Genomic DNA, 72,089 nt, shown 5'->3' with positions numbered 1-72,089 from the left:
TTTATTACGTCAGAATGAGCTATTTCTATCTACATACAGCACGGGTCCCCTTGCATGGAATTCACCATGTTGTTTCTACAGTAGCCCTAAACGGACAAACTTCTCTATTGAGTTTCGTAAATACGTTATCTCCTTCAGCAAAGAAGCGAAAACGTGACGGCATCTCAGAACTGTGTCAGCCGCCGTACTGCTTCAGAAGGGAAGGGTGGACTGATACGTTGGTTGCAATTCATAACTTCCACCACTATATGCGCTAAAAACTCCACATGGCTCCTTTAACTATGAAAACAATCCTGATCTATTTTACACGGAAACTGTCCGAAAACATCATACTCTAATCTTCTGTTAGTGAATAATAATGTGAATAGTTTAAAATATTTATCTATGAATCAGTTACAAGTGACAAACCCCAGCACATACATTAAGATCCACAACACAGAAGAGATGTGCGATGTATTAGCAATTACGCTCTCACCCTTTTTCGCAGGTTGCAGGTAAGAATGAGGTTTCGAGAGAAAGAGTTAGCAAACGCTGTGTAGAATTCCAGCACCTTCAGCAGGGCTTCTCGCTTTATAATGTGAAGATCGCAGTATGTCAGCGCTCGTACATTAGCACATGCGTGGGCCAGAGTCGTCTCCTTCCAAAACACATCACCAAATACGTCCCCTTTACCTAAAAGAGAAAGACGAAAATCCTCAGTAATTGAGCATCAAAAATATAAAACCATATTTTAGCAAGAATATGACACTGGAGTGCTTTTAATTAATGTCAATCAAATTTATCATCTCACAGCAGGCCTGATCTGAGGAATGATCAAATCTGACATTTCCATTTATCATCTCTTTATAGAACAGTTGGCTGGCAGAAGAACTCGCTTTCTGTATTGCATTGTGTAAAACGCTATTTGGCCCTTTAAAAATTGTTCATTTAGTCCCAAAATATGTTTTATTCTATTATAACTTATTCAAAGGATAAACGTACAACCTGCTGAAAATGATTAAATAATCTGCCAACTTCTCAAAATGACATTGTATAAATCATACAAACCACCGAGACTTCTACATATGATTTTATATTCTTATGAATAGCTTTAATACATTGAACAGTTTTTGTGATTAACAAAATGGAAGACGTTATGTACTGAAAAAATAACCTCTGAAAAGCTCTGGATATATGTATTTATTCAAATATATGTATTGATTCTGACATTAAAATGAATATCCTATATGCTCCATTTAATAAAAATGATTAAATAATCTGCCAACCTCTCAAAATGACATTATTATAATTCAAAGACATGTAAGTGTTCTAAAAGTGGTCTGTATAAATTATTTGGCATTCAAGTTTTCGGGTGGAAACTTGGAACTTGAACATGAGGATGAATAAATGAGTTTCCTTTTTTGTGAACCATTTCCTAAATTCCCAGCCCAACATAATACATCTATAAAACATGATTTTTAAAGTACATTTTTTGAGAACTTAAAGCTTGAATTCTGTCATCTTTCTTGATTTACCCTTCCTTTTTTCCAAGCGAAAGACTCCCAAAACAACTCAAGAGACTATGAAAGCAACATAATGACTGCAAACTGTCAAACAAAGCAAGACAAATGCGGCCTTTATTACAGAGCAGTGCAATTAGCATCACTCGCTTCGAGATGCTGAAGATCAATGGCACAATAATCTCTCCAATCACATTCCACAGAAACCTGGCGCTGGGAACTCAAAATAGACCTTTAACCTTGAAGTGGCATCCCTGTGTCGATCACACAGGACACAGCCCAGCTTTATACACTGCTATCATAAGAACAACAGACCTGTGCCTGTCCAAACCACGGGCCGCCCTGTTGAAAAAAACAGCAAATGCTGGTTTCGTCCATTTTGTTGCTGGTTTGAGCTGGTTTCAAATGGTCATGTGCTGGTTAAAGCTGGTCATGTATTGGTCCTCAGCTGGTTTAAGATGGTCAAACCTGTATCAAAACATACCTAAACCAGCATATGCTGTTTTTTTCAACAGGGCGGGTTAAATAGAAATAGAGTTTTGTTGCCGAGTTCAGCATAAACTCACAGAAGAGATCTTGGCCGCCGCAGGTGCTTGTCCTGCCAATTAAAGATTTATTTCAAGTAGCAAAACATCTTTAATTGGCTGCGCATGCCAGACCAATTACATCCAAATTAGCAGCTGTTGCGGGTGAATACACACATGCGGTCTAATTAACCTTTAACAACTGAAAAAATCTTTTTTACCAAAAATTTCATTTCTTTACAACACACACCTCTATAGCGTATTAGTCATAGAGGGTTTCAAAGTGACAAGTTAAACAAATGTTACTATGTATGCAAGCGATCATGGGCTGCGGTTAACGTCCGGTACACATTGACAAACAGAGTGCCTCTGGATTATTTCTAATAACAATCAAATAAACAGAGAAGAACCGTTGCTTGGCTAAACTTCTCTGTCTCTACTATTTAGAATTTAGACTCGGATACCAAGCTCTACAGCTAGATGTGAATGTGCCGTACGATCTGTTTAAATCCAACTACAGGACCCATTCAACAAATCGTTTATTTAATAAAATGAACATACAACATAAATCAACTAATCGTTTATTTAAAACAACTATTATACAGTAAAATAAAAATATACATTAATATTAACATGAATTTAATAAACCCAAACCGGAAGTTGACTGGGGATCAGGCGTGCGCTTGTCCGAAGAAACAGTCAATATTAACCATGTAGACTCTATACACAAAAATATTTAAAGTGGCAGTCTGTATGTATTTTGAGATATTTTTGAAAAAAAAAAAATATTGTGCAAGTACATGAAAGAACGGTGTTTAAAACTGTGTAACTACCCTTGCGGGATTCACCACGGAAAGCATTACCCTATCGGGTCGTCTTTCCCAGAGATCCTTATTTGGTGTCTTTCGTCTATGCGTCATTTCGTCACATTCTTACAAAGAACGAAGAGGATCCGGCTACTAGCGAGCGCGTGGATGCTGCGAGTGACAGGCGATTTGTAGCGTGTACTCACAACTGTTGGGTAGGATTTCATACAATGTTTAGTATTATTTATGGCTGCGTTTAGTACTTTTCCTTTAATCACCAAACAATGTTGACATCTGGGGATTCATCGTTTGTGTAAAACAAGAAAGAACGAACTGCTCACAGTTTACAAAGAAACGGGGAATGTGATCGGACTCGTGAAAAAACAAGAATTAATATTGGCAAGGCATTTCAAAGGTGGCGTGAACTCTGTGATCTGAAAGAGTTGTTTACGGATGTAGACATCGCTTTATTTCTTCTGAACTGGTAAGACATTTCAATATTTCAATAGATAACACAAAACCGTTGCACACTTGTTGATGGGTACAGTTTCATCGGTTGTTCTTTTTCTCTTTGTTTAAGGCCTATTCGCACTGAATTAGTATTATCTGTGGACCTCGTGTGATTAAGAAATTACCTCCCCACATCTGTACTTCATTTGGCGCGAATAAGTACGGACAAGTGAAGCCTGTGAGTTTTTACTCAAATTTACGGACTTATATCCCGGATATGATGGCAAGGCTTTCCATATAGCATATATAGTTGTATGGCGAATAATGATTTATAACCGTGCCTGTTAGCATTTTAGCCCTGCATTCGGGGATCTTCTGTCCGGATCACGTTACGGGAGTTTCCATGAGAAATAAAAAAATGACCCAGCACCCGAAATAATATCAAAACACTTCAACACAGCCTCCATTTGGGCTATTTGTGTCTGTTTATGTTCTTATTTGTTTGGTGTTATATCATCTGCCATGTTATCTATGTTTATTATGTGCTACTGATGTACAGTGAAGATTCTCACCGCTGCACTGTCACACGCCACGACTCAAAACATTAGACTCATCTGCGCAGTTGAGCAGTGCCGAATCACAACTCACGTAAAGAAATACCTCCACACATCACCTGCAGTAGCAAATACAAACTGAGATGGCGACAAAGAGGCAAATCCTACGGACTGCTGCTTTAAGTTGAATTATTACAAAACTGCAAATATTCCACTTTTTTGCTTTTAATAATCGAAAAGTAGCAGGTTTTCATTCACAAAGAGAATATTTTGGTAACAAGGCGTGACATGGTCAGGCTGTTTATTTTGATTCACATGTACAGTGTGTCTCGGATTGGTCTGCAGAGACTTTGTCAAAGGTCTATAGAGACTATGAAAACAGTTGTAGTACCCCGAAGAGATTTACAGTTGATCTCAGACAGAAGAGCAGAGCTCACCAAACATAATCTCCACGGAGCCATACGTTTTCATGGCACTCTGTTGCCGTGACAGCAGTGTTACTCATACCTAGGAACTATATTGTTTCAAAGGGACAGAATCGAATTTTAGCGGCAACAACATAAACAAATGTTATGTGGCCCAAATCTAACTTCTGGTAGACATTAGTGAAGTATCAACGACAGTTGAGGAGTCTTAATTTAATTTAATACAATTAATATAGAATAAATATAAATTATTATTCACATAAATTGATATATTCTATCTAAAAACACCGATCGGAAGTTAACATCGGGCCAGTTGAATGCGTCCGATGAAACTGTCTATACGCTGCTGTCTAGAGGCTTGAATGCAGGGCGATAATGAATCACATTTGAACACAACTTCAAACAGTTACTGAACATTGACATTTATCAGCAACCCAGGACTTTTGAAGCAGGTCCAGCGAATGTCGTTCAAGCGAATTGTGGGCCATATGGATAGATGTGACTAATGACTTCATTCCTGTTCATTAATTGCCTGCAGAGCTGCTCTGTTCCACACCTCGCTAACTCTGCTCTCCAGGAGCCCATCTTGGTCTGCCCAGACACCTACCACCCTCCTGGGCATAATGGGTCCAGACCTCCAGCTGAGCTGGAGGAGAGACAAGGCTACTATTTAGCGACCATTAGAGATTAATGGCTGATGCCGCTGTATGGTTCCGTTGCTATGACAACTCATGGATGATAATATAGTGTGATGTTAGTGAAGCAGTTGAACTGAGATTTAATATAAGGCCAGCAGCTCCTAATCATAATCATATTAATGACATATGAACACACAAAAACACTGTTAAAGATAAAGTATGTGATTTTTGGGGGGGATCTATTGACAGAAATGCAATGTACATAACTATGTCTTCAGAGGATTTAAAAAGACCTTCCATAATGAAGTGTTATTACCTTTGAATGAGCTGTTTATATTTACATTTCTTGTGGGTCCCCTTACACGGAATTTGGACACTTTGTTTTTGACCCTAAACGTACAAACTGTTTAACACAGCGCATTTTTTAAATACTTTATTTCAAGCTTCTAAAGGGAGGGGTCAAGTGAGCCGTTGGTTGCAATTCCAAACCTCACTGGTAGATGCCACTAAAATCTCCTAATGTGTAAAAATGTATACCACTTTTGTTCATTTATAACAGAAATATTAACATGATTTTGATTCTTTGCCCTGTTTTTTCCAACATGTCTACCAAAATAGATTTATAGCATTTGATCTCTGACAGGAGCTAAAAACAGGTATTAAAGTCTAAAGTCTAGAACATAGATTAATATAGAAAAATCAGTCATGCCACAGCACTGACAACACTGAGCATTTGTCTCTGTATTAAGACTCACCCAGTATAGCAATGACCTCTTCGTCTTGTATGACCTCCAGTGACCCTGACACCACAAAACAGAGCAGATCCACACTTTCCCCCGCATGGAAGATGAGGTCACCAGGGGCGGAATGAATGGTCTGGAACTCCACGGCCAGTGAACGTAAACATCCATCACTGGCCAATCGGAATGCAGGGTGCTCATTGAACACCTTTCTGTTCAGGTGCACGCAGATATCTGCCCGCATATCCTTAGGACAGATGGAGAGGACCTGTGCACAGTTGGACAGGTGAGTTTATAATATAGCGTTAGCCAATAGTTAATACCTAATTCATTGAAAAAAAATCAAAAATATTCTCATCTCATGTCCTAAAAATATTCATATTTTAAAAAATCTTAATTGAATTCAAATCATCCTCACAAAAAGTCTCCTAAACAACTCTTCCTCTCATTTACATTAGAGTGAAAAATGTATAAACAGGATTGGAACACATATTAAACTTTTAAAACTTGCAACTTTCATGCAACTTTTATTTGGTCATCTCAGTCTAACCTTCTCTGTGTCAATGCCTTTGGACATGGACCAGGTGGAGACGATGTAGTCCATCACTCTCTCGCTGAGACCTTTAGGCACCTGGTAGAGCTTGAGGAAATCTCGTACATTATTCAGCATCTCGTGGTAACGGTTGGTGTTTGCGTACATCTGCTGGAAAATCGCCGTCACGTTACCAAAGATGGTGGCGTATAGAAGAGCTACAGGACAGAAAAAAAAGATCAGTTCAGATGTAAATGTGAAGGGCCTGAGGATAGATTTAATGGCACTTTAATGGTGTTGCCAATAATTAATGACACAAATAATAGCTTAATAGAACTTAATCATCAAAACAAATCTGTGTAATTATAATTAATCAATAAATTATTAATTACTGTACATTTACTTATTTTGCAATAATGAAAATCACAACAATTATTGTTTTAAACATTTCATATCCATCATAAAGCTATAATTCATTTTCAACATTTTCTTTCAATAACACAAATTAGATGATTTTTTTACACAAATGGTTTAGAATCGTTCACTTTCAAATCGCTTTTCAACCAAAAAGCTTTTTCATTATAATGCGAGCCACTGGACATCCTTTGGAAAGGCTCATTTTAATTATGAATCGAGGTAAAAGAGGTACTCGTACAGGCACAAACAATAATTGTTGTGTTTATTTCAATATTTTAAAAATAAATAGGTACATTTAATTACTTTATAACTCTCCATATGAATATTCAACTTGTGACATGGGACTGTTTGGGGGAAAAAATTACATGGGACAAGCAAGACTACCATTTGGGAAAATTTCTCTTACATACAAATCTAAACTAGTGAAGTCAGTTTTGATCAGAAATCACATCGGCAACTATTTTCTGACACATATAGATTAGGATAGTTGTATTCCGTAAAATCTATGTATGATCTATAAGTACAAGCACAATATAAACTTCTGCTCCTGTATTTACTGCCTTTCTAGCGTGTTACCACGGTACCTCCGCTCCTCGTTTCTATGGAAACCTTCCCTGAAATAGCTTTCCAAATACTTCCACTCACAACCAATAAGGCATGAGCGAAGACAAAAACGAAGTGTCTAGAATAAGATGAGATAAAAAAATGATGGAAACCAAAATCTGTACAGTAAAAATGACTGTGATCGTAGACAGACAAGTGAATAAAAGCAAAATGGAAAGAAGTCAGTGACCAAAAGGGAAAGGTAGAGATAGAGAGAAAACAACAGGATTAAGGCAAAAAGCGTGTGATGATACAGATACTTTTAATTTTTTATTCTTGATATCGGCGGTCACTTACTTGTCCTCATTTTAAAGGGATAGTACACCCAAATATGAAAATTCCGACATCACTTACTCACCCTCTTGTCCTTTCAAACCTGTATGACTTACTTTCTTCTGCAAACCACAAAAGAATATATTTTGAAGAATGTTGGTAACCAAACCGCGACGATACTAAAACCAATGCAAGTCAAAAGGCACCGCCATTGTTTGGTTACAGACATTCTTCAAAATATCTTCTTTTGTGTTCTGCAGACAAAAGAAAGTCATGGAGGTTTGAAATGACAAGAGGTTGCAAAATGGAAAGAAGTCAGTGACCAAATGACAAATGATGCCAGAATTTTTGGGTGAAGTGTCATTTTAACTGGTCAAAGAAACCAGACATAGGACTGTGAGAATAAATCTTTGAGTTCTGGAACTTACAGTTTATTTTCGTAGGACAATGATCTCTTTTATCTCACAAGATCTAGAAATATTTGATGTGTCACTATGTGACCCCCTTTAAAATTTAATCGCGCCATGAGGGATCACCAGTTACGTCTGACATATTTGGGGCAAATGAATCCAGATTCCACCCCACCCAGTAAGATTTTATGGGTTTCATCCAAGTTTTATCCAACTTCACAGCACAAAGAGCAGGACTGGAGACAGGTGTGGGACAAACAGCATAGGTGGTGCAGGAGCGAGAGAGATCCAGAGAAACACCCTCTCAGGGGAGACTATATCAAATACCACACATAATGAGGCCTTATAGGACCTCACTACCAAGAGAGAGAGGAGAGAGAAAGTGAGTGAGTTAGTGAGAGAGAAATGGAGACAAAGTAAGAGATTAGGATCTTTAGCGAAACAAGCAAACAAAAGAGAAAAAATCTTGACAAGCATCTGAGGATGAGAACAATGCTTTCGGATAATTACAGAGAAGGTGGGACATTGCGTACAAGCATCATCAAAGAAATTGCAGAACTACAAACACATAGATACAGCTGCAATTAAAGGGACCATTAATTGAGTACTAATGCCGTTAGTGTGTGATCATCTGCCCCAAACAAGCTAAAATGGTCAAAAGACATCATAAGTAGATCTGCAGGGCCCAGTAAAATCCCAAGGCATGCTAGATGCATTAGCTTGATTTTTGGTATTGGCATAGTGTGCCAGACTGCATTTGATATTGTAAATAAATAAAAGTTTTTACCAAAAGAGTTGATCATACTAATAGCTCATGTGAGGTCCCTCATAAAGTTTATTTAATAATTATTTTAAAGGGATACTCCACCCAAAAATGAAAATTCTGTAATGAATTATTATTATTCTATAAAGAGCCATTCCTTCTCAATTTGTTCAGAAATCCTACAAAGTTTGGTGTTGTCTCTCAAAAAATGTGTGTCTTTTTTCATCACATCCATAACACATGTATATTTGCCTTGTTTAATAAAAAATTGTATGGACCGATATTTTTATGTCTGGACTCTATTAACAGGGGTTTAGGAAAATAAAGCCTATGGTTCAATATATGTGATCCTGGACAACAAAACCAGTCTTAAGTAGCAGGGGAACATTTTAAGTAATCGCCAAAAATACATTGTGAGGGGAAAAATTTGTGATTTTTCTTTTTGCCAAAAGTCATTAGGATATTAAGTAAAGATCATGTTCTATGAGGATATTTTATACATTTCCTACCGTAAATGTATGAAAAGTTTCTTTTTGTAGGTGGATGGCCTGCTAGAGTGCTTCATTTTCTATATATTTTGCTTTTTTGGCACCCTCAGATTCCAGCTTTGTAAACAGTTGTTGTTCCGCAAGATAGTGTCATATCCTAGCAAACAATATATCAATAGAAAGCATATTTCTTCAGCTTTCAGATGATGTAAAAATCTCAATTTTAAAAAATTGACGCTTATGACTGGTTTTGTCATCCAGGGTCACATAATGGTAATAAATACATTCTCTGAGAGTTTATATTTCAAGTTTTGACTGCAAATGTCAAATCCATAATGTTTGAATCGCCCAAATTTACTTTAAAATCTCTGGATCGTGGCATGGAGTGTGATGGTTACTAGATTATCCCTGCCAACAAGTGATTTTACGTAAAATCACTTAAAATAAATGATTAGCTGGATTATCAAGATACAAATAAAAATAAACATTTTAACATTAAATTAAATATTTTAAATGACGCAATAGCCAAGATTTGAACCCCACAGATTTATTCAGCAGGTTTTTGGAGTTGGACAAAAACGGTCCTCAAGCTCTCTCTCTCTCTCTCTCTCTCTCTCTCTCTCATTCCTAGTTTACTGGCTAGTGGCCTGCCTCTCTCTCTCCCAATCTCTCTTTATTACGGTCTCAGAGCTCTGTCTTCAAAAGTTGCTTTAGAAGCAAATCACTGCTGTCTGGAGAACAGAGGCCAGACAATATAAGTCAGTTAGCCTCAGATTCTCAGACAGAGGAAAGCAATAAAAATATAACTATAGGTACATTTCCCACTTGCTGAAAAAAACGATGAGTTATGTACTACGCATAAGAGACGACAGCTCAACCTCATGTCTCTATGATTCTGATAATGAAATGTGGCAGTTCTCTCACATCAGTGTCTCGAGTCAAAAGAGCCCACGCTCATCTCTCCATAACACTGCAGTTCTGAGACACGAAAGTAACTCCAAGGGGCCTCAATGTACTCTACTACTAACCTGAAACAATTTTGCACAAAGTAATTACATCGTAATGTTGAACACTTACATCCCACCATCATCATGGCCACAGAGAAGATCTTCTCTCCATCTGTAGTTGGTGCGATGTTTCCGAAGCCGATAGTGGTCAAGCTCGTCATGGTGAAATACAGTGATGTTATGTATAGAGAGTCTTTCCCAGGCCCACCTTCCCATTGGCCATTCCCACTTGCATTGTAGCGGTATGGAGAGCCTATGCTGGTGGCTAGTTGGTAGAGCCAGCTGTCAGTCTTAATGGTGTTGGTTTGTTCGTCGATGACCTCATAATCACCTATGCTGTACCATATACAGGCAAGCCAGTGAGCCACAAGTCCAAACACACAGACCAGTAATACGAGCACAGCTGCGCCGTACTCAAGATAGTGGTCCAGTTTGCGTGCAACGCGACCCAAGCGAAGCAGCCGTACCACCTTCAGAGAACTGAACAAGCTACTGATGCCCTGAAAAAAGCAAAGTGTGAAAAAAAAGTTACGATAAAAATACTTCAAGTCAAGTCAAACTAAGTTTCAGGTGAGTATATTTATTTTTACATGCGAATGATTGTCATGCAGCTTTGAAACATTTATGATGGACAGTCAATCAATAAGACAGCTTTTCCAGTTTTGTTATTAGTAGTTGTATTCATTTATACCGGATGATATTACAAAGTACCAGAATAGTCAAACCCTTTTATACAAATCTCTAATTTAAAAGCATAGATCATTTTTTCATTGTCATTATTCACAATCGTTATTCACAAACGGCAGATAGCTATTTTATAAGATTTGGCACACTTTTTGAGATCGGATTATTGGATTTGTATTCTCTGTTTCATTATGAAGCATTGAGCACTTTTAAGTTTCAGTTCTCTAAACTTACTGTTTACAACCATTATTGCACCCAATACACTCCTACAAACACTTTGTTCTATGTTTGGAGCAGGTGGGTTAAAATGTGTAAAATTAGCAGCAGCGCATTCAACTGACCAAACAAAACCGCGTTTCCAAAACTGTGCCTGGGCAATATGAACATGAACGTAGTTTGTCTTTAATTATTTGCATAGTTTGTTGTGCAGACGGACATTTGTGCTGCATGATTCACTAAAACTTAGATTGAAGTACTATTTCATAAACAAAAAATATGTAAATGAGAATGGCTTTTTGCATTTTGTTGTATAAAAATGCAGCACTCTATGTAACAGTTACGACAGTTCAGGTTGGACATTTGAAGCACTTTGCCCAAATGATTTAACAAATTACAACCCAGCCTTAAAAACCTTTGAACATTTGAAGTCAGGCAGCACTTTAGCTCTTCAACTGCATAAACAGCATTACTGTGCATTCGGCATGACCAGTGTGACCCACTAAAGCTCCATTTTCATTTTGGAGTCTAAAATCAGTTCATGACGTTAGTAACAGCTGTGGAAGCAAGACTAAATTATTTATGGATGACTATTACTGCAGACTTTATTGTTCGGTGACACACTTTATTGTTCGGTCGCATGGGACAAATCTGTAGTCCCCTACAGGGCCACGCCCACAAACAATGAGGTCATCTATGAACAATTTTAGCTGGGTGGGATCTGGGCTCCCACAGCCTTAACTTAGTTATTGTTATTTTCAACATTTACCAATAAATACTATTTTTTATTAAATGTTGTATCTGTTAAAGGAACAGTTCACCCAAAAATGACAATTCTGTCTTCATTTACTCACCGTCAAGTTGTTCCAAATCGGTTCTTGGCCACCATTGACTACCAAAGTAGGAAAAAATGCTTTATAAATGTCTTTGTTATGTTCATCACAAAATAAGATATTTTGAAGAACGCAAACACTTCTGGGGCACTTTTGACTGTCATTGTAATTTTTCCTATTATGGTAGTCAATGGTGACCAAGAACTGTTTGGTTACAAGCATTCTTCCAAATACTTCTATGTATTCATCAAAACAAAGACATTCATACAGATTTGAAACAACTCGAGGGTGAGTAAATGATGACAGTTTTCTTTGGGGGTGAACTGTATCTTTAACATGCACAATAAGTCATTTGTATGAATTCAAAAGAATAAATTCAATTCTGCACAACATATTGTTCATTGTTAGTTTATGTTGTTAGTTAATGCAATAACTTTATTGTCAAGTAACATTAAAAATACTGTACAGGTAGACCAAATCTTTAAAGACAACACAAACTTTATAAAGGCAGATAACCAAAACGGTTTGTGCTAACATAAACCATCATTTTACAGCCACAGAAATATATTGATTTATCCAAAAATAGCTGGCATTTTAGATAAGTTTAGACACATTAACGGAGATTCGATCTTTAGGAACACAACATGAAGGACGAACGCAAGAGGAAAAATTAAGATTCATGTCAGCAGGCGACAACTTTAATTACAAAGAATGAGGGCAATATGAAAGTAATATCTGTTAAGCGACACTACCCAACATTACAACAGCAAGAACACGCAGCACTTCACAAGTGTCATTCTATTTTTAATTATTTCCGAAAAATATGATGTAGGTAAAATGCTCAAAGGTTTGACAATTTCTCTTTCTCATTGTTACTCACCTCATCCACATTTTCGAAAGCGTTGATGATGTCATAGGGCAAACAGGACAGCAAGTCTATAACAAACCAGGTTTTCAGATAGTTCATCCTGATCAGCTTTGGATCCGAGATCACCTCCCCTCCCGGGCCAACAAACGTGGTGTGGAAGTTGAGAACAATGTCCACGAGGAAGATGACGTCCACGACGCTGTCTAGAACCAGCCAGGTGACGTTATTCTGTTTGGTCTTGAAGGATACATTATAGGGAACCATGATGGCGGTGTAGAAGGTCAGAATGAGAATGACCCAGTCCCAGGTGGTCTTGAAGGTACAGTAGTGTAAGATGATGTGAGGGGGGGTCTTAGGGGCTTCCTGCTTGTACTGAGGAAGGATATCAGAGCCAAGCTGAAGTACCTGAGAGGAACAAACAAGACAAAGTGGGAAATTTTCAATATAATCAATTCAATTCAAATAATATTTTGCATCGTTACAGCTTTACAGTAATTACATATTAAAAAGAGAGAAGTGACAGAAGAAGATAAAATTGGAGTAAATTATGCAATATACTGAATGCATAATACATGGTTTAATTACAAATGTTTCAATAACATGTAAATTAACTCTATTAACTGAAAAATTATTATTTGTTAGGTTGTGATCCGTTTCAAACGTTTTAGCAGTTAATATCAATAATAACAGTAAATAATGGGTAATAAATAAAAACGAATGCTTTTTCTTAAGGTTCCTTTATTTAAATTTTAAATATGACTATAAATATTAACAAGTCGTGGCACTTAGCCTTCAAGTACTCTTCATTATGTAAACATGACTTCAAGTTTTTATTCAAATCAATAGTCAGCAATAAAACAAACGAACAAAGAGACTAATTACAAGCAATAACACAAACAAAAACAAAAGAACAAAGTAAAAAATTGGCAAATATTGCTTGCTTAAGCTTTTCAAGTATTAGATTAAAATAAAATAAAACCACTTCAATTACTGCATAAAACATAAATGCATTAATACAATTAATTCGCTTCACAGATTACAGTTTCATTAGGGCTCTCTTTGTGTTCATGTCTCATAAAAGAGTTTTTATTTAAAAAAAATACCAAAAAGAGTTAATAGTTTAAAGTTTGTTTTGGGGGAAGATTTACCTAAATAGCCCAGCAATTGAGTGCAGATTGCCACATTGTGTTAACATGCTATTTACCCCTGGTGTAAAGATCCTGTCCTTCTTTTATTTGAATTTGAAGATAAATCACATTACATCCTAAAATGTGATGCATTGACATCCTTAAATGCAGATTAAAACTGAAGGAAGGAGAAAATAGAGGGAGAGACTAAAATTGTGTCCCCTCAGGAAAGTGTGTTAGTTTTAAATATTCATTCTTGCTCTTGCTAATTTCCGCTCTTCTCTGGATAACACACAGTTTGGTTTTACATTATTCATGTTTGCATAAGGAGAACATGAGGTTTACTCAGAGATTTAGCATGATGTCCTATGATAGAGAGATTGAAGAACAGAATGTTAAAAGAGAGAAAGAGGAGAAGATGATGAAGGAGGGAGAGAGAAATCTCATGAGAGACACAGAGACACATGACTCTTCAGGGCTAAAACATTATCAGCTCGATTTGCATTTCCTGAAGGAAATAACAATAATTGAAGTCAGCAAAAAAATTGTTTAAGTTGTATGTAAGTCGAGCTTGTTGTATTTCCTGTGCCGTTTATAAAGTTTACAAATAGTAAGCACAGCCAAGGCTGAAATAATCTACAAAACAAAGTTTTAATATAACTTTTATAGAGAGAGTTTGGGCAAAACTCACAGAAGAGGTTTAATACAGTACTTGGGTTTACATTAAACAGAATGACGCTTTGCAAGCTCTGTAATCAACTTACAGTACAGATCAGACAACAAATAGTGATAAAAGCAGAAAATACTGAATGTTCTCCCATCAAAAACTCATTAGAGAGCCACAGATTTAGCAACAAGACTGTGTAAGTTTCTTTTGCCATTAAACACACACACGCACACATATTCCTCCTCCTTTTTAACATCTGCACACAATAGTGACTATAAATAACATACTATCAAAAAATAAGTATAAACTGTTACACACTTTTCTCTCAGAGTTAATTATTTACATCAGCTTCTGTCATTCCAGACCGAGAGCATCCCGCTGTAGACTTCTCCTCTCCAAAAGCCATGTGTGAGATTTCATTACAACAGTGTCCTGTGTGTGTGTGTGTGTGTGTGTAGGTGTCTGTGTGTGTGTGTGTGTTTGTCTGTGATTCTATTACAAGTTTGCCCTCCGTGAGAGGAAGTTTTGTATAACCTTGTACTGTGAACTCAAGGATGAAAGCAAATGCTGTGTCTGTGTGCTCACCTCTGCAAGTCTGGAGTGTTTGTGCGAGCTGATGTCGGCCGTGCTCATGGGCGCAAGCTGCTGAATGGTGCTCTTGCTGTTTGTCAAAGCCCGAGTCAAACGGGCAAACTTGGTCCAGCCTACAAAATATATACACATACAAATAAGTCCATCAAAACATTGAATACAAAACAAAAACATGAATCTGGCAAGTGATGATGTGTTGCCTGTGACTCAGCAATGTGGTTCATGATGAATCAAAGTGGAAAAAACCTTCGCTGCCACTGTGGCATAAACATGCTATGATGAAATACAGTGTAATAACCACTCAAATATTCATATCAAATATCAGCATGCTCTTTTTCTCTGGCATTGCAGCGTATACTTGGTCTTACTGTACATACGTTGACCTATAAGACTGTTAAAGTTTTATAGCAGTTTTGTTTTGGTGTTACAGTAAAAAACTTTTAAAATGAATTAAAGAATTACAATAAGTACCATGATGACGTGTTAAAAACTCACTCCTGGTGCTCTCGTCTTCGATTGGCTGCTTGAAGACGGTGATGTCCTTAAATGTACACAGGAACAGAACCACTTTGTCATTCTCATTACGGATCGGTGCGATCTGCATGTAGAACCAAACTGGAGTTCCTGTGGAGGTCAAGAGCAGCATCAGCACCAGCACACGTTATTTGTGAGGTCACTGTATAGTCAAAATTTAGTTCGGATTTACATAGTTTGTTCTTGTAGAGCAATTTGCATGGGATTTTAACGCAACAGAACTGCGACAAAGTGTAGGTTTATATTTGGAGTTAACAAGTTTTTAGTTCTGTGTTTCTGTGTTGCTTTGAAGAACTACTATCTGACGTTCACTGGAATAAGAAACCTTACAGCTGTATGTGTTGTGTGCATGTGTGTGTGCTCCACATCTCACTTACTGTTCTTTTTGTACAGCAGGACTTCAAAGCAGTTCGATTCATAGTTGTCAAAGGCCTTTCTCACCTTATCTATAGTCTTCTTGTCTGTCAGCTCCCCATACATAAAACTGGAGAAAGAGATCTGTCAGACACACTTTAATCTCTTCTTTTCTAACCAAAGCATGCACAGTTTAAAAGGGATTTACATTGTGTATGTTTTAATAATAATTATGCTTCTCTAAATTCATTACAATTTACATAAATCCCAAACTCAGAATTCATGGAAGATGTTCAGATTACCGTCATTCACTGCTTGTCAAAAACCTGATGCGGTCATATTTAAAACAAAGATTAAAAGATTACAGAAATGTTTTGAAATTCACATCCTTTCAGGATTTTGTACCCATGATGGAAAGTGTGACCAATTAAAGGATCTAAGTCTGCTGTTTGTGTTACACTTAGCAATAGTGGTTGATTTCTTGACAGAATGACAAAAATGTGCGGTTTTTAAATTTGATCTGTTGTCAGAATGGCATGAACAGATGTTCTCCTGGAAGACATTATAACTGTAGCTCAGCACTTTTTCAGAGGCACTTACTGAAATAAAAAATTGTATGCATTACACCATAATGCTGCAAGACTATGGCCTGACACATTGCACAATTTTCGGCTAATAAAACCGAATTTAGGATTTCACCATTAAACTCTTTTATATGAATGATATTCAATGCAGTCACAGTACTTATTACATATCAGAATTTTAATTGTTAAATGCGTGAGAGCCTGAAATACACCGGGATGACATTTCTGATCAAACTCCTACAAACCAAACATTCATCCCATTACATTAGTATTAAACACTTGTGAATATATTTAGCATATTTATTCAAACATTTGAGTTACCAGAATAGTTTGGGTGTATGTGTTCCTGCTTTGCCAATTTTGCTGCCATAATGAATGTTGCACCAGCATACACACACAAACGGGAATGTGCATCCATAAATAGCAAGTTAACACTTTATCTAAGTTCCTGATTTTGAAACTTGACCGATGATGTCATAACCTTTCGGGTTTACATCAAAGTTTTGCATCAGTGGGTCTAAAAGCCCAACAAATAACTTAAAGACTAAAAGTTCAAAATCAGAGATCTTCAATAAAGCATGAACAGTGTTTAACTTCATATTGTCAGATGTCTCACCTGCATGTGCTGCTTTTCTGCATGACCTCGGCTCTGTGGTATCCAGACAGCTTACAGAAGCCGTCATTACTGTAAACTACGGGCCAGTCCACAATCTGAGCGTTTCCAAGCAAGAAGCTTGTCTCTGAAGATTTGTGGAAGAAAGGAGTATTAATGCATCTCATATTTATTTGCAAGAAGTATTTATTAGTTATATTACATTTAACTTGTTTCACGTAATATAATGTATCAAATAAGGGGTGTTTTAATGCGGTAATATTACATTAAACTAGACAGCACTACTTAAATAGGAGAGACTGCGTCCTCTAGCGGTTGTGAACGCAAGCGCGAAATTTTCCACAATTCTCCCAAACCATCAGATCGACTCCACGCCAGTTCGGACAGAACTGTTTTCTATGTGCAAGGACAGCTACATTATCTTTAATTTAAAATACAAAGATACTTTATATAGCAATTATTAAATGTCCATTACGCTGTATTTCGCATTCAAATACATTTTTTTCTTTAGATGTTGAAAAAATCGCAAATGGGTACCACAGATACGCTCATCCAAATAATACATGACTTTTGGCTTTAAGAAACTGCATCTGGGGTGGGGAAGTTTGGTTTTTCCAAATGCTTTTTCTTACGTTTTTTATTCGTCAACATGCAAATTAAAATGTCATTTATTCTTCATTGAAAAAAATAACAGAAAGAACTAATACGGAAACAGTAAATAAATAAAAAATCGAGCTACCTGCTCAGATAATAATCTCAAACACATAAAGGATTAAAGGGCAAAACATGGAATAATAACAACAACAATGACTCCTCGAATCATTATATTGTACTATATATTACATTACAATTTTTGTAAACACAATTCATAGTGCTACGTATTTGCGTAATTGCGCAGCGCTCGAGCACTCTAACGACTACCTGACATATGTAAAACCATAAGCGGGTTTCTCACCACTTGAGCGGCGGACGATGTTCTCCAGAAAAGTGTTTTGTGGTGCCACCAGCCCTCTCTTTCCCCCGGGCATCATGCGGCTGAGTGTGTTGCGCTGCACTCGTAAGGTGGCCACTGTCTACGCGTGGAGTGTCTGCCGGTGGAACGAGGAGGCTCATGGTAACGTCGCGCGCTGACAGCACGGGAGCTTCTGTGTGCCACCCGCGCGCAGTCCGGACTCAAAGCGACAGTACGTGGGCACGGGAGCTCCCCACGCATGCGCAACAGCTCCGAGGGCGCACCGTGGACGCTGGGGATCTCCAAGACCGAGTGTGTAAAATACACAATAGGCTACAGCATGAGCACGATGCACAAGCAACGTCGGTGTCTTATGCTGTATATTCATCGTAGCCTTAAATGACTGCCGGATACATTCTGGTTTAAAGTACTTAAAAAGCCCCGGACACATGTAGCACCATAGAGGAAACCACTAAGGACAGTTAGGGCCAAAATTCTACATCTTTGATTGAAACCGTTGTAGGTAAAATATTTGTTGGTGAGTCTATGAGGAATTATTCCATCAGATTAAAACAAAATCATGATCGATGGAAAGACTCACTCCAAAACCTGATAAGGCACAGTATAGTTTTAGAGTGGGTTATTTAGAGGGCATTACTGCATAATTCACACTATGGCACTGCAGGGGTATAACAACAGCCATCAAGCTAATTACTGTTTTTAACATCTAAAGATTACCAAACAAAAGGGTGTCATGCCCCCATTCAGAAGCGTGAAATCACTTTTCTGAGACAGGCGAATAAGTCTTTGTGTGTGCCTGGATGTGCACTTATGGTTATGTAAGTAACAATTTATCGTGTAAGTAGGCTGAATCACACTAAAACATGTCAGGTCATATGTTATCACAAAAGAATAAAAGCTAGGGTTGCGCTTCATTATTATCCAAATAATTATACTTTAATTATTATAAATATATTTTTGGAACAAATTAGTTTAATGTTACCGAAATAAGTTATATGAAAAAATGTAATCTGATCAATACGCTTAATAAACGTGCACATATCCAAAAACACAGTACAGCAATTACAGAGAACAATAGAAATGTTGAAAGCTGTCAGCATGCATTTAAATCACTCAGTCACTAGTCCAAACAGTACAAAAAAGAGAGGCAAAGTGCAGATCTTCATGGCAAATACTCAAGAGACAGAATCAAAACAGGAGAAAAGAGATTTGTCCTAGTTGTGAACAAAGAAAAGGAAACAAAGTTAATTTCTCAATTTTTTATCTGATTATTGCAGTTTATTGGTTGTCTAAAGAGTTGCACAGTTTATGCCCCACAGCAGGACATCATGAACCTAAAGTGATCAATACAGTATATTCCTAGATGTTTAATAATTCAAGATTCATTTCAAATGTCACAAACACAAAACACAGTGGGGGTCTTGACCTCGCTGCACTTCCAGAGATGGACACATGCTGTGAGATCGCAGACGTTCACAGTTACTTATAGTCATAATGTAAGCACACTCAACATGCCACTGTAATGCTATGGTGTTCACTAGCTCACCAATCTGCGCATGAACAAACACAGATTTGAATCTATTTCCATTCAGTTGTGGCTACTGGTGTATACTGTATCTGTATCTCTCTCTTTCTCATGCCCATATATAGCCATATACAAAAAGTTCTTCCTGATTAGAATCTGTTTGAACACAACTAAAAATATCCTGTCGATAAGTCAATAGCCTCTGAACCTGAAAGCAAAAAGGTTTCCTTCAGCAATTGTGACAGTGTCAAAGATCCAATGATATCTTCACAGAGATCATAGATTTGCTTCGCCTTTACACCATTAGTGGTTTCTGTAGCTCTGCCAGACTTCCCTTAGAAGACAGGATATCAGTAATGGCTGCTCCATTAATTGAGCTAGATATGTTTAAAGTTAACATGAAACAGCATGGACAACCCATTTTACTTCTGTGTAATGGTATATGCAGTATATGGGTGAATTGCTAGTCATAAATAAATCAAATCCTGTGTTTATACGTCAGAATTGGACTGAATCTAGCAATACCAAACAAAATAGCATAATTACAAAACTACTCCGCTCACATAAAAATATTTGCAAGATATTAAGCGGCTGCATTGTTCTGGTGATATTAGACGAGTTGTTTCAAATTTACTACATAAGACAATAACTTTCTTTTAAAGGTTCAGTGTGTCATTTTCTGGAGGATCTTCGAACGGAAATACAATATAAAATAAATAACTATGTCTTCAGAGGTGTATAAAGACCTTAGATAATTAAGCTTTATATTTGTATTACCGTAGAATGAGTTATTTCTATCTATATACAGTGCAGGTCCCCTTTCATGGAATTCACAGTGTCGTTTCAACAGCTATAAACAGACAAACTGCTCTAGAGTGCGTTTCATAAATAAGTAATCTCCTTCGACAAAAAAAAAACACAAATGTGAGAACATCGTTTTCCTGTGAGAGCCCCCGTAGTGCTTTGAATTAGAGGGGTGAAGGATGGAGTGAGCCATTTGTTGCTATTCACAACCTCACCACTAGATGCCACTAATATATCCACATGTCTCCTTTAAATTCCTAATGAATCGTGCAGAATAACATCAAGTAAATCCATTTTGATTCCATGTCCATCTTAAGAAATTGTGTAACTGTTTGAATAAAACTTTCAATTTGTACATTTGGCTTTTTGGAGGAAAAACATTGTTTAGACTAAACAGGAAAAAGGTAAATACTTTTTGGGGGAACCAAAAATATGAATTCTATGGCATCACTGTGATGAGAACCTTTCGTTGGACCTTCTGTAGGACCTTTTGTAGGACTGTGTTTTGGAAATGCAAAATTATTGTGTAACTGTATAGATCTAAACATCCCAGAAACAAAAATTAAGTCGTCAGAACAGTGAAAAGTTTGTGATCAAATTCAAAATTAGTCATCAAACTAGTACAGCACAGTTCACAGGAAACAGCTGTAAAGCTTAGCAGGACTTCAGCATCTGAAACCGACAGACATATAGGCATTGTGCTTTTCCCAGCAGACAGAGAAACGAGAGGTATAACAATCAAACATAAGACCATAACTGAAACTGAAGACTTCTTAACAGAGAATCAAGTGATTTTTGCAGCTGTTCTCACAGCATGATACAAATTCGAGTAAGACTTAATACAGGGGAAATTTCAGTTAGTTCATGAAACTATCAAATTTATTTATAAATGTTTTTCTGCCACCCTTATTCCATTTGGCTATGCTGTAAACATCTTATTTCATGCATCAGGCTGTCACTGTTTTTAAAGGAAATATTCTATGTGTTGCTGAAGCAGAGAAGCTTATTTATGCATTTGTGACCTAAGGACTTGTCTACTGTAATGCACTACTTAGTGGTTGTCCTGCATCATCTATAAATATACAGTTAGTTCAGAATGCATATGCCTACCACGAGACTGCATTTATTAGATATTATTTACTATAATGATCTTGCTTGTTCTGCATGCACTGTGCGTAGTTTTACCTTTTTTGTTTTTTTCTATTCTTCTTATTTTCTCCTGTAATGCTGCTTTGGAACAATGCACATTGTTAAAAGCGCAATATAAATAAAATTGAATTGAATTCAAAGACATCGCACATCAACAGCAGTATGTCCCAGAACTGAAATAACGCACCTGGAACCAATGAGATTAGACTCCTTTCCTCATGTGAAGTTGTAACATTTGTTCCCTGAGGTCACGTTTAAGTTCACGAATGTGTGTTTAAATGCAGATAAATACACATCGCCTTCCGCCTGTGATGTTGAGCGCCCCCTCGATCTCTTTTGTCTCCAAGCATGGGCTAATTACAGCTCAGCCCACGATTACTGTCCACGTTCTCACATTCAGAGCCGCGGAAACATTTATACACAGGAAGGTCTGCTTTTAAGAGATCTACTGCAGACACAAAGATATCAGCTTCTGCACACAAGCACCACAACAAGAAATAATGTGACTGACTCTATAACTGTATGTCCCAGGGGCTGATTTTTGTTACAACATACGTTAACATTTTACTTGTTGTTAGGCTGAGGTCATGATAAAACTGTCAATCTTTAAGTGTGTATATATACATTTTATCTGGTTTATACTGTTAGACATTTTTTGTTTGATAAAAACTGAAGCTAAAATTATAATAAAAAAAGAGAGATGAAAATATTTTTTATGAGTGAGAGAGTGAGAGTGAGAGAGATTAAAGAGGGATCTTGATTGGATATGTCTCACTGATTCACATTTAGTCAGGGCCTCATTTAATGAGTTAAAACATTCCTGCATTATCCAGGATTGAAGTGTGTTTAATAGTCTAAGACGATGGATAATTACAGCAAGTCTCAGACCAGTTCAAGGAGTCAAGATTTTTTATTATCTCATCAGAGTGAAAGTGTGAGCAAGAGGAGGGTTTGGGTTTCTCCACAGAGAGCAACACAGGTGATGATAAAAACGGATGCCACTATTTCAGAACATCCAGAGTTATATGTAAAGCTTTAAAAGATACATACTCACCCCATTCAAAACCCACAGTACTTGCTTCTGTGAAACAACAAAGAGATATTAAGCAGAATGTGAGAGCGATCGTTTTCATATAAAGAATATAACAATAACAACATCATTTAAGAAGTTGACATGAGTTATGCACTTACCACACTGCCCTACAAAGGCAAAGTGCAGTAACTACACATTTGGTCAAATTTTCTCCCGTTTTTGGGAAACATGAGTGTCAAAATTGCAGAAACTGGGTGCAAGGACGGGCTGGTGTGAAAACTTTGAAGACATTTTTCTCAGTTTCAGTGTTTGTGCAGTCACTGCACTTTGCCTTTGTAGGGCAGCGACAGTATACAGTATGTACAACATCTTCAAAACCCTTAATAGATATATAGAATAACAAAAACAAGAGTGTTATGTATTATACAATTTTCCTAATCAGAATAAGTCTATTAATAAGTTTGTATGAGAGTGTCTCATGGTAACCCGCTGATGCCTCTTAAATGGATTTGAACACTTTGATAGGTCAGAAAGGTTTAGTTACAGCTCACTAAACATCTTCAGAAGAACATTAAAACGGTTTAAATATTCAGAGAGGATTGGAGAGAAAGACACAAAATAGAAGGAAACTGTTTTTGTGGAAAAGAGAGAGACTGCGAGACATGTTCTCAAGTACTTCACCCAAAAATGAAAATTCTGTTATCATTTACTCACCTCGAAATCTGTATAAATGTCTTTGTTCTGATGAAGACAGAGAAAGATATTTTTAAGAATGCTTATAACCAAAGAGGTCTTGTCCCCCTTGACTCCCATAGTAGGAACTTCTGTACACAATATTTTGAAGAATGTAGGACAGTAAACAGATCTGGTGCACTTTTGACTTCTATTGGATTTTTCCTACTATGGTAGTCAACGGGGGGCAAAATCTGTCTGGTTACAAGCATTCTTTCAAATATATTTCTCTGTGTTCATCAGAACAAAGATATTTATTCAGATTTGGAACAACTCAAAGGTGAGTAAATGATGACAGAATTTTCATTTCTGGGCGAAGTATCCCTTTAATTTCCAAACATTAATAATGCATCTTTTTAGTACCAATAAAAATACATCTAAAAGCCTGCGGCGTACAGCTTTAATATTTACTATATGATGATTATGTTATTAGTGTGTCATTTCTTCGTAACTATACTGTCAGCAAATGTAAGTACAAAATAATTTCAAACCGATGAAACACTCCACCTTCCCATGTCTGACCAAACATATGCCAGTGATTGAGACATTACTGATATTTTAGGACGGTCAGGATTCAAAGAAAACGTATAAAACAGTCATGGGGAATATGTCTATTTCTGCATATTAAACTGGTAAAGGATTAAGCTTAGGCTTTTTAAAAACATGGATTCCCCAAAATAAAGTATGAAACTTTCCGAGCCCCACACAGCATAGTCAGGGTTACGTAAGTCTAATGAAGGGGAGATGAGCTAAGAAAGGAGTGGGAAGACTCTTGTTTGTGATTCAGCCAATAACCAAACCTATCATTTGGGTCTATTTACCGGACAAGAATTTAAAAGTTTCATCAAGACTCACAGCGCAGTGTTTCATCACATTAATAAGAGTGTTATTTCACCGCATGACAGCGCAATTGTGAAATACATCACAGCTTTAGTGAAAGTTCTGTTGTGCCATTGATCACAACCCGGAACAAAGACAGTGGGGGCCTCAGTTGAATTTTACTTCAGGAACAGCAGTGGGTGGATCTTGCTGTGTACATCACCATATTTCATTCAGACAAACATATTAAACACTGAAGACTCTAAAAAAAACACAAATGTCCTTTGTGAAAACCCTGCTTTCTTAGACATACCGAGCTTATTTACACACATACGTCACCCAGCTAAAATCTTCAGAAGCTGTCCATCTGTAAACACGTCCACACACACACTTGCACACACTCTACTGACCAATAGGATAATAAGATATTTACGTACATTACATTATTATTTACATACATTAAGTTTTCCTGAAACATAAACAAGGGAAACCCAAATATAATTGAGTTAAAACTGGGTTAAAAGGTTTTACAAAGAACATTGTACAAAAACATATACTGGGGAAATAAGTGATTTTTAAGATCAATCGTGGAAATGTAATAGATAAATAAGCAGCTGCAAGAACTCTCTGACACTTGAATTTATTCTGATGATAAAATACACGTGCAGTCAGTTTGCTCCTGAATTCATTGGATTTGAAGCTACATTTGAAGTGAGGAACTTTTAATTTAACATGACAATGTTCTTATATTAATCTAGATTATGGAAAGAAATCTTATATGCGTATACAAACTTGTTCATATTTCATCAATGTGTCTAATGGAAATGACTAAGACTATTTTCAGTATTTTCCAAGGATACCTAACATCCATTATTTAAGTGGCATGTTATTATAGTAAAAATAAAATCAGATAATATTCATTTCTATGAAATCAAAGCACATTTTCGAAATAGAAGTTGATTGTTTGGGCAAATATTGCATGAATGAATATACAGAGAGACAAATCACTGTACTGTAACAGTCTCTTCTGCAGAAAAAAGATATCCTTAAAGTGATAGTTCACCCAAAAATGAAAATTCTGTCCTTATTTACTCACCTTCTCGTCATTTCAAACCTTTATGACTTTTTTAAAATATCCTTTGTGTTCTGTGGAAGAAAGTTGGTAACCGAACAGCACTGGCCCCCGTTCACTTCTACTGTATGGATATAAAACCATTGCGAGTGAATAGGGGCCAGTTAAAATTCTTCAAAATATCATCTGTGTTCTGTGGAAGAAAGAAAGGCATATAGGTTTGAAATGATTCAAACACTCACTATAAAAAATAAAACTTGAATTAATATTGGATCAATAGGTTAATGACCTATTCCATTTATGAGTAGGCCATACTTATACATATGACATCCGCTGTCACAGGATGCAGGACAATCTTCCTAGCAAAACTTTACATTGGGGGATTATTTTGCCTGTGAAAGAGACTGATTATGTTGTTTCCAGCTAAAGCAAGCAGTCAGACAAATTTTCAAACCCTTTTCTCCTCTCTACAAGTATTTGACAAGTAAATGCTAAGACTGAGAAAATAAAGCCTGCCTATCACTTAAATACTGTACATATATGCCTGGAACGCCATATATACATTATATACATTAACGCCCCTGCCAAATCCTCAACCCAGAGTGACCTGCATTAAAAGACTACATGCACATAGTAGATAATACACCCAAGGTTCATAAAAGCAACTATTTTAAACAGTAAAATTAAATTCACCTGTAAAGTTTCAATTATAAGCTCTGCTGCCCTTTGCTGGTAACATTTGTTACTGCTGACTAAAGGGCTCTAGAGAGAACAAAGCATTTAAACAAAGATCAAGTTCACGAATTCATTACAGTTCATTAAAGTAACCTTTTTCAATTCATGAACAATGGTTTTGATTAATTCATGAATCAAAGTTAAACTGATTATGTTGGTGTTTTTTTCTAGAACCTTCACATCCCGTTTTCATTGACTTTCATTAAATGGATAAAGAATGGACAGGATATAAAATAACTCACCTTTTAGAATGACATGAGGGTGAGTAAACAGTGTTGACATTCGTGTCTGCCTGTTTAAAGGGATAGTTCACCCAAAAATTAACATTCGGTCATCTTTAGGGAAAACAAATACTACGGGATGAGATGCGTTTGGTTACTAGCATTCTACCAAATATCTTCTTTCGCGTTTAGCAGAATAAATAAATTTAAACAGGTTTAGAACAATCTGAGAACGAGTAAATGATGACAGAATTTTTAATTTTTCCATGAACTATCCCTTTAAGCAAACTGATCCAACAAATTTGGTGTTTATTGAACCCTTATGCAGTCACCCGCTCATGCACACCAAAAATAAGGCACGAAGTGAATTTCATCTATATCACAAAACAGGTTTAATTTAATATCTCTTTATTTTTTAAAATAATTAAACATTTGTATTTCTCCGACCCTTTTTTTACTTTTGTAACTGTTGATGTCTGGGATCTTAAGCACAGTTTCATTCTGACAAAGCTCACCACAGAATCAGTCCTCCACAATCCCAGAATTCCCCTCTCACTCCCTCCCCCATCCCCCCAATCAGCAACTAAGTAAAAAAGGAAGAGAGAACAAATTCCACTTGGTCAAAACAAATCCAATTCCAGACAAAAAATAAACCCGAAACAAATTAGAAGTGAAACCCGAGAAAGAAAGAAAACTAAATCCCAAGAGGCTGTGTTCAATCTTTCCTCGTTATATACTGGATTCTCCTAAAGAAAAATACGCTATAGGTTCTACTAGATACAGAGTATCAAAGTACTGCATTCAGATACAGCATACAGGTACTTAACACTGTAAGAAACTCCCTCGCACACTCCGAGGCAGAATGTGCGTGTGAACGTGCAGTTCCATTTCTCGTGACAAGCATCTCCGGCTTGGCGCTGGAATTCTGGATACCTCCTCAGATGTGTGTGTGTGTGTATGCGTCACTGGTACCAGTACCGGACTGGCGCTAGAGTCCAAATGCGTGAACTAGGCGGCACCTTTGGACAGAAAAAGAATGAAAAGGGAAAACGCATGGGCGTGTCAGAGCTGGTGTGTAATCATGTTTCTGTGTCCCCTTCCTCTTCTCTGCAGGTAACTGCGTAGTGTCCCTATTGAGAAGTCTGCAATCCAGACCTGCTGCATTTATCCAGATCTTAACAGATGATCCATTGCACTGGGGTCAAAGGTCAAGAACATTTTTGTTTCAATACAGGACATCCATGTTGCAAGAAAGGGAGGTATAGGAGAGGGGCGTGAAAAGAGAGAGAGAGAGAATTGGGCTGGTGTTGTTCTGTAAGGATGGGTGAGGTATGTCAGATTGGCGAGCTGAGATTCTCCGTTTGGTTGTTGATTTCATTCATTCGTTCATTCCTCCACAGTAGTGGTTCGATTCAGTCCTACTGTCCGTTTAAAGTCCTTCCCCCTCCAGTGTGGTTTTCCTTTTTTTGCTCGTTTTCTTTTTTTAACTGTGTTTTCTAGTCACGTTCTTATTACGGCATAATATTTTAACGGGGGAAATAAAGGAGATAAAATAAAGTTATTTACAGTGCTTTTGAAATAATGAGACTGACGAGGTGAATCTACAGTAAAGTAAGTCGCACAAATACAGAAAGGAAAATAAAGGCCAACGTTCCGAGCGTGTGGTGGAGGCGTTGGGAAAGCGTTCAGGAGGAGGCGCGTCGTTAAGTGGGAATAATTCCGTCGCTTTGGAAGCTTCTCTTCAACTCCAAGTCCTCGAGCCTCTTCCACAACTCCTCTCTCTCCTTCTCTTTCTTCTTCTCCCTGATGATGTGCAATGAAAACAGATAAGACTCGGAATGTATGTTTGTTCAATATAAACGCATACACGTTTTCCACGACAATAAGGATTCTTACCTCTGACGATCTGATTTGTAAGTGGATGTGAGTTCATCAAACAAAGTGCTGTTCATTTCCATGAAGGCTTTCAGAACATTATAGACTAAAGCTACTATGGCCCTGAGAGCAAAAAACAAAGATCATTTCCATCATCATCACACAAGAACATTCAATTCAGATTCCAACATACACTGGAGATTGTATATTTGTGAGAATTATCTGATGTTTGACTCACGGGTTCCAGTGCTCTTTTGAGATCCGGTAGAGGCTTGTGAACATTATGGGAAGAATCACGTTGGAGTTTTCCTCTATCAGACTCATAATGTACTCATTGTTCCAGTAGTACAGAGCTCTCTCGGCCACCTGTACACACATACACAAGTATCACACCTGCCACTTCATATACGTACAGTGAGGGAAATATTTATTTGATCCCCTCCTGATTTTGTAAGTTTGCCTGTCTATCATTTTTATGGTTAGCTTATTTTAATTGAAAGAGACAGAATATTTTAAAAAATCAGGGGGAAAATGTTATATAAAGGCTATAAATTGATTTGCATTTCAGTCAGTGAAATAAGTATTTGATCCCCTAGAAAAAAAAAACTTTTTACTTGCTGAAGAAACCCTTGGCAAGCACAGAGGAAAAACATTTCAGATAGTTGGTCACCAGGTTTTCACATGTGTCAGGATACATTTGTCCACTCCTCTGTCAATCTTTAAGGTTTCTTGGCTGTCGCTCAGCAAATTGGAGTTTTAGTCTCCTTCACAGATTTTCTATAGGACTAGGGTCTAGAGACTGGCTAGGACATTAATGCACTTCTCCTTAAGCCACTCTTTGTTTGTCTTGGCAATATATTTCTAGTCTGCCATGTTAAAGGCACATCCATGACCCATCTTCAGTGAATAAGTTAAGGGATGGTGGTGAGATGGTGGTCTAGTGGGCTAAACCACTGAACTGGTAAATCAAAGGTTCTTTTATATACATAACAAGCTGATTTAGGAGTACTTTCTTAAAGTGATGGGACTAATCTGTGGTCAATATAGGCACATAAGTAATCTGTGGAGCCAGAATTCTTGCTAGTTGGTAGGGGTTCAAATACTTATTTCACTGAATGAAATGCAAATCAATTTATAACATTTACATAAAATTAGATTACATTTTCTGTCTCTATCAGTTAAAATAAACCTACCTTAAAAATGATAGACCTTTCATTTCTTTGTAAGCAGGCAAACTTACAAAATCAGCAGGGGATCAAATAAATATTTCCCTCACTGTATATCCAATATATCATTTAATATCCTGATTAATATTTAATTTACTGTCAGATCACACTGGGTTCACACAGACCTGAAAATGTGGGCTTGAGACGCATCTGGAGATCTGTTTGAAGAGGTGTTCCTGGATCTTCACAAACTGTGTGGGCTCAATCACATCCAAAATCTCCTCCAGCTCTCCCAGGTACATGACCTACACGCATATCAATGCAGACATCAGTCGTGTGAATCAGAGTTGGACACAAAAGATACCACAGGAGCCCTCATCAGTGGCTCTATTGTCCTGAAATCATGACTGATCAACCTCATGCTGAGATCTCAAAAACTCTAGCTCACCTCTTTCTGACTACAGGTTTTCGGCCAGAATTTCAGCAGACCTCTGATGACCTGTTACAAACAAGAAAACCATCAGAAACTGTGAGACTGGAGGAAAGAGAAGCGGAATATATGAAAGGCGGTTAATGTAAAGACCTTGATACTTTAGCTAACAAAAAAATGGAAAACCCAAAAAGGACTTGACAGTAGGGGTTGCACAAACTAATTGACAGTAATGTTCTGCTGCAATATTTAAAGCTTGATATCGACAAGTCGCAGGTCATGTGATTTTTTCGACACTGTACCTTTAAGAAGACGGCTGAATGTTCCAAGGACAATGTGTCTCGTTTTCGCCTGCGACATTCACAATTTGTTCTGACACCGCAAAAGCTCACAGGTAAAGCCTTACGTTCAGTGTGCTATCTTCTACACGCTGATCTTTTAATATTATAGGAATTTTTTGTACTTGTTCCCCATTTAATAAAACATGAAAGAAACAAGATAAATAAATAAAAATCTCATTCTATTGGCTGTTGTCTCACTCCTTTTGTAAGTCCACTATGATATAGCGTCTGCTGCATTAGCATAATAAATGTATTGACGTTGTTCTAAAGTCAGAGGCAGTCACAAACAAACAACACATTTCTCTGTTGTTTCATGTATTAGTGCACATGACCCTATCAGTTGATTTGTTATAAATGTCAGGGAAGTTTGGTCTGTACACATGCTTCTGATCTGAAGCAACGTTAGGCTGCAGTAGAGATCCACCTGCTGTTCTTTCACTGCATTGTCCAGCTACCACTGACCTTGCGCTCTAAAATAGTTTTATTTTATTTTAGTTGTTCTTGTGCAACCATATATTTAGAGGCTATTTTGTGCAAATCCTGCCATTCACCCATCAGATCTTGTTGCAAAACATTCCCTAGCCCTTATTTTATTTACTAATGACATCATCGACCAGTCAACATAACTTTATCAATAATACTTGACTTAAAAACAAGAAGGCCGTTCAACCCCTACTTGATAGAGAAAATTTATAGTGCTTACCGGTTCTGTCAATGCAGGATCTTTCTCTAGGAACTGTACAATACAATAGGCCAGCTGCAAAAACAACACAAACAATCAGGTCAAACCAACACTTCACTGTACATACAGATGAAAAACATCCAGAAGTCATGACCATGGGAAACACGCATGCGAACATGGGGCAGTACCTGTGCGTGGAAAAGTGAGAGGCTCTTGACGGTGTGAAGAGGAATCAAAACTTTCACCAGAAACTGTTTGTGTTCAGCCTTCAGTGGCAGAGCGAAGCCATTGATGATGCTGAGAGGACAAAACAGAGCTAATGTTCACCATTTTGGCATAGCTTGGATTTAAACTGATCTTTCTCTTTCTCATCCCCATGCTTTTATTGCTTGGAGAAGAACCGCATAAACACTCTTGAAATTGTTTCTTTTAGATTTTGTCAAAAAGGAGTCATTGTGGGTTTGCAACACAATGAGGATGATACAATAACACTTTCCTTATAGCTTGAACTAAACCTTGAAAACTTCAGATACTTACATAATCAAGATAACCTCATATATCCTCTCTATAGGAAACTCCAATTATGCAGTTATGGTAATTAACTGCAATTATGTAATTGGCATATTTGTGTGAATGACACAAACTTGCACTGAAACATTCTTAAAATAACAAACAACTCAAGCAGCACAAAAACTCACCTGCCCAAAATCTCCAACAATTCTGCCACCCCATTGAAGTGCTCAGTTTCATAAACAAAACTAAAAAGAGAGAGAGAGAGAGAGAGAGAAAGAGTGAGTGAATATACTGATTGCACGAATAAATATTATGTAAACCAGTCATTTAGATCATGTGTAAGATGTCTCACCGTAGAAAAATATTATTTATCTGTTTTCGTATAAAAGCTCTCAGGCCCAGGAATTTGCCGTAGATTCTGTGTAAGACTGTCTTCAGGTAATCTCTCTCCCTTGGGTCTTCGCTGTCAAACAACTCTAGAAGCTATCAGGAAAACATACAAAAAGAGCAGAAATCAAGAAAACACAGAGATGAACAAACACAAGGAAGAGAATGAGGAATAAATAACCCTTAGTATGCAATGCCGCCTCACCTGTAAGACAAATTTCTGATCTATGTACTTTTTTGCAATGCTGGGTTGAAACTCCTGACTCTCCAAAAAACGAATGAAGAACTCGTACACCAGCTGAAAAAGAGAGATAGAAAATAGAAGGGTATGTTATTTAGTCATTTAAACATCTGTTCTTAAAACATGTATTATTAAAGCAGAGAAGGGGACGGTTAAACTGGGTCAAATGTCACGGTTCAGTTAAGGTTAAAAGACACACCCTGACTACCATCAGGGGTCGTCTGCATTGTAAAAACAGGATTGAAAAGACAGGAATACATATTTGGATCATTGTTTTTAGGTTATCGTGTTTGTTGCTCGGAATAGGTCACGAAACCAGGGATTACTAACGAAACGAACGAAAGAGGAGTTTTACCAGGAAGATTCTCCTTGAGATATGCATCTCATTTCTAAAGGAGTCCTGGAGGCATACAGCGAGTACACACACACACAGAGCGGGTCAGAAAGAGTGTATGTAGAAACACACAAACATGCAGAAACAATGACAGACTGCAGCTCTACATTAGGAGAGAGGGACCCGAAATGAATATCAGCATTTGAGCACGCAAGCAAAGAAAGAAAAATCACGCTTTTGACTTTATTCTAAACCACCTCACACACCTGTAAATGTGGCCACGAGGCTTCTAGAGTCGGTTCATCCTCCTCTGGGTCAAACTCATTACTGTCACTGGGAGGAAGAGTTCGGAATATATTATAGGACACCTGAAAAAAGAAAGAGATTCACAACATTTTCTGATTTTTTTTCCAGTTGATACATGACAAAACATTGATGATAGATCAAAATCCATTTCACATTTAAAATGTGAACAAGCCTTGAATAAACATGTAATCATCCATTAGCGTTAAATTTAATACAGATCCCATTATAGTTATCGTTTGATGTGAAATTATAGATGTCACCATTGTCAAAGTCCAGCGAGTACAATTATTTTATTTAATAAAAGGGATGTTTCAGTAATTTGACCATACTCATTGTAGTAGAGTAGGCGGGGCGAGACCGTGGTTCGAGTCCGGTGAGTAATTGTGAATGAGCGCCAGCTGTGCGCACACCGGGCTCGAATCACGTAGGAGATTGGGAGCATATAAAAGGAACGAGCGACCGGACCGTCGGAGAGAGAGGACCGGGCCGAACTTGTGTTTATATTTGTATTTATGTTCTAGTGTTTTGTATTTATGTTTTGTTCGTAATTATTATTATGTTATTATTTATATTAAACGTTTAAATGTTTGCCGGTTCCCGCCTCCTTCCTTCCCTTTTATGGAGATTTCTACACTCATATTATAACTTATACCTCTAAGCAACAGTTATGATATGGAGGATAATAAAAAGAGGATGCTTATGGCTCGTTTCCAAACCATCATTTGTCATTTTAAATATCGTACAGTGGTCTTTATTCTGAGATATTATCGGTCAGTGAGATTTTAATATTGTTACATCCTTAATAGATACCCCTCCGACATGTAACCGCTTACGTGGGTGATTTGACAGTGCGTAAACTCACCATTTTCACAACCTCTGGGTAGGCCTGTTCCGTGAGGTATCCTCTGCTGACCGTGACATAATCCACCAGCTCATTGAGGGTCGAGCGCTTGTATTCTTTCATCTTCAGGTCTGACAGAGTGTCCATGAAATCAAAAACCGCACAACACTGCTGAAGCTTCTTCAGGAACAACTCCGGCTGCTCCTGAGCAGAGACGTCTGTGCACAAACACGTACAAGAAGGACTAAATTAATATCACAAAAACTTCACACGTATTAACTCAGAATTGTGTGTTCATAAAAGCACTTACATTGAACCGGACTACCTAAATTCAGGATGCATTTCCATACAATGCCAAATCAATCTGACTTAAGAGAATAGCTGATAGTGAGATGCATTTAGGGAAATTGTGAACAGTTTTTTTTCTATTTTAATGTATGGAGGAGAGATCTGACGGCATGAAAATCAGAGATCAGCGGTCAATCTGAACTATAAAAAATATGTGTTTTACATTCCTTTTCAGTGTTGATCATCTTAAACACGTCAGAACACATACATACACAAGGCATATATACATATATTTGTCTAAACTTTGATTATAGACTGTTTCATCAAACGTGTGCACGCCTGACCCCCAGTTAACCCCGGTTTGTATTTGGCTAGTGTCTAATAACATTGCTATTGATATTTTATTTAATATATGTTAATATCAATTTGTATTATTATTTAACTGTATAATAATTGTAATAAATAAACAAACCATATGTTCATTTTATTCAATAAACCAATTGTTGAATGGGTCTCGTAGTTCGGTCACATTTACACAAACCGTATGGTACATTGACATCTAGCCGTTGAGCTTGGTATCGGAGTCTAAATTTGAAACATTGGAGTGTAAAGATTAGCCAAGTAACGGTTCTTCTCGGTTTCTTTTGATTGTTATCAGAAATAATCTATAGGCAATCTTTTGTTTGTGAATGTGTACTGAAAGTTCAATTGGGGTAACAAGAGAGCCCATGCGAGTTTTATTTGACATGGAATTTATGAAACACATATGAATTTCTAATGTCTTAATTCATATGTGTGAATCGTATCCCGAGTTCTGTATCGTTAAAAGCATCGCAATGTGAGCTGAGTGAATCGTTACATCCCTAGTTGCAAACCACAGCGATATGCACATTTGCAATTTTACAATAATTCTGATATATACTGCAGTCATAATAACTAATGTTACTAGCCATAAAGCTATGATAAAAAATCATGTTTGGGTCTCTAATATTTAAAAAGCACATGACTCCTCCTGACACCTGTCAAATACACAAATCTGAAACGCTAAACACAACCCTGTAATAGAGTGTTTCACATTTGGGCACCACAGACTGTTACAAAAAAACTGTACTATGATATTGCAGACAAGAGCGAGATGCAGAACCTCCCACTTAAACCGAACACCTAAATGTACACAACACAAACCACAAACAGCTAAAAACACAGAAAGACAGTGGATAACAAAGTCAAGATTGACTTTGAATAGCCACAGCAAACTCATTCAGACTAGCTCTAATTCTGACCTCTAATCACATCATCACTCAACAAAAAAACAATACAAATACTGAACTTCACCCGAAACTTGATTAACTTCAGACACTCACCATCATTTTGGCGTAATCGATTGAATCATTTGCTGTTGTTTTCCATTTGTGTCTACAATGAATTCCTATTGCATTCAATCTATTAGTCCAAGGAACTTGAATTGTTTAAACAGAAAGTATAAAAGGTTATAAACAGCAGCAGGTCTGAAGCCAAAGGGTTCTTCAGAGAGACATTGAATGGTTTGGGGAAATGGATCTCCAGTAAGCAGCAACAAATTCATATTCAGTGACGGCATGTGCTGCTTTACAACACACACACAACATGTACACGATAACATACGCACAAACACAGTTAAAAAAATTCCGTGGGGAAAAACCCCTCTTCGGAGGAATGGTGGTCTTGGATTACTCCGCGAAAGTAAGCTATGCGAGTGTGTGTGTAAAAGAAGAGAGTACTGATCACAGAAGTGTATAAAGTTGTGTGTCTTGTCTAAGTTACTTAAGCACAGCATGTGCAAAGTGTGTGTATGTGTGAAAGAGAGAGAGTTGTTCTGACAGGTGGGATCAGCAGGTGACTTTCACAGAGCCAGAAACTGGGAAAGAAATGTACTGCATGTATCTAATGCATAAACAAACAACTTGCCCACTGACAACCACACATACATATCAACTGTATATTAACTACAAAGCAAACTTAATACCGGTTGTCACCGTTTCAGTAAAATTTCAGACAGTATAGCCAACCATTTTGATGTTCTTTTATCTAAAAAGATTTCAGTGTCAAGAAGAAACCCAAGTAGACAGAAATGTCAAGACTCATACAGGTGGAGTGCCACAAGACAGCTAAAGGCAATGGCTCTTCTAAATGAATCGGTCCGATTTAAGATGGAATTTGAGTCTTGAAAAAAATGCATCAAATAAAGCAGCATGTTGCACTGCATGTTCAGATTTGGATGCAGTCACAAATAATAATGCCACAACAATGCAACCCAGTTCATGCTGCACTGTAAACAATGCACAATTTAAAGAGAATACAACAATTCATGTCCACTTCAGCATGTAAAGCAGCTTTGCATACAATTCATGCACACATTCAAAAAATGTATACATTTAACCCTATGCAGGTCACAAACACAAACGTTTTCAATACAGATCTTAAGCACAAATTCTGAACACGGTGATCTCCAAAAGAGGGAAGTCATGTTGTGTGTGCTCAAACTGACATGTCTGAACGTTTTGCACCAGAGTTGTTATAGTTTTGATTTTAGTTTTATTAATATTTTAAATTGGCTTTTCTTTTACATTTTTGTGTTAATTTAAGTTAAGGTTTCAGCAATTTTGGTATATGTTTTTATCATTTATAATTTATTGTTTTTTTATGTTGCTATATAAGATTAATTCATTTTTATTTTAGTTTTTTATTTAGCTTTATTGTTATAATTTTACTGCTTTAAACTTACTTCAGTTTATTTTTCAGGCAACATTTCAAGTTTTCCTTGAGTTACGTTTCTCCTATCATTTTTAGGTCAATATTTGATTTGATTTCAATGATCATTTTAGTTAACTAAAATAACCTCTTTCGGCACCTGAGAATAAAAACACCTCATTGTTTGAAATTATTTCTAACAAACAAGAGCTGGGCAGACAGAACCTACAAATCCGAATAACGACATTTGAGCCAGCAACCTGCTGGACCAAAATCCTCACCATACAGCAAAAACAATAAAAGATGGAGAACTAGAGAAAGAACAACAAAATATTATGCCACACCATATCTTCATCATCACTCACTTCAACAAGCTTTTTTCCAGATTTCTTTCTTCAATCTCAATCAATCCAGGGAAGTTGGTGACCAAAATTCATTGATTCATCGATTCATAACTCATTGATTCGCAAATGTATGTATGTGTGTACAGTGCAGAGAGCTGTAACTCCAGAGAGAAACACATGAGATCAGATGTCAGAGCGCCGAGCTGAGCCCACGGAAACTCGGATGGGCTCTGCGTCCAAAGTTCTATTTTTGCCCTCCTCGTTTTAAACTCTCCAGCTCGCAAGGTCAGAACATGAGGAGGAGGGGCTTGAAGATGGGATTGGAGAGAAGATGATTTGTCAGTGCGTTTGGTGAAAAAACTAACACTGAGTGCCCCTCTGGTGGACAAGTCTGGAACTTTATATGGACACAGATTTTTGCTAGCTTTTGCCTTTGTCCTGCATAATGAGAGCAACTGGTGTGATGTGATTTGCAATAAGTACACATAAACCCAAAGCATTAACTTCAATTTCTTATGTAAAAAATAGTAGAGTAAAAAGTATGTAGAATACCGATATAGACGGTTTTAGCCCATTTATTGTCAAATGTCTGTCTCGTCAGGAAACAGTTATGTTTCCACAGCACCATCTAACGGCCACTGAGACACATGTCAGTTTGATACTTCTATTCAAAGAGTGCATAAGAACCCACAGGACATTATAATGAAATGATTTATAAAAACTCCTGCTGTAATCTGACTTGGAAAAGGTAAACTGTAAACAAACAAAAATGATAGAATACAATAAACACAGACAATGAATGCGTCAAAAAAAAGAAAAGAAGGTAACATTTTACTTAAAGCATGTATGTACAATGCATTATATAGAGTTATTAAAGGGTAAAATGGATTATAAATCTTCATAATGTGTGTAGTAAGGCATTATATGTAGTTGTAAAGAATTATAACCAATTTAAAATGTGTAGTGTTATAATGAATTGCATTATTGTTATAATGTATTAACTGCAATACTGTATTACAATGCTTTAAAACTACTTTTATAATGCATTATCATACATGCTTTACAGAAAGTGTTACCGAAAAGAAAGTCCTTTTATCATTTACAGTCATTCCAAACCTGTATGACTTTTATTCTGCAGAACACAAAATAAGATACTTTGAAGGGTGCTGATAACCACAAAACAATAGACAGCATTGATTTCCATCGCATACACACAAAACCGAAACAAGACATTTCTCAGGATATAATTTTGCCGTTTCACAAAAGAAAGAGCCATGTACATGTTTAAAAGCGGTAATATGGTGCAAATACGTGTTTTTTTGTGTCTTTTGTATGTTATAAGTTGCCCATGCATGTAATACACACGTAAAATTGCAAAAATGTAAGTGTTGGAAAAAAGAGGCATTCCTTCTAAAAGCGAATGCTCACCCAGACCTGCCTGAAACGCCTCGTGTAAGCGCACCCCCACAAATCTATGTCAGTTTGTGGTATGATTTGACTAAGGCCGCCAAAATGTATACGGGTAAGGTATACAGTAAGGTGGGTGTACCTGTCAGTACAATTGCTTTGGAACCTGATGTTTCAAATATGGTAAGAGTCGTTACATTTCCATCACACGCTTGCACTATTCGACCAATCACTACGCACTGGTTAACAGGCCAATCATAGTACACCTCGCTGTTCAGAGCGATGAGCTTTGTAAAAAATGTGTGCATTTCAGAGAGGCGGGTCAGAGAGGAAATACAACATGCACGGTATGTGGAAAATACAGTGTTTTTGAGCCTTACATCTTGTATACACATTGCATTATATCTAAAACAAACGATAATATTAGTTTTAGCCGTGTCATATGACCCCTTTAATGACAAATATTTATCCTTCGAATTATGCCAAACTCTAGAATACTGGGAAAACTGTGGAGTGGGGTACAGCCTTCAGACATTGTTGTGGATAACTACCACTTAAGCTACCATGTACCTCATGTGTACTGAAACAGGGCTTTAATTAGCCCATCATATCTGTCACTCCCACACCCATCTTTCTGACCTTTGAGTGACCCCGGCAGGGGGGGGGGGTGCTTTGAAGACTGCGGGGTACATCCTTCCCATAATCCTTATTGTGCATTCTGCAGGGGACAAAGGTCAATGCTAACGAGGCAAAGCATTTTCACTTCATCACACCTGTTCCCTCTGTTGGTTCATGAGCGATGAAGCGTGTTTTTGAATCAGTGACTGGAACAGATCCATCTGAATCAATAACTTTATCTGACTTAACAGCCAGTTTTACAAGCTGAATGACAACAATAGCAGACTGTACTTTTGCAAATTTGCCTAGTCAGTTGCATGCCTGAAAAATTTCTAGACTGATTAAATCAGATTTAAACCTATGTAAATCAAGCTGGTTTCTGATTTGTGTGAGCCCAATCTGATGTGTTGTTCAGATGACGTTAACATAGCATGTGGTTCAGTTCTAACTGCTATGTAGAACAGAGGGACACATTACTAAGGTGTCTCAAAGCACATTTTAAAATGCTCGAATATTATTTTCTCAAAACGCATATTAATGGTGTCACGGTTAAAAAAAAATGTATGAGACACAACATACAGTGAGAGCAATAATAGTTGATCGCCTGCTGGTTTTGTAAATTTGCCTGCTTACAAAGAAATTAAGTGTCTATTATTTTTATGGTAGGTTTATTTTAACTGATAGAAACCGAATATCAACCAAAACCATATTTACCAGGTAACAATTTTTATATAAAGGTTACAAATTGATTTGCCTTTTAATCAGTGAAATAAGTATTTGATCCTCTACCAAATACCTCAGATTACTTATGTGCCTATATTGACTCAAGATTAGTCCTGTCACTTTAAGAAACCTTGTTATGTATATAAAAGATGCCTGCCAACAGAATCTGTATCTTCCTTTCCAACCTCTCCACCACCATGGTCCAGACCAAATAGATTTCAAAGGATGTCAGGGACAAGATTGTAGACCTGCACAAACCATGAATAGGCTACAGACAGACGCTTGTGGTGAGGTGGAGACAACTGTTGGTGCGATTATTTGGAAATGGAAGAAATACAGAATAACTATCAAATGCCCTTTGTCTGGAGCACCATGCAAGATTTCCCCAATGGGGTAAAGATGATAATGAGATCAGCTCAGAACTACACAGAAGAAGCTTGTTAAGATTTCAAGACAGTTTGGACCTCAGTTAGCAAGCAAACCATTGGTAACGCTATGCCACAATAGATTGAAATCCTGAAGCACCCGCAAGGTCCTCCTGCCCATGGAGGCCTGCCTGGCTCGTCTGAAGTTTGACAATGAACATCAAAATGATTCAGAAAAGGCTTTGGAGAAAGTGCTGCAAGACAAAAATGTACTCCTGTTTTTGGAGGGAGAGAAATGCTGACTATTACACAGGGAACACCATCCTTACAGAGAAGCACAATGGGGGAAACATTATGCTCTAGGGCATTTTCTCTGCTACAGGATGACTTCAACGCATTGAGGGGCTGAGGGATGGGCCCATGTACTGTAAAATCTTTGACTGGATCACTGAAGATGGGTCATGCATGTGCCTTTAACATGGCAGACTAGAAACATATTGCCAAGACAAACAAAGAGTGGCTTAAGGAGAAGTGCATTAATGTCCTAGCCAGTCTCTAGACCCTAGTCCTATAGAAAATCTGTGAACTCCAATTTGCTGAGCGACAGCCAAGAAACCTTAAAGATTGACAGAGGAGTGGACAAATGTATCCTGACACATGTGAAAACCTGGTGACCAACTATCAGAAATGTTTATTTCCCTCACTGTATTAGGCAAATGTCAATCTGAACAATCCCTAAAGATGATGAACTTTGATTTAAAGGAGTGTTTCAACAATGTTTCATTCTGACTTCTTTACAATGCTAAACATGCTTATCAAAAAATTAGTTGGAGGTATGATGTAGTATTTCTGTGCTCGATAGATTCCCTTAAGGCTTGTATATGTTTCGGAACGTTTTTCGAACATTACATTTCCTTACGTAACAACTTCTCTTAGTTCCTTATTGGACAATTCTTCCGGAAAAGCACGCCAACGCATCAACCAGCAAGGGCAGGAGAAAGAGCACACCCATCAATGTTCTTTGGTTCGCAAAATTCAGCTGTTTGTTTGTTCACTGAATTTCAATGAGGAATGTTATATAAATGTGTATATTATGCTGGATTTGCAGATCGTTTCAATCGTGATTATTGGTGCGGTCACAAAGATGCCGGACATGAACCCCATATGTCTTTGTTATGTTGGCAATCGTTGCTTGCATGCATAAGGTAAACAACACAAACCTATAGTGAATCCACAGTTATGCAGGGATAATGCGAGGATGTATTGTGTGCTTGTGCTTAAGTTCCACCCCCCGCACGCGTAGTCGCGTACAGGAGGCCATTTGTTTTCGGAAATAATCGTACAGCTGTATCTGTCTTTTACAAATGTTATCAAACTAAAGACTCTTAAATGATACAAAGTATGCATTTACTACTCTATAGGTACTCAAGATTAATTTGAGATTGGCAAAAACTGCGTGGCATATCTGCATTAAACTTTCACAATGCAAACTGTCTAACAAGCACGCTAAAGCATCACTTACACAAATATATAAACAAACGTATAATTGTTATTGCATAAACTGCAAAACAAGAGTTGTGACGCATCCAAAGATTCAACGCCTTTGGCAACACAGTGTTGCCTTGTAAGCACACTCTCTGCACTGTTCTTTGATGAGTGAATGATTGTATTTTGCATTCATTTATGATGAGAGGTGAACCGACAAAGCCTCTGTGGGAGGGCAGTAGCCTGGACAACAGCCAATCAGACGCACTTTAAAAATACTAAATCAACCTGTATGACTGCTCTGCACACTCACAAGGAGTAAAAGGTTATTTGGTCAAAACAAAACAGTTTGTTGGAAGTCTATTTAAAACTACATTTACAGCAGACAACAAAATTAGCTCTGCATCACTTCAAAAGTTATTTCTGCGTTTGTTGAATGAACAAGTTGAGTTTCAAAGATTGCGTGAAGAACTCAAGAAGGAAGGCATTGTTTATATATGTCTAAGAACAAAGGCAAGAAGGAAGATAAACCGAGTCGGACTACTGGACAAATGCAAGGCACATGACTGAATCCACACAAGCACATTTTTGCTCTTTCTCTCAAACAGTGCACTAATACAATCTCTTCAGGCATATGGCCAGCTGACACAAAACTCTATGTCTCAGCTCTGATGCACTCATATCTGTCTGTGTAAGATGCCTGACAGCAGGTAATCTTCAAAGAAACCTAATTTCCTTTTTTGCCTGCAAACACAAGCACTAAAAGTCGTAGAAGCTGAGGCACAGTGTGCTTTTGGACATGTTGCACTTGCTAATTGCACTTCTGGTTAGACCAAAACTACATTTCGTTACACTGTACTTGTATATGTGTAATGACAATAAAGTTGAATCTAATCTAATCTAATGTTGGCTTCTAGGATCCCAGGTCATGCACCGAACCCGCACACCATACTTTCCTGTCTACTTTCTTTCAACTATCCTATAAAAAGAGTCCAACTTAACAGGATTTTAGTTTGTGTCTCCTTAAACAACATAGAGTGATTCATTAAACTAGGATGCTAACGGCATATAATTTATAATCTACGTTATTTGCATCACATTCATTGGGATTTCAAAATTAATAATAATAGATCTGGACAATAATTGTGTATCCTTAAAAGTCAAATTCCTTAACAGCACACTGTTAGTTGTCATTCTAGACAAGCACAGACAAGTTGAGATTTACACTAAAGCTTTGCTAGACATTTCACAATCTTACAGCGTAACTTTATAAAACTATGATCCCTTGCACTCTGAACAGATGCCCTGTTTGGAATTGTATACTAAAATTATCTTAGAAAACTGCCGTTACCAATAATAATGTATAATGAGCATTGTTTACAAATGTTCTGCATGCATGAAAGAATAAAGGCTACATTTGCCACAATGGGAAGTATATAATCGTTTACATTTACTGAAATGTAACAACACGTACTACTGATGCTGTTTGAATCATGATTTCATTCAACTCGTATCAAATACAGGGGTTACAAAAGACTAGTTAAAAAAAGTGTTGAAACACCACTAAATAAATAAATGAATAGTGGTTCTGAGACTGTTTAGATGTGTGCGAGTGTGTGTTAAAGTGTCACCTTTGAGCAGGGGAAGAGGCGTGAGCTCAATTGGTTTGCCCTGAGAGCGGAACTGTGAGGAACTCTGAGAACGCTTCTGCTTGGCCTTTCGGACAGACTTCCGGGAAAATCCGTCTACTTTATCCACTGATGGAGGAGTGGTGGCTGCGGAGGACATAGCCCTGAATAAAGAAAACGGAAACATTTCGATATTCGTCACACAAAATAATTACTGCAAGAAAATATTTGCAAATTTAAACAGAAAATGCAATCAATTAATAAACTGCTATAGTAATTTCAACAGAGCTTAAAGGCGGTGTGTCCGATTTCCAAATTACGCTTGTTTAGACAAAGTCGGGACGAGTACCAAAACAACCTTGTAGCCAATCAGCAGTAAGGTGCACAGTTCACAGGATGGACGTTAGTCGAGCAGAGCGCTGATGAAAGCGAAAGATGGGGATGGTCTGTTTTGGTTATTTGAACATGAACAATGGCTATGAGAAATCGGACATCCCACCTTTAATGCAATGGTATAAAATAAAAATCTAGGCATTTATGTATAAGTGACAGAACTGGGAACTCTGAAAAGTATCATCAATTTAATAATCAATCAAGCTTTACGTTTATGCATTTGGCAGATGCTTTTATCCATAGCGACTTACATTGCATTTTACTATACATTTATATCTGAGCATGTGCAATCCATGGGATCGAACGCATGACGGTGGAGTTGCTGGCACAATGCTCTAACCACTGAGCTACATGAAAGCTTTAAAAATAAATTACTTTGCTCGAATGGGATATGATGTGCGGAAAATAGCAGGACAAAGTCTGTTAACTTGTATTCCACAAACCTACAGGTTTCTGCTCGAGTTTCATCAATGGTATAATTACAGAAGATACTCACATACACCTGTCATGACTTCTGCATGAGAAATCAGTTGAGCTTGAGACACAAAAGTAAATGTGAGAGGGGACTTACATTAACTTAATTAAACTAACCCCTCTGGTAAGTTAAATAGTGCTTGAAAAACTGGTTTTGATCTAAACTACTGCTTGAGGTGCGACAGCCAGTCAGTGAACAAAAAACCAACTACCCATGATCTAAATTGGATGGTCCAACTGCCTGCATTTTAATCCGAACATTCAGAAAACATTGATTTTGATTTCCAAGACGTTTACGTTGGCAGCATCTCACGTCTTTGATGTCAGCTAATGATAACATCCCATTATGCTGCACTGTGTGGCATGAACAAACAATGGCACCTTTTTTCCAAGCCAAATGACAGGCCTCACAGTATCACTACCTGTAAAAGAAGAAACTCTCTAATATCCAAAATCAACGAACTTAACATAAATAACAACTCCACACAGAGCACTGACTGAAACAAGCACTCATTGTGGTTCGGTCCCTGAGAATATCTCTAACGAAAAAAAACAAATCTGACGAAACCTGTTAAGAACTTTATATTTCAACACAGTTTGGTGAAACAGGTGTTATTCCTTATTTCTAACAGATATGATTGGTCAAAACAATACATTTATATAAACAATAGTATTACAATCTATGGAATTTATGAAAAATAGAATTTGTAAGAAACTTTGCGATATTGCACACTTCCAGACTTAGGAAAGCTGTGCTTTTGGTCAACTTGTATCTGTGCACACAATTTCTTCTGAAAAAAAAAACAATATTCTACTTCAACGTTGAGATCACAGAAATAGTGATAGAAATATATTGGGCTTCAGATCAATTTTATACATTAATTTAGTCACAGAAATAAATACATCTCGAAACTGATTATAATTATTGCTGACAGAACTTTCTTCTGTCCTATAGGGCAAATAAAATAACACCCCGTCGTAATACTACAAAACTACTATCACAACCTGTATCAAACAGTAACCTTCTCAAAGACCAAACCAAAATCTACATCTAAACAAGAGAAACACTAAGCAAATTTAAGAAATCTGGACTTATCTTTGATATCTGTGCCATATATAGTATATGCAACAATCCAGCTTATCTGTTTAGTGACCTGCATGTATACAGATGCCTCAGGCTTTAATCACAAGTGACCATACACACAGTAACTAAAATAAAGAAACCATTCAAGTCCAACCATGCATTCAAAACAAAATTTAACTGATAACATGGCACTTATCTCAACTAGGTGATCATGACTCTACCATTAGGTTTTTAATACCATATACCATATAGCACCAGTCTGGCTTGCATGCATGTCGTGTTATTGTTGGTGATGAGATCTCCAGTGCCTAACAGCTGGGCAGATGAAGTGAACTAGACCATGGAAACGGGGCACAAAGTCACAATGCCACTTAGCCGATGCAAGAAGTCGGCAAAAGCAGCTAGAGATGCAGGTTTATGATAATTTATGATGTTTGATCTACCTTAACACAAACATATATAAATATATATATAAACCAGAACCAGTTGATAGACTATTAGATCTGCATCCCAAAACCACACCAACAAAAACAACAGATGAAGATTAAGCATTCTTCATGAACTTTCCCTGATCCACCCTTGCAATTTTTGTTTTACAGATCGACGTGTCAAATGTGTTTTAGTAACATTATTTCCCCCCACTTTAGCTACACGTACTTGTATATGATGCTTTCGATCCAAATCTCATTTTAAGGGCTAACGTTACGCTGTTAAATCTGAACCATCAACGCGAGCCGGATGCAAACTTGAGCTGCAAAAACCTTTAAATATTCAACTTACCTTGATGTTTTCGATGTGAGGACCTGGTTTGAGTGTTACTAAGCGTCTTTCCTCCTTCAAAGCCTCTCGAAGCAGCAGGAAAAGAAAAAGAAAGACACAAAATCTGTTTTGGCCTTAAAAACTGCCAAACCCACAGCAATAATCCCATCAAACACTCAAATTTCCGACGATAGAAAAATATCCAGTTGAAATATAATCATTCCCGGGTGTTTCTTTATATCCACACGCTAAGATTATATGGTGTTTTTATCCAGAAAATATAATTTATTAGGAAAAATCTACCCTTTTTCTCACTATTGTCAATACCGCTGGGCTAGGTCCATGGCACACATAACACGGACGCGCTCTAGCCTGCTGGGCCGGGTTCGGGCCTACAGCGACACGCCATTGGCTGGTTTGAAGATTCCTAAAGACACGATTGGGGAATGTTTATGTCAATCACCAAGCAAAGGGGCGGACAACCTCCGAGGCTTCTCAACAGATGAATAGAGAAGTTAGGTTGAGGTGTGTGCGAACAGGAAAGAGTCGCATTACTACTATTATATCTCATTTATATATTTCCAGAACATACTTTACATTTAACATTAATAATACATAAATCGGACTTATTTGTCCTCTAGTAATGCTAAAAGCCACTGTTCTCTCAAAAGCAGTCTATTTTAAACAAATCTATTGTTAAAAGCTAATTATGGTATAAATAAAACTGAAGCCACTTGTTTTCCGCCATTGATAACTGAAAATGTATTGACAATAGTGGGCATTTTCGGAGGGGGAAGAAAAGGAAATACTTCCTCGTTTTAGGAATGAAGTTAAACCTGTGTTACCATGACCCAACCCTTATGAGGAGCGACTCATTCCGATGACGAGCAGACATGGTATGACATATCAACAGCACATCATACGTGCATAGTAATATGGTTTGCTTTACGTTTGGCTGCGGATTCATCTGCACAACAGGAAATGTGTGTGCACGCGCCCGCACCCACGTCACGGGGGCGCAGACGTACGTCTGTATACGCAAAAAGAAGGCTCAGCACGGTTTAATTTATTTTTAGTTTAAAATGGTTTGTTAATTTATTTTGAAATGGTTTGTTCATTCGTGTACTTGATTCTTAAAATAGTTTATAATTTTTTTTAATTAAATGGATGAATAATAGACTTGCACATTTCTGGATTTTGGACAGGGTAATGAAAAATCAACTATATTCTGTAACGTTAATTATTGTTGTCTTCTTTTTAAAATACATCAGATTTCAGAGACATCTGAGGTTTATTTTTTTGTTTATTTATTTTCCATGAATACAAATGACAGTTTCTCACTTTCTATCCTTTCCTGTTCCTGATGGCAAATGCCAAATTCTCATCCAGTTCAACATTTAGGATTGTTGAATGTTTCTGAGGATGAGGAAGTTTCTGTTCGCTGGGTAATGAACAAATAGTCTATTTTCCATCCTGTTGTGTTTGGGGTTTACATTTAGACTCACCAGGTCCTGCATGACAGCAGAAAGTCCAATGTGATCTCATTATCTCTGCTTACACTGTGTGATCTCAGAAACAAACAAAAAAATCAAACACCTTGAAGAATGTACAATCTGGCTGACAAACACTGTATGTTTAAGGGCTCACGTTTGTATACTCCAACAATAACTTCTATTAATGAGATTCAACTTCCCATTCCTCATCTGCTTTCCCAGAATGTAAAATTATATGGCGTTAGAAGAGTTGTGTAAATAAAAACAAAATGATTCACAAATAAATGTAGAGAGTTTGACAAACATTTAATTTTCATAAATAAATAGAATGGGATCAATGACTAATATATTTTTGACCTTTCTTCGTAGCTTTGTATTGATAGGAAAGTCAAAAACTTCAGAAGTTTTTTCTTACCTACAGACACCTTTTTAATGACTCCAATAGTGACAATTGTTTTTGGGAGGACAAGAGCCTGTATTTATAATATAAAAGTTGTTTTATAAAAATACATCTGAATAGGAGAGAGGGGAAAATGACCAAAAGCCAGGGCTCGAGGTTGGGTCGCCCGTTCTGCTACACAACATGTCCACTGGACCACTGGCGATTATAACAGTCAGAAATTTAACTCCCTAGCAGTAACATCCTCAGAAAGCCCTGTATGGAAGGAAACATATTTATAAACAAAAATTAAACTGATAGCCATAATATAAAAAATATATATAATGTCACAACATATTATTCAGGACACAGGCTTCACCTAAAGCTGTAAGATTCCTCGGAGGATGCATTAAAGGGTAGGAAGGATTCCAGTTTTTGTTCCACTTCTTGTGTTCAGAGATACCTGATTATAAAACAACTAGCAAATTAGAAGATATATGCATAATATGGACTGTACCTCTCATCATTTGTCATGATTATTTGAATGTAATTGTAATCTGGAATCCCAATAAAACAAATTCAAAGCTTTAGTTTGATTCCAATTTATTTCTTATACTTTAAAGAAGTTCGATCCTGTTTTAAGTTTTGATGTTTGAATTTGAGCCTGAAAAGGGTCTTTTCCAGAATTGTCTAGGGGTGGGCAAACTTTTTACCTCAAGGGCCACATCACATTTTCGCCTCCATGTTAAGGCTCTTTTTTATTTATTCCAAACTGGAATTGATAACAAATTGATTGTATGGACATGCAATTCCTCCTAAACCTGTGTTTAATAAACACTTTTCTATTGAAAAGGGGGCAAAACATTTGCACATTGTCATAAGACACATTATGATAATCATTTACAGTATAGAGTATCATTTATATTCTTGAATTTTTTTTAAATAGTCCTCTATTTCAGGGCTGTTCAATTAATCCCAAGGGGCCACGTGAGAACTGGGACTGTAGTGGAAGGGTGAACCAAAAGGCTAAACTGAATTCTGCTCCATACGGAGTTTACGGCTTTTAAAATGCAGTTATTATCTTGTCTGATATATCTTTTAATTTTCTTTTAAAGAAAAACCCAGCCACTAATACTTTTCTGCACCTCTATCCTTTGTGCACATCACTAGGCATTGCAAACAGCTCTCAATTTAATTTATAACTGTCGTGAGCCATATTTACAATTATTCTGGTTCTTGAATCTGATTGGCTGAGAGCCATGCCATATTTCGCCAAGTATCACTACAGGAACTATATATATAGATCTATGACGGGAACCATTTCACAATCTGTGTTATTCCTCCATTTAGCTAAATCGGATGACGTTATGAGAAGTGAAAGTAAAAGCAGTCTCTCTTAGCATTTCTCACCAAGAATGACCAATTGCAGAAAATCAGAACAACACGTCACAGCCGAATCTCTTTCTCATAGTAAACCCTAAAACCAAAGCTCAAAACACCTGTCCGGCCTGGTGATTTAATAAATTATTTTTATATATAACCCAGTATAACCCAACCTTTAGGTTTAAGGGTTGGGGGAGGGGTTAGTCCTGTTTTGTTAGCATAAATTGGCAGAACACCTGATGAAATCGCTTTGGGGGCCGGATGTGGCCCGCGGGGACGTAGTTTGTCCACCTCTGGCCAGCTGCATCAGCTGAGCATAAGTTACAAATTAGCCTAGTTTTCACTTAAACGGGGACTAAGTTACAATTTACGCACTACTAAATAATTTTGAGGTGCACCATTTAACTTAGTTGAAGCGTAATGTTACGTATAAACTAAATATTTAAGGAAGCCTCCCATTGGGAGTAATTGTAGGAATACATTGGCAGACTCACTGAACTAACTGAATAAGCTCTCGTTTCACTCGACATTCTTCAATGATTTACACACATGATAATGCTGACATTTACAGTCACTTACCTTTTAAAATACAGAACAGTATGTGATGACATTTAACAACATTTAGCGTTATATATGAGAGTGTTGTGCACGGCAAAAAAAAGCTTATTTTTATTTCATTAGCGGTTGGCAGTTGCATGTCATTTCTTATTGCTTTAATTAGGCTGTATTGTTTTTAAAAATTTACATTTATGCATTTGGCAAACGCTTTTATCCAAAGCGACTTACATTACATAAACCTATACATTTATACTTAGGTATGTGCAATCCCCTGGGATTGAACCCACAACTTTGTGATGTTAACGGAATGCTCTTACCACTGAGCTACAGGAAAGCTAAACAGCTTTTGTTTTTTAATCTTGTGAAATATTATACCCAAAAAATTATTCATACAGTGGATTGATCAACTTTGTGACCAAATTATTCAGACACTTTGACCTGACCTTGTTTTGCTTAAGTGTTTTTTTTTCTTCTCTAATTGCCAATGCGACCTCTCTACACTACAGTCTGAAGAAAATTAAGCATTGTTTGCACTAAGTTGGTATTTTCTAATTGTGTACTAAAATTTATCAGGTGGCCGCAATTCAGCCTAATCCATTGCATGCCTTTCTATCAAAGTTATCTGACATTATCAAGATGAATATCTTGAATATATTTTCACTGTGCTGATCAGGCACTGTGGCATGATTTCTTCTTTGAGGGATGGACTTCGGTTCAGAGTTGCCACTTTAATCAGGAGTGGTTTCTTACGTGTTACTGTTTGTTCATTCTTTTCGGGTGATCTTACTTGTTTTATCGCCCAGATCGGATTTTTTTCTAATTGTGAAAATTTTCTAATTGTGTACTAAAATTTATCAGGTGGCCGCAATTCAGCCTAATCCATTGCATGCCTTTCTATCAAAGTTATCTGACATTATCAAGATGAATATCTTGAATATATTTTCACTGTGCTGATCAGGCACTGTGGCATGATTTCTTCTTTGAGGGATGGACTTCGGTTCAGAGTTGCCACTTTAATCAGGAGTGGTTTCTTACGTGTTACTGTTTGTTCATTATTTTCGGGTGATCTTACTTGTTTTATCGCCCAGATCGGATTTTTTTCTACTGTGCTGATCGGGCACCAAGACACGATTTCTTCTTCAGGGGATGGACTTCGGTTCAGAGTGGCCACTTTAATCAGCCGTGGTTTCTTACATGCTCTTTCTTCACGCTTCACATGCATCTCTATGTGGTCTATCTCTTCAACCCCAGGCATTTAATTTCCTGTGTTGGAAATGAGTTTGAACCCAGCAGGTGAAGGTTGATGCTGAGGGGTCATGTCACTCAAGGGTTCCACTGTTGCAAACAGAATATTATCAGGTGCAGCTTCAGGTAACATGACTGTTAAATGGTTCAGCCACTGGACACTGTATAAAATGCAAACAGTAAGTTATGCAAATATGTTCTGCATTTACATCTATATTTACATTTATTAATTTGCCAGACGCTTTTATCCAAAGTGACTAACAAGTAGGCGAGCATTTAACATTTTGTCAACACACTAAACAGTAGTGATAGTTTTAAAGGCCATGTGACTAGAATGATTTTACATAAACTCATCTAAATAATTGAAATGTCAACTTTTTAAAACTGCAAGATATGTTTTGCAGTGAAACGGATAAAGAATGTACCTTATCTATTTCTCCCTGCATCTTTGTCTTTCTGTTGCTCTCAATGGACTTTTCTGGTGCTGGAACGTACAGCTCACTGCTGCGAGCTGGCTTGTGGAGGCCAAGCCATTTAGGTAGTTTCCACTTCATTTTGAGATGGATTAATCTCTCTGTTAATCTACCAAAAAATGTAATTAAATGTGTGAGGCATCAAACAACTTAAGATGACAAAATAAGTAACGCGTATCAATTATTTAAATTAACCTCTGACTTATTTATCATTTTACACATTGTTTCTTATTTAAAATAAATGCATTACATCCATTTTTCAAGGATTGAACACAAAATTTGTTATTTTGAAGAATTTTGAAAACAAACAGTCCTGGGGCACCTTTGACTACCATTGACATTTTTCCTACTATTGTAGTCAACGATGTTCCAGAATTAAAAATTGCTAACATTCTTCGGAATATCATTCTTGTCATTCAAATGCTATTTTTAAATTTTGTGATATTTGTCTCTTTTTACCCCCTGCATTGTGTTTGTATGTTGTTGAAGTTGCAATAAAAAATCCACACGTGTTCAAAAAATTTTACCTTTAAAGTAGGCCAAATGTAGCTACTTGGAGTACCGAGAGCAGCCACTTCCGTTTTGTGATAGTATGCCCCAGTGCGTGGGCACTAAAACTTAAAATAGATTTCCTTAACAGAAACAGTACATAATTTAAGTCTGTTTCTGATATGGGCTCCCCTCATTTTATATGAATTTTGCCCCATGATGCAGATGCAAAATAGTAAAACAAATTCATCAAGAAAATGCGTTTTATAAGGAAAACAACAATGATGTCCAATTGTCCATATGATAAACATTAAAACATCAACTTTTTGGAGCTCATTAATGTTCTTTAATTTGATCCCCAATCTGTCATGAGTCTTTTAACACAGTGGACATCCAAGTTTTTAAAGAATTATTGCAGTATGGAGAACACATTACTAGTTTTTTTGGTTAAATGAAAGCACCTGCTTGCTGAGCAAGATCAATATGACAATGAAGTACAAATGGTAGAAATGTATTATATATTAATTATTTATTTTAAAATGTAAATGGTCTGTGTTATTGTCATAAAATGTATACTGCTGCTGCAATCTGCTTAACTTAAAATATACATATATAAAAAAATATATATAAGGCTTTGATGTCAGCCCACGGCAAAGATAATAATAGCAAGCACAATCAAAATGGTCTAGTCAGCAAAAGCTACAAAATTGCTTTCAAATAGACAAAATGTTTCAAATCACAGAATATAAAATGCTATGCATCTTAACATTTTGCCACACTAGTGACACTAATATTTTTATCATAATAACTTGGAGGAATAGTCTTTCCTTTGAGCATTTTTTCTGTGGGCTTTAGTTTTAAGCTGCATGGAAGAAATGCTTTTCAGAGTATCTTTTTTTCCCACACCAATCTCCTCTGCTCCCGCCTTCCACTGCAACAGCTGGCCATCCTCTCCTCCCGTCAACAGAGATTGACCGTTCACGTCCCACTGGAAGCATCTCACTGTGGCTGAGTGACCCCCTTTCAGGGATTTGATTAACCTCAGACCACCTCCACTGCAGTCAACCAGGTGGAGCTCACCAGAATTAGACCCTCCGACTAAAAGAATACGTCCCTCATCTGATAGCCATGTTCCACCCACAAAATACTCAAGTGAAGCTCCATCAGGGAGCTGGACAAGTGTTCGCGCATCATTGAAACTCAGAAGGGTCAAAGTGTCATCGCTGTCTGGGTGAGCCACATCCCACAGGTGTAGCCCTTCATCGTGGGTCAGACAAAGCAGCTGGTCAAGATCTTTGCCTGTCAATAAATGAAATAAATTCACAAATATTTCACACTTTATTTACAAAAGCATATGTTTACACTTAACAAAAAAATGCTTACCTGTCCAGCAAAGGGAGCTCGCTGAGGAATTGCAGTTGCATGTCGTGATGAGAGCATCATCCTCTCCTCCCAAACTCAGATCAAAAATGTTCACAAGTCCATCTGTAGCTCCAGAGGCCAACCGGTCTGCTTGCTCTGGGTGGAACTGTACAGCAGTGATGTCATCACTATGTGACTCAGAGTACACGCCCAGCAGACCGCCCTGTTTTGAGGCCATCTCATCCCCTTCCTGAACCATGCGAGCATCCCAGAATACTAAAAAACTGTCCTCTCCCACTTGCTCTGTGCCTGCGCACAGCACACGATCATTGCAGCTCACGCCAAACGAGCAGTAAGAATGTGTCGAATCACTACGGAACACCTGTGTGGAGTCTGAACAGGGTCGTCTTACATCCCAGCACCGGAGTGTCCCATCAGCAGAGCCGGTGAACAGCAGGTGAGGGGAGAGGTGAGAGAAACGAACCCCGCAAACAGGAGCCGTGTGACCTTGAAACTCGCCCAGTGGGCGCAGTGTCTCTCTGCTGTGCAGGTGCACAGAGTGATTAGAGCAGCACACAGCTAGAACATCTGATCCTGCAGCAGAACCACTGCTGGATGAAAGAGAGAGGTCTAAAAGATACACGGGCTCGCTTGGCTGCAGTCTCCTGGCAATTGACAAAGATTTAAATGTTTCCTCAAGAGTGTCCATACTTGATCACATGGAAACCTTAAAGGAAAAAAAACGAATTAGTCATTTCAAGATTCAAAGAAGCTTTATAGGCACGATAAAACTAATTTTTACATTGCCGCAGCACAGGAAAATTAAACACAAACAAATACAAATTAAGTTAAAAATAAAAGTATATAAGAGCAAAGTACTGGAGAAAGTTCTCAGTGAGGGTGAACGGATCCATTTTGTTGTGGCAGGATTTCACATATCTTGCATCCAGTTTTGAGCTTCTTGAGTTTTCTACCAGTATGTATGAAATCTTGTCTTTTTGTGGAAACTAGTTATAGTCTTTAGTTTGTGAACTGGGGGAAGAATGTTTCTCTGATGTGTGTATAGTTTGGACATGAGATTAAAAAGTGCAGCTCTGATTCCACATCATTCTGTGTGGATATAACCATTTTACAAAATATGTAATACAAAGTCACATTAAGTGTAAATTCTCCATGTGTAAGCTAAAGTTAAATGTCACAATCAAAGAAATATACAGTAACAAAGAAGAGTCCATGTCACTTTGTAGGGTATAAGCCTACAAACAACCTTTCAACTAGTTATTACAATCAAATTACAAATGTCTTCCATATACCATATACGTATAAGTATATCGATTTTCAATGCAAGTTATCTTACATTTCAGCGTCTTCCTGACACAATGCTATACTATGACCCAAAAGACAAAAAATACGTCAAATGCACGAGTCACATGAGCTGATTTGTTTTTATTATTTGATAAGTTATTTGAAATAGTTACACGGAGAATTCATTTTTGTGTAAACTTGTAAATCTTATAATTATTGCACGCATAGAACCAGAGCCAATCATGCTTCAGATTTCAGTTTAATTTCCACTTGGGTGTAAAGAAAAAATGTACCTCAACACAACAACATTATCAGTAGCTTAATGGAGACTATTATCCGCCTGCAGTTCCTAAAATATGAACGTCATTGCTAGATGTTTGTATATGCTTTCGCGCAATGGAAGAAAAATATATTTTAGTCATGAAATGCCAACGATTAAACACTCACACGCGTGTGTGACAGACATCGGCGAATCCCTTCACCTAAAATGTCCCCCCGGAAACACAGTATGGCTGATTATTAGTTCCGCACGGAAACACTATCACAATTATTATACACGACTCAAATTGACTTTAAACATAAAAACTGTACCAACATGGAATGATTGACCAATATTAATAAAAGAAGACACGAAAATAAATATTTTAATTGTATTCGTGCAAGACAGGATACGCGGCGGTGTTCCTACCGTTAGATGGCAGTGTTTATCTTTATTAAACAACACTACAGAACGTAAACATGGCAGGGGTCCTCCATTTGTGTCATTTGACAATAATAGACAGATATTAGATGTTTCATCTTTTGTATTCTTCAACCTAACATATTCCAAAATGTTGTTCTGTTTGTTTGTCCAAAACAGACCACAGTTTCTCGATTTAGTAAAAAATAAAGAACTGGGACATGGATTATAGGGACAGACTGTATACGACATGGGTATCATTGCATTTTCTTTGTCTCTCCCATAGGACACGAACAAGTGAAACTTGACAACAATGAGCACTCTCATCAAATGAAGACAGGAAGTATTTATGCTGACCTGAGCAGAACAAGCCTGTGTTGACCTCGATGATCATATTTCCAAAGATCCTGTTCCTCATGCTTTTTAATCTGTATAGGACACGTGGAAATTTTCAACATAGAAAATGTAAAGAAGCAAGTGCATGTAGGCTTTGTTGGTTAGGTACGTTCTGAAGCATGGTAGCTGGTCCTTAGCTGGTCATGGGCTGGTTTGAGGTGGTCTTGAGCTGGTTATGAATTTAGGACCATTTCAAACCATCTTAAACTAGCTCAAACAAGCTACCATGCTTCAAAACCTACCTAACCAGTATATATGCCTTTTTGTCAACCAAGAACATCAATTCTCTGTTGTTTGACATAGTGGACTTGTCGATGAACATTTTTGTGTGTAAGACCGTGTGTGAGGTAAAATATGAAGCATCCAAGTGACTTTATGTTAATAATTTACCACTAGATTGTAGATTGGTCTGCTTATTCTCTTTGAACACACACACGTAAACAACAGAGCTTGTGAATAAACTTTAGCCAGGTGTCAGAGAGTGTTTTGCACAATAATGTGTTTGGAAAGCCTAATAACATCAATGTTTTTCAGTGCTTTGTGCTGTATTAGAGACTAATATGAATATACTTGATATATCCGAGAGAACAAACACATGAACATGTTAATTTTCACCAGATTAAAACTACACAAACAGAGAAATATCAGGTTATCATGACCACCTGGCGTAATGTCATAATTTATCACAAACATTATATATTTATTTCTATATCACCCACTACAAAAGAACAGAAGATAACTTGGAACACGTGGGGGAAAAAAAAAATGGGACACATAAGAGTTGTACATGGAATGATAACTTTATTTTTGCTTGTTTAAAACACAGGATATAAATCACTGACTGCGGGCCAGTATGGACAGAGCAGCAATTATTTTCATTTAGAATATTTCCACTTTAAATAAAATAAAACAAATCTATTTGAAGATCAAACATCACAGAAGAAAGGTTTTGCACATACATTAAAGGCACTGTGTGTTATCTCTATGTGGTATCTATTTGCAGTAGAGTATGCTACACACGTTTTTGTAAAAACCCAGAGAAATCCAAATAAAAAAAATACTTAAAACATCTTAAATATTAATTTTTTCCATTGGATTTGGTTTAAGACTAACAGGTAAATCTGGGGGGATGCAGACATCTGAATTTGACATCGAGGACATTTTAAAACAATCTCCGACTAAGGCAGTCTCAGTGGAAGCTTAAAGCATTATAAAAATATTGATAACCAACATGCCAGGGGAAGGAAATGCCTAGAACTGTGTGAATAGCAGGAATTTGTGGGACCTACAATTTACAATGTAGTGTATTTACAGCTTTTGAAAGCACTTGTTTTTGGTCAAACAAAATTTTATTATTTTTCTCTTTGTTCAATGTCACTATCTCCAAATACGCTAAAAGCTACGGACATCAACAAGCAAAAACAAACATATAAGTTGGTCCAGGAAACAACGGTCACCACTGAACAGGAAAGTGTTTGTGTATTAAGTTCCTACACGTGTTCTCATCCTAGATCTGCCCTTAATGTAAACTTGCTTGGTAGAATCACGGTTTTCATCATCACTCTGAGAATCATAAAACAATCGTGTTTACAAAAGGAACTGGGAAACCACCTTCCCTTTTGGTAAAAAGGAACTTGTGTGTATGTGAGGACACACAAGGCCACAGGAAGAGCAAAAACACAAGGACGCTGGCGTGTCTCACAAACCTAACCGCCAAACACCCTGAACAGCAGGCAGCAGAGCAGTGCATTCTGGGAACAGTGCATTTCAATACAGTACAAAATATACATCTATGCATTAACACATTGATTATCAAAAGGTGACAATTATCTGATATGTACTTCGTTTCACCACACAAAATGAAAAAGCTATTAGTCAATCCACTCCTTATTTTCAAGCAGGTCGTACCAAATTTAAAGCAGCAACATACAAATAGAAGCAAAATGAGAAATTTCAGATAAACAATTACAAGACTCCCACACAAACAGTCGATTTAACAAACTAATTTAAAGTTACTATAACCTGAAATGAAATCACTAGTGCAATTTCAAAAACAAAATAACCCACAGTATGGGTCAAACCTCATCAAGACACTAGTTTTGAGTGGTCTGTTAAGGCAATCTCTCATTAAAGTGTTTTGGAGATGTAAAAGTCTTTGGAGAAATAGTCAAACCTGCATAAGATCAGAGGTTAAATGTCCGGATAAAATTAATCAACTTCAATTCGAAAAACATCAATGCTGCTCCTGACAGCAAACCATCACGCCGGGGTTGTTTTGTACAGTGACTTTCTTTAAGTATTTTGGCCAGAGTAATGTAGTAATGCTGAGTAATGTAAATGTTGATGCCGGCTAAAGTAAATCTACTGCAGATAGTTAAACACTAATTTGCATTGGTCACACCTGACAGATAAAGTGGGCAGTCCATACACATTTGCTTTAAAAAACACATACAAACCTGAGCTACTTTCTAAACTCTTGATGCAAGAGTTTAAGTCCTTCTAAGAAACTCAGTGTGGCAGAAACAAGCTCTATTCTAGCATCTATTATTAATATCACAAATGATATTAGATATCACAAACCACTGTATTGCTTGATAATTCTGACAGGCATATTGAAGTTACAAAAGTTCATAAGATTAGTGATCAAAATTGGTTTTATAATCTTAAATCATACAGATACTATGCAATGTAAATTGTATAGAAAAAGCTAATAATCTCCGAGTCGAGGACAACACCATATTCGGGTGTTAAACCACAGTATAAATCAACAGAAATTATGATTCAGATCAGGGGAACTTCTGCAAGGTGAAAGCACAGTGTTACATGACTGGCATTAGTTTAATCCAATCACAGACTGGGATAGGCCTCGGGAGTCCATATTGGCAGAAACCTAAATGGATGTCTTTTCCACGTCATCACAACAGACCTATGTGTGCAAACACAAAAGGCACGAGGAAAAGTGAATTGAACCCCACAGTTCCATAGACGATATATCGATACGGCAGCTCCACCTCCATGTGCTGCCTGGCTTTCCGAACGTCATTGCTCGGAATCCCAAAAGCCCAGCACACGAGTGGGATGGTGAGGGCCTTCATCACAGCTCTGGTCACCAGAAGAATCATCACGCCGAGGAGGAAGCGGAGTGCACAGAGCCCGATCATGCTGAGAGTGAAAGCGGGGGGCTGGAGCGGCAGCATCGACACGGGTGGGTCTGACAACAGGCCCAATCTGTGATTGAGGTGGGATGCCAGAGCAATACCCGCCCCAGAGCCCAGGATCTGGGCGGTGTCGCCACGAGAGGTGCTCCAGGTGTCCAACGTAAAGGAGAAGAGGCCCAGTCCCAGGTGGAGCGAGACGATGAGGACTGGTGCGTAGGGATGGGTCTGATTAAATGTGTCAATGGTGTCCAGAGCAGGTCCAAAGATCAAGAGGATCAGCAAACTGAACAGGAAACCAGCAATGACATCCTACAAAAATAAAACAATGACAAACCACATAAATAAACTGAAAATATGTGAACATATAATGCAGAAACAAGAACCAAACCATCCGTAACAAATACACGACTACCAGCTGTTGAGGAAGTTCGGAAGATTAATAAACTGCCATTCTTAAAGCACACACAAATACAAAACGAACACTCCAGGTGCAAAGGAAACAAGGAACAATATAGAAAGAAAAACAAATACAAGAGGTGGCCTTGATCAGGGAATGAATACTAAAAGCAAAACAAATCTGGTGATTTAAATACAGGATTAAATATCAACTTTCATTTGAGATCTCACAACAATAAAATTGTAAAAAAATTACAGAACACAAACGACCAGACTTAAAAATACATGTTGTATACCCTTCCACACACACAGATGTACTTGTGTTTATATTTTTGTGGGGACTTCCTTTACAAGTAACCATAACTGATCCCAAATGTAAATCTTTAATCATCTCCTAACGTTAACCACTAACTTCAAAATTCACCTTTTGGCATCCTAAGGACAAAGTGCATTTGCGATTGACTACTTCATAAATTCTGTCCTCTAGAGCAGTGCTTCTCAAACTTTACAGATCAAGTACCACCTTTAATCAAATCAGTTGTTCGAAGCACCACCTAATGACCACCATAGAATAAGAAAAAACATGAATAAACTAATAGTAGAGCTGTGAATCTTTCTCATTACACCGCCTCCTCCAATTCTAATGTATTACTACTAGCTATTTTCAAACCAAAGAACATGTTTTGTAAACAGGGCTATGTAAACTCTTATGGGCGATTTATTAACTTTGTAGGGACTTACCTAAATCCTAAAAACGTATATTAATTACAAATAATGTGGATAAAATAATTAACACAGAAGATAAATCAATACACGTATACTTCAGAGACTGCAGCGGCTCTTGTCAAAGCGACGAGTCAAAAATGCATCTCAACGTGCCAGTGGTGGAAAGTAACAAGTTAAAAATACTCAAATTACTGTGAGAAGTTTTTTTCAGGAATTGTACGATAAAGGAGTTTAAAAACAGTGTGCCTTTACTTGAGAACATTTTACTGCTGTATCGCTACTTTCCTTCACTATTTATCCTCCCATTGTCCCCTTCCCTTCAAATCGCGCTAGAAAAATGACGTCACACAGATTTCAAAACATCTGCTGCCAATCACGGAGGAGGAGTAATTTGTAATATTTTTATTATTTGTGTAACTCCCTCTCATGTTTTTGTTTTGTTTAATTATTATTATTATTATTATTATTTTTCTTTCTATTATTTTTGTCTGTTTCGAGCCATGGTAATGTTTTTTATTTTCTCTCTTTGCATTAATCCAAGTGTTTCTTAATGTTAAGCTTCTGTTGTAACATTGTTTTGTTATAAAAAAATTCCGAGATATGGTGAAATATTGAGTTCCTGTATCACTTCGTTCGCCGAGTTTCATCCAAACGGCCATATCATGAGATACAATCGTCCATCTCTCTCCAAAGTCTCTACATCAAGTGCTCTGCCCTTACAAGTGAATAGGGAACATATGCGATTGGTACGCATGAGAATCAGTTTCGCAAACTGTGCATTACCGGTTGTAATGTTGCAAATAACGTTCAGTTTCAGTTCGATCGATTCGATTAAATAAGACTTCAATAATACATCTACAGAAGACGCAGGGATTACTTTTATGTTGCCTCTGTCTGTATTTTGAACTTTTAAAGACACAAACCATGAAAAACCATCGGCCACAACTCAAGGTAAAATCTTTATTGTTCTACCTAAGAAATAATGTCACATACATCTTGGGTGGCTTGAGGTTGAGTACTTGATCAGCCAGCTCCTCTACAGATATGACTGTTAATGCTAATCCAATGCAATTAAGGTTAGAAATATTTTTGATTTGTTGCATGCAGTATTTGGGCCTCTTACTTATTAATTTCTGCATTGTGGGGCCCAGTACACATGATTGAACAGTGTTGGAAGTGCATAAATGGTTTTAAATGAAAACATAATAGACAGACAGAACAACACATTGAACGGTTATTTTGTCTGAGTTGTATCCAGTTATATGCTTTTTCAGTAAGGTAAAGATGTTATTTTTAGTAGCTATTTTCTATATAAATCTCAAAATTTGACTATTAATAATTATTCTTAGTTCTTTAATTAACACCGCCTAATAAGTAGCGAGTAACTAGTACTTGGAGTAGTTTTTGTGGAGTCATTTTTACTTTTACGTAATTACTTTTTTTTTCCAGTACTGCAACACGTGCTTCATTGATTTAACCTTGAGTAGATTCAAAAGGGGTTGAATTAGCACTTTACCGCAATAAAAACGGTTTAAACAGCGGTTCAAAGTATCTGTCTGCTCCGCTCTGTATTTGAGCTGCATTTTAGTATTACATCGACCAATGGTAAATAAACAACACGAATTCATACAACTCTATTTTAAAATTGCACGTAGGTTGAGATTTTTTTCCGTATTTATCAATCATGAAGAACATTTGAAATTGTAATTTATAGTTTTTAATTTTCTGTTTTGTCACCTCACGTACCACTGGGTCTCTTCACGTATCACTAGTTGTACCCGTACCGCAGTTTGAGAACCACTGCCTTAGAGAATAGCAAAACTCATTCTTCCGTTAAGGATTAAGCATAATGGGCTCATTTTCCACACAAGACTCACAGCTTCACTGCTTTAGCATACAATATGTGTGTACTTGACAGTAAAAGATTGTTAGACTTAAGTCGAGCTCTGTGATTCTACTCTAAAAGTGTTACTTGATAACCTTAGTCTAATCAAGCCATCTCAATAAAGTTGTGTCAAACATGTAGCTTTTGGTATCAGTAAACCAAATTTTCGTTCAAAATACACCCCAATATCTTTAACTTTTAAAAAAGTTCCTCGATAGGAGAACTAACTAAAAGCTAGAGATAAATGTTTGATGCTAGCAGATGTTAGAAAAAAACAGAGAACAAAAATCTTTCTGGGCCCAATGTCACCCTTCTGTTAAAGGACTGGAAATATAAGATGTATCAAATAGTCATAATATCAGAAAAAAATAATTGAGCAACGTTGTAAATCCTGGAAAGATTAAGATGTATACATATTTTTAAATATTCAAAATAGGTTTTTATCTTCCTGACCTGTACCAACACAGTTTGTCACAAGAACATGACAGTCTATGAGCATGACATCTGTTTTGCTGTAATGGTGCAATTTAGTCCATTCTACAGGGGTTTAACTCTTGGAACACAATTCAACTGTTACCAAGACAACAGTCTCTAGGGCAACAGCCACTCCTCCCCCCAACAGGGCGACTAGACGCATGAGGTCACCCTGAGGGTGATATTACCGCTCGGAGCACAGATGTGTAGATAAACCATCAAATTACTGGGATCTTTTGAACTGGAGGAAAAATCCAGACAGACACAAACTTCGCCAACTAATGAAACCATTAGAGCGAACATACTTTTTGTTTATAACTGTAAAAGAACTGTCATGTTTTTTAACATGACTGATGTAGTAATGTGATTTACTGTGTCTGTAAACATGCATGTGACATATTTATTATGGATGAGGATTTTGGAGCAACTGGCAACCTGAGACCAACATTTACTCAAACAGATGGGTGTTCCGGTAATGATCGGGCCTGCTAAAGAACAATCTGGGGATTTTGTTTCTCCCGGTGTGCCCGCCCTTTGGCAAATACCCAGAAAATCACCTCTCACGAGGAAACCAAAACGTTACCTTACCTCGCACAGGTTTACTTTTAGACATGTGCATGAAGACATAACATTTAAGTATATGTTACACTTCATCTACGGTCTACAGAATTAAACTGTATATTAAATAAAAAATAAATGACAAAACCGGATGTAAAGTGCGTGTGCCATTTTGTATCTCACCAGTATGGAGTGCATTCCCATGTATATGCGACTTAAACACACCAGCACACACCAGACGATGGCCAGAGAGACTCCTAGCAGAAGAGGGTACTGTGGAAATAAACACACAAACACGGATTCAGACGATTAGTTGGTGAGACAAACAAACACTTGCCAAGAACTTTACTTGCAAACATCTAAAAATAGACCAACGAGAGCTTAGTCCCTTCAGCTTTCAATTCCTATTAAATCACAGTTGTGCAACACCCCAAAACATTGGATACAACAAGTTGGAAGCTGTCACCTTCACGAAAATGATAACATTTATTTGCATCCTGCTTTTTGTTAAACTAAAATAAATTGACAACAAAAATTAAGCTCCAGCGTAGACCAGAAACATCAGAAGCTTGATCGAACAGTTATGTGGAAAACAGCAAGTAATATTATAGCAATAAATTCATAATTTTGTAAATAAAAAACCCATTTTAACGAGAACAATTTGTCTACAGATGGGCCGTTTGCTAAAAGGGCCGTTAAACCAACAAACAGTGAAACACTAAAGCCAAACCCTCAGCCCATCATAGAACAACCATAGTGCATAAACTATAAGAAGAGCATCCACAATCTTCACCGAGTGTCCTGGTTAACGTGACATTGAAATGGTCATAAACATATATGGTATATCATCAGAGATAACATTAGATTACATCATTTCCAATGTCAGGTGATTGACTATGAAACTTTGAACTGCAATGTTTATTGAATATTGTCCAAACAAATCAGGTGAAAGGGTGAATCTCTCATACGGGTAAATATCATGTAAATTATCATGTAAATATAACAGATTTCGTCCGGTCGCTTTAAAACACTTGTTGAAACAACACATTCCCGCAGTCTTCATTCAACCAACATAAGCTCTGTCTGTGTCTGACGACCTGCTTTTTTTAGACCGATTACAGCACACTAGAGATTTACATGCTTTGACATCCATGTTTATGTCCAGTGATGGAATTAAAGTTGGACTGAAAGACCAGCTGCCAAGAAAATGACACGGCGAATAAAAAACTGCTTTCGCTCTGGGACTTCCATTCAATGATGCATAATAAAAGGGAACAGGACATTTCCCCATTGCTGCCCTGACAACAAACATCGGCTCAGTGATAAGAACCTGCCAACAACTTTTTGGAAATGTAGCAAGACTTTACTATAAAGCTTTAAAAGATAGAAGAGAGAGAAAATCTGCTTTATACAGACATGGTCTACAAAGAAACGTGTATCAACCAAAAAAGTGTTTTCTAGGGTTTTAGTAGCAATTTATGGATGTAAGAAAATAATTCAGTAAGTTAAGAAATGTAATAAACAAATCAAATCACATTTAAATATTCATTTTAATTTATCATTGCAGATTGTTCATGTTAGTTCATTGTGCATATAATAATGTTAACAGATACAACTTCTGATTTCAAAAGTGTTTTAGCTCATTCTAAAACACAACTAAGATTTTGACGCTATACAAGTATTGTTCATTGTTAGTTCATCTTAGCAAATGCATTAACCAATACAGACTTGTAAAGTCTGTATAGTGTTCATAAGATTGTAAAGTGTTCATAAACAAAACAAAACAAAAAGGTTTAAATGAAGTCTGTACTTCGTAAAATATGTGCTTCAAGCTGCTGAAAACAGAACTATCACTGAAAAGATAACAGTATCACACGCTTCTCTGAAGCCATCCTGTAACTCCAGTGCAAACATCACGATTCAAAGGATTCAGAACCATTAAAAAGGATTAGGACGATCGCAAACACACACAGACGTTTGGACCTAGCTTGTTATCCAGACCGCACCTCATGCCCTGCGCCCACATGACACAGATCTATGGACCACATGCTGAAGGAAAGCACAGAGAGAGAATCAGCTAACCTCATGTGGTGAACATCTGCCTCTCATTACAGACCAAGAGAGCGTGTGTGAGCTGAGCTCTCTGCAGCTGTGTATGCTGTGTGTGTGGAAAGAGGACGGATGCTTTTGATGGTTGTGACTGTTTGTGTGTGTAAAGGGCACCACACTAACATGTCTGTGATTGCCATGACAACAGCATGGTAGATTTTGGTAAAGTACAGTCAGAGTATGAATGTGTGAGTCAGTGAGATGACACATGGGAGGTTGAAACAGACCCTGTATGTGGGAGTAAGGGTTTGTGGGTGTCTCACTAAACCTGCTAAAGCATCTAGTATTACAATAATTTAATGAAATTTATTCATCTACCTTGGTTGTAAGTATGGAACAGTTGAAAATCCAAAAATGAAAATTCTCTCTTCATTTACTCACCCTCACAAGTTGTTCCAAATCTGTATAAATATCTTTGTTCTGATTGACACAGAGAAAGATATTTGGAAGAATGCTTGTAACCAAAATGTTATTGGGCAACAATGACTAGAACCGTAGTAGGAAAGAATGCTTTGTAAAATTCTTTGTTCTATTGAACAAAAAATAAGATATTTTGAAGAATGTAGGAAAGCAGTTGGGGTACTTTTGACTACCATTGTAATTTTCATTCTATAGTAGTCAATTGTGGCCAAGAGCTATTTGGTTACAAGCATTCTTCCAAATATCTTTCTCTGTGTTCATCAGAACAAAGACATTTATAAAGATTTGCCACAACTCGAAGGTCAGTAAATGTTGACAGAACTTTTGTTTTTGGTTGAACCCTGACAGAAGCAGATGATGGCTGTGCATTATCCTTTTAAAATGGCTGCTTAACATATTCTCAATAAAATGGTCATAACATTGTTGAGTTAAAATCATGGTATTATGTTTGAAGAAAAGAAACGTAAAGTGATACAAGGACCATTATATCCAGCACAGTATATGGAACAGCAGGTGCCTGCCTGGGACAATGGTGAAATAACTGGTTTGTAAAAAACCTATAAAGTATGTAATGGATGAACAAAATAAGTTAAAAGTAGGAGACAGCACAAAAAGAAGACCAGAGGTGAAGATATAAACCACAGAAAGAGCAACAGATAAGAAAAGTGCTTATAAGTCTGCCTGCAGAAGTTCTGCTGATTACTAACATGAACAGCTCGAAGGTTTGGACAAAAATCTCTTCTGTTGGATTTACAGATAAGACTAAAACTAAACAACCCAACCTGAAATGCAATCGCCTCTAAAGCCTGCAGCAAAGGTTAGAGTAAACAGATATGGCATTGTAAGGATAACAATTATCATATTTTGTTATTTTCACCTTGCATTAAAAAAAATACTATTCTGAAATAAAATAGCCTGCGAGTTGGGTGAAAGCGAGCCAAATTAGTATCTTAGTAATAGAATTAGTAATAGAATTCAGATACATGTCACCAGACACCCCTTCTCCTTAACCAAAAAAATAAATTCTGCCCTGCCCTTAGTTGTTCCAAATCTGTATACATTTCTTTGTTGTGATGAACACAGGCAAAATATATATGGAAGAATGCTTGTAACCAAACAGTTCCCTGCCACCATTGACTGCCATATTAGGAAATATTTACTTGTTAAATTGCTTTGTTCTGGTGAACACAAAATAATATATTTTGAGGAATGTAGAAAAGCAAACAGTTCTGGGGCACTTTTGACTACCACTGTCATGTTCCCTTCTATTAGGCTATTCAATGATGGCCAAAACTTGTTTGGTTACAAACATATCTTTCGGTTCCTTTAAGAACCATAAATGAAACTAAACTAAAAAACAAATATGACACCACTTGATGACCGCTTGAAACTCTGGGTCCTTAAGTGCAAAGGCTGTAAATCACGAGCTAAGGAATACATGACTCATTTGTTAAACTGGCCTGTCAAAATGACTGTAATGGCAATTTAGGACACACAGAAACACTGTAAGCACAAACGGGTTTCGCCACTTTAATCTCATAAAACTTTCCCTCAGCAGAGTCAAAAAACTTTCAATCATTCCAAAATATTCTTTCTGCTAATGGCCAACAAACCTTTTTGTGTTTATTTTATAAGACTAACCAGGTTCAATCTTCTGCTTAAAGGTTACAACCTAAACATGTGTTGAAGTAAATGGTCTTTTGAAGGGTCAACCCAAAAATGTGCTCTACTTCTAAACGGTGTAGACGCACTTTGTCTTGCACACTTTTAATCTTGAGGTCACCATGTATTTCTTTATTACATTTCTCAAAGAGCAATCCATTAGCCAGCGACCCTTCTTTGTAAAATAAGAGGGCATAAGTAAACATTTACAACCGTAATGTGTCCAGAAATAAAAAGAAACACCGCATTAAATTACTTTGTTATCTGGCTGTTATCAGGTTGAGATAAAGTGCGATTGAATTTGCATTCTCAAAGCCACACTGGTGAAACAACACAGAAACTTCTTTTTGTAGGTTTACATGGTGGGCTCACATCTTAAGATGTTGCAACATGCTGTCAACGGGGTTTTTGTTAACTCTGGTTCATCTTTATCCATGTTCAGCAGGTTCAACAACTTTAGCAATTCAGAAAATGTTAAAAGCAGCACTCAAGGTCTTGTGAAGTGTGTGAAAGTTTCCATAATTTGCTGCTAAAATTATTCTGGTGTCATAAAGGATTTTTAAAGTATTCATGAATGAATACAATTCTTCCTTAATTAAAACCTAAATATTAATTAAGGTGACTAATAGAGAGGGGGTTATGTAATACTTACAATCAGATTATTTTAATAGGTGTTTCTACTTAACATACCTACACCGACCCCTAAAAGTATTTGACATTGCAACAAAAACAAATACATAAAACAAAAGATTAGCACAGATAACTTCATCCAATGACATAATCCTCGTGCATTCTAGGTTGCTACAGAGCACCTGACAACATCTGGGGTGCATTGAATTTTAATGCATTGAACAGTGAAATTGTCTTACCTCCCACCGGCCATAGGTGATCAGGAATAGGGACAACGGTATGGCCGTACCGGACATGGCATGAGTGGAGGGCATGCTGTACTCGGAGTTGTAAAACATCTCCACCTTGACCACTGGCGGTGATGCGGGTCTCGGCCACCGGAACACATCTTTCGTGCACTGTCCAAGATACATGACCCACACCCACACCACGACGAGCCGCCGGCTCACAAACGCGTCCACGTTCCACATGAAGTTGGGGAAAAAACAGATGTAAAAGAGTTCGTTACCAAGCTCGGTACCGAGCATGAAAAGGCAGTAGAGAAGTTTGTTCTCGATTAGGAACTCCTGCCCGACATCTCCGGTGAGAGAGTTTCTGCGCATCGGCTTTACCGTGGATCCCCGAGCGCAATCCTGTTCGGACCCGTCCTGTTCATCCCATGACCGGTCGTTAACGGTTTCACGCGCTGGCGCCCCGTTCGCCACCCCGTTATTGCGCTTCTCCTGGTCTGTCTCGGTTTCTGCTGCTCTGCGACGGATGCCATCTCCGCCTCCGTTTTGACTTACGTTATCCCCGTGGCGAAGGCAGGATGCCCCGTTGAGTCTATCACGCGCCTCCAACCCGCGAACCCCGCACAGCCGCTGGAAGTGCGCGACATGTTGCGGATCCTGTAAATTGTTCACGAGACGCACAAATCCCGTTTTAATTCCCCCTGCCATGACCGGCAACAAACTCCCTAAGCTGAAACCACCCAGTAAAACCGGAGGAAGAAACTGGAGATGCGAAACTGAACAGTGAATGGACCGAGAGGTGAATTATTAAAACATTCCCGTCAGTTCCGTGCTAGGTAATCTAACCGAGGCGAGTAGACAATTTACGTGAACCATTAACGTTAATACTATTAATGAAAGGCATTTGAAACAAAACGAATACAGAAACGTCACTTGCAAGGTAACGTCAGTACCAACGTCCGGTATGGTACAGGATCAAGCCCCCTCATCTGTGTAAACCCACGGGAAGTCTTAAGTAATGCCTGATCAAAAGCCCACTCGCGTTATCGCGATATCTTGTTAAAGCGAATCATCGTTACTTGACGTTAAACTTGTTAAATCGTCTGTTAAGTGTAATCTGTTTCTGTTAAATACAATTTAAATTGGTTTTGTTCCTTTAAGCCTTTAATTGTAACTCGGTTGTTATATTTATGTTGACGTGTTAATATCCAGACCGTTATTATCAAGTGACACCTGTGCTGTTTGTAGCGCTCGTCAGGACCAGTCGTAGTTGTATGTAATTACACGGTAATTTAAAATTACTGCTAGGCTCCACTTAAAGTTAGTCTTATAATGAACAAATGTTTTCATATACGTGAGCAAGTACATTTTAAAGTGTGTAAATCAATTTTTAAAATAAAAGATTAAAAGCGCCCATTTGGACAGCAAAGCGACAATTAAAGGATAACTAGCAACATGCGTTCAAGGGTTGCAAGCAGTGATGGAAAGCAGATTGATGAAGCCTAATACCCGGTAACTCTTCCATGTATACACTTTTACTTAAACGTAAATTCAAAAGGAGACTGAAACGAGTGAAACATTCACTTTTTTATTTTGTTTAATAGCAGTGCCTGAAAATAGACGTATCTCTCTTTTTAGTATGCTACTTTAATATCTTTTGGCAAAATAGCACTAAATTCTCCGAGGAATAATGTTTCCTTTGAAAAAATAGCTTAATTTCAAAATAAACGGAGTATCCATATCTACTTTAGAAGTCCAAAAGACAGCACTCTCAATTTAGCTTTTAGAAAATGACATTCAGATATTGACATTAAAATAAAACAAACATCATTTTAGAATACAAATGTGCATAAACACACACACACACACACACACACACAAAATATTAATAGGCAGAGTACCACTCATTATATACCGTACCAAAATATGTTACTATTTTGCCCTGTTAAAAACCTTATGTAACCAACATTTGACAACAGGAGAATCGGTTCTGTGTGGGAGGGAACAGGAGATTTTACAGTACATTGGGCATTTTTACCTTGTCATTCCTTCAGTCACAACTGAAAGAAAGCTGAATTAACCGTGGGCCCATGCACTGATTTTAGGCCATTGTTATGAGATTTTTGACACCCACACTGTCAAGGGATTTAACCAGATTCAACGATTGAAGAGGCAGAAAACTAGCAATGTTCACTGGTTTATCAAACTGAATAGATTTCCTAAATGCATTACAGAGGTCAGCAGAGGGTAAAACAACCTAGTAAAGTTGTAGGTTGTACAGACAATTATAAGTGAATGAAACAAAATAATGTTTATGTTGCTGAAAATTCATCACCATAACACTAGAGGGCAGTATAGAACCATTTGTATATAACAGTATCTGTCCCATAACCTTTTATTTGATGGGCAGTATGCAAAGTTAATCATATATTTAAAAAAGAGATTCAAATTATGCTTGTAAACTTCATAGTATCTTTTTATAAGCAAAATACATGTTCGTTTCTGTAATGTATTGTGTGGTGTAGACACCCTGTTTAAGCTATAACCAACCAGAATGTCAGTTTAGTTTTCCTTTTTTTTTGATGAAACATTTTTCTTCCTTTTTCTAGCAGTATGAAAACCTCATTTAATGCAAAACCCAACTGAACTCTTCAGTTTAAGGGCAGACCAAGTTCGAGCAAATCACTAGTAGCCACTTACATAGAAAAGTCAATTTCACAGCAATAAAGCTTTAGTTAAACATCAGCATCACTTCATCCTTCGGAGCAACCGAGACACTGATCATTTTAATTGTTTTCTTTTCTTCTTACAACATAACAACCACAAGGTGCATGGCTTTTTCTGCCTTTTTATCCCTGAAAACAGTTCTTTGTAACTAACTCAAGCAAAAAAACGTCTATTTAGAATAATAAACCGAGGCAGTGAAACCAAGATTCAATTTTTTCCTGCATCAGGAAAAATACCCTGATATAGACAGATACCCGGCTTTTCCACTGTCACAAACTGCAGGGTGCACCCTCAACAGCAGACTGCACAAGCAAACAAATGTACAAAAACCCAAATCCCCCTTTTTCTTTTGCTGCTATCTTCGCTCCTGTGTAAATCAAAGACTGACTGCATGCACATACTGTTATTTCATCCTTTGTCATCCAAATGATAAAGTAGCACAGAAGCTCCATGATCAGGAGTCAGGGTGTGACAGCCCCCCAGGCCACAGATGCATGTGCACGGGGAGGACGAATACGGGAGCAACTTGTACTGCTGGAACTCCTGGAGCCCAAAGCTCGAGGAACGACACTGGGTCAGCACCACCTTTAATCTCTTCCTGCTGGGGGAGAGAATCCGCCTTGTCTCCGTCTCCTCCTTATTGTCATCATCTTTCTGTTTCTCCCTCTCTCTCTGGACCTCGTCCAGGTGGATCTTGCGTAGCAGGTTGTTGATGAGGACGGAGCGACGGAGGTAAGCCTCTGGGTCGTCTAGGAAACGCAGCTTCTGCAGAGACAGACGCAGGATGCAGCTGCGCTCCTCACAAAGGATCAGGTGCTTAGGAGTGACAGACAGGTAAGGGAAAAAAAGACAGTGAGATGGAGAAAAGATAGACTTAAGCACAGGTGTAACTGAGATGTTGACATGAGTGATTGGTGATGTCAGCAAAAAAAGGAAATAGGTTCAAAAACATTTAAAATGTAAAATTATGAAGAAAAAAAATCTCATTATATTATATATATAATATAATTATCTTTATTGGCATGCACTGATAAGATAAATCAACTGACACTCACTTTTTGTATATATCCATGTAGGCTTCCCTGAACATCCTCCTCTTCCGCATATTTTCGCTTAAAGTAGGCGACTTTCGACGTTGTTGACTGCTGAGGGCACTCTTAAAGGAAAGATCCTGCAGTCAAACACAAAGGAGTTATGTAAATTGTGTCAGGATTCACTTTACACACTGAATGAAAAATGGTGCAACACTCACTCTTTTTAGAAAAAGTATTATTAGCTAAAAATCAATGACGTCGGCCACTATCAAGGCCTTCATCAGACATCAAGAACAGCAAGGAACAAACACACTTTACACACACTCAGACACAGCAACAGGTGTTTGCTACTAATTGTGCTGATTGTAGGAGTGGCTTCTTCATAGAATTAAGAAAAAATGCAAATCATCAATAAAGCATAGTGTAGTCAATTTCTTGATTCACCCCTTCGGAGAAAAATGTATCTAGAGTGAAAATCCAAAATGTTTTTACGCTTTACATCAATGTCCCCTCCCCGACCAATAAAACTGAATTAGCTCAATGCAATGTTGTGCTGCCGGATAACTGACATCTCCACGTCTTATGGGACTATGATGTTCACAAATACAAGTTCTCAATTCTTTTGATGTTTCCCAACCGTA

General features: G+C 37.4%; 3 protein-coding genes, 1 long non-coding RNA gene and 1 pseudogene across 7 annotated transcripts; 1 reads left to right on the top strand and 4 right to left on the bottom strand.

Annotated features, from left to right (window-relative positions):
• Nucleotides 1-18,324, bottom strand: part of LOC130432184 (potassium voltage-gated channel subfamily H member 5-like) — a 26,945-nt pseudogene extending 8,621 nt beyond the window's left edge.
• Nucleotides 18,325-26,724: 8,400 nt separating this feature from the next.
• On the bottom strand, nt 26,725-46,036 carry LOC130431694 (serine/threonine-protein phosphatase 2A 56 kDa regulatory subunit epsilon isoform). The gene is made up of 14 exons (XM_056760853.1): nt 45,699-46,036; nt 42,971-43,131; nt 33,401-33,597; nt 32,499-32,600; nt 31,863-31,955; nt 31,623-31,753; nt 31,456-31,515; nt 30,946-31,054; nt 30,779-30,832; nt 29,753-29,803; nt 29,490-29,609; nt 28,377-28,504; nt 28,160-28,261; nt 26,725-28,066 (listed from the first exon to the last, which is right to left on the bottom strand). Exons 2-14 carry the CDS (start codon nt 43,125-43,127, stop codon nt 27,967-27,969), a joined length of 1,404 nt encoding a protein of 467 aa, XP_056616831.1. The 5' UTR covers nt 43,128-43,131; nt 45,699-46,036; the 3' UTR covers nt 26,725-27,966.
• A 6,171-nt stretch (nt 46,037-52,207) lies between these two features.
• Nucleotides 52,208-55,474, bottom strand: LOC130431798 (WD repeat-containing protein 89-like). Of its 4 annotated transcripts, none has more exons than XM_056760993.1 (3): nt 55,401-55,474; nt 53,081-53,786; nt 52,208-52,996 (listed from the first exon to the last, which is right to left on the bottom strand). In XM_056760993.1, exons 2-3 carry the CDS (start codon nt 53,766-53,768, stop codon nt 52,497-52,499), a joined length of 1,188 nt encoding a protein of 395 aa, XP_056616971.1. In that variant the 5' UTR covers nt 53,769-53,786; nt 55,401-55,474; the 3' UTR covers nt 52,208-52,496. The 4 variants fall into 4 exon arrangements, with proteins under 4 accessions (XP_056616971.1, XP_056616969.1, XP_056616968.1 ...); XM_056760991.1 differs by lacking the exon at nt 55,401-55,474 and adding an exon at nt 54,812-54,853; XM_056760990.1 differs by lacking the exon at nt 55,401-55,474 and adding an exon at nt 53,939-54,830.
• A 746-nt stretch (nt 55,475-56,220) lies between these two features.
• Nucleotides 56,221-68,691, bottom strand: LOC130431390 (sphingosine-1-phosphate phosphatase 1-like). The gene is made up of 3 exons (XM_056760380.1): nt 67,697-68,691; nt 62,820-62,909; nt 56,221-58,906 (listed from the first exon to the last, which is right to left on the bottom strand). Exons 1-3 carry the CDS (start codon nt 68,393-68,395, stop codon nt 58,355-58,357), a joined length of 1,341 nt encoding a protein of 446 aa, XP_056616358.1. The 5' UTR covers nt 68,396-68,691; the 3' UTR covers nt 56,221-58,354.
• A 2,419-nt stretch (nt 68,692-71,110) lies between these two features.
• Nucleotides 71,111-71,879, top strand: LOC130431391 (uncharacterized). Its single transcript, XR_008908235.1, has 2 exons — nt 71,111-71,248; nt 71,491-71,879. It is a non-coding gene; the product is annotated as an uncharacterized LOC130431391 (long non-coding RNA).
• The last annotated feature ends 210 nt before the right edge of the window (nt 71,880-72,089 follow it).

Source organism: Triplophysa dalaica, chromosome 11 (assembly GCF_015846415.1).
Source record: "Triplophysa dalaica isolate WHDGS20190420 chromosome 11, ASM1584641v1, whole genome shotgun sequence".
In the NCBI taxonomy this organism is placed as follows: Eukaryota; Metazoa; Chordata; class Actinopteri; order Cypriniformes; family Nemacheilidae; genus Triplophysa; species Triplophysa dalaica.
The sequence above is the reverse complement of the archived record's forward strand: the minus strand, read 5'-3'. Positions and strand labels throughout refer to the sequence as shown.

Bases quoted from the DNA above. Each gene is read 5' to 3' on its own strand.
- LOC130431390 (XM_056760380.1), bottom strand. From the start codon at position 68,395: ATGGCAGGGGGAATTAAAACGGGATTTGTGCGTCTCGTGAACAATTTA. The intron at 62,910-67,696 runs GTAAGACAATTT...TTATTTCCACAG, and splicing joins TCACCTATGGCCGGTGGGAG to TACCCTCTTCTGCTAGGAGT. The intron at 58,907-62,819 runs GTGAGATACAAA...TTATTTTTGTAG, and splicing joins TGGGAATGCACTCCATACTG to GATGTCATTGCTGGTTTCCT.
- LOC130431798 (XM_056760993.1), bottom strand. From the start codon at position 53,768: ATGGACACTCTTGAGGAAACATTTAAATCTTTGTCAATTGCCAGGAGA. The intron at 52,997-53,080 runs GTAAGCATTTTT...ATTTATTGACAG, and splicing joins GAGCTCCCTTTGCTGGACAG to GCAAAGATCTTGACCAGCTG.
- LOC130431694 (XM_056760853.1), bottom strand. From the start codon at position 43,127: ATGTCCTCCGCAGCCACCACTCCTCCATCAGTGGATAAAGTAGACGGA. The intron at 33,598-42,970 runs GTGACACTTTAA...GTTTGTGCACAG, and splicing joins GCCTCTTCCCCTGCTCAAAG to ACGTCTCTGCTCAGGAGCAG. The intron at 28,067-28,159 runs GTAAGAATCCTT...GCACATCATCAG, and splicing joins TACAAATCAGATCGTCAGAG to GGAGAAGAAGAAAGAGAAGG.